We start from the raw sequence: 72,089 nt of genomic DNA on the forward strand, positions 1-72,089 counted from the left end.
TCCAATGCACCTTAAGGAGCGTCAAATACTCCAGAAGGGGCGCAATGGTTGGAAGACATTGTCGGGATTACATTGATGCACAACAATGGGCAGAAGCCGGTCAAGCTCGGCAAGATCTACCACTCGGACGGGTAGCTCACGTCGAAATAGTTCCAACCCAGTTTCTCTAAGTCGAAGGAGAGACCTCCATGAGACCGCCTTGATCAAGATCTATGCTTTAAGATCAATGAATGTTGCAATAGGGTAGAAAATCGAGATAGATCTCCTAGAAGGGCTAGACCAATGTCTTCGACTACCGGAGAAGGACTACGGTGGTTATCAGGTGTTGGGATTTCACACATGATCTTCAAGTTGTACGTTGGTCGGATAGATTCTAGCTCGACTCATTGGAGAAGTACGATGGAAGCTCTAATCCATTAGAATTCCTCCAGATTTATACGACTCTCATACAAGTGACCGGAGGAGATAAGAAGGTTATGGCCAATTACTTCCCTACAACACTTGAAGGGTCTATCCTTTCATGGTTGACCAATTTGCCTGCAGAATTCAACTACTCATTTGAATATTTGTGTCACTTTTTCTTGGCCAACTTCCAGGGGACCTATGAGCGTCCCAGGAAGGAAGACGACCTGCATCGCCTTCGTTAGGAGAACAATGAGACTCTATAGCAATTCATCAAGAGGTTCAGTAGTATCAGGAGTACAATTTCCGAAATCGCTGACTCTTTGGTAATTCGAGCTTTTTGACAAGGAGTACGGAACATGAGGCTAACTGAAGATATGGCCATGCATTCACCTCAAAGTGTCAAGGAGCTATTCGAGATGGCCATCTTCTGTGCTGCAGCGGCAGAAGCAGTCGAGTGGAGCTATTCCCTCGATAAGTTGAAAAGATGCGTCAGCCTGGCTTGGAGGGCAAGACCTCTAAATCGGCTGACAAGCGTAAGCTTAAGAAGAAAGCCGATAAGTCTAAGAAGAAGAAGGTTGAGGTGCCAAACGTTATAGTCGTGACTCACGACAAAGGCTTCAAGTCCCATCGTTTTCTTGACAAGGGTAAGAAACCGTCATCGGAGAAGGGCACAAATAGAAGGTGGTGTCTTATTCATATACCAGATATGCATGACTTGGCTACTTGTCGTGTCGTGCTTAAATAGGGGAAAAGAACTTGGAAACGAAGTCCTCGAGTAGGCTTTTCGACTCTAAACCTTGACAATGCGAGGAAAATGATGAGGACAATGATATGCCGTTCCAAAGCAGTGAGCATACCATCAGCCATATATTTTGGAGATCTACCACCTATGAGTCAAAGCGATACTACAAGTGTATTAAACGGGAGATCTGTGCTACAATCCCTTCGGTGCCAAAGATCCTCAAGTGATCAAACGTCCTGATCACGTTCAATAAGAATGACTATTTGATCGTGGTTGAACCCACCATCAACAATTGCAAGGCAAACCGAGTTCTTATTGATGTTGGAAGTTCTTTGAATATCTTGTTTCTTACTTTGGATGCTATACAGGTACCTACAACAAGAATTGAGCCTATGAAGCATGCCTTCGATAGCATAATCCCAGGCTCTTTGGCCACACCTATTGGCCAAGTGTCGCACCTAGTTACTTTAGGGATGCTCGAGAATTTGCAAATAGAGAGAATTTTGTTTGTCATGGCGGAATTTGAGACGGCATACAATGCTATTCTCGGTCGGTCAACTTTGGTCAAGTTCATAGTTGGTGCCCACTACGTGTACCAGGGCGTGAAGTTGTCATGCCAAAATGAGTCATTATAGTGCGTGGAGACAAGTGTATGGCTCTGAAGTGCAACAAAAAAAAAGTCTTGAGTTGGTCAAGAAGTTGACATTGTATGATGTTAATTCCGTACAGAAGCAATCCAAGCACTCCATGCCTAAGCTAACTCTTAAGCCTAGTGATGATTTCAAGATCATTCCATTGGACCCGACAGATCCATTCAAGTGTGTTCGAATAGGCTCTGTGCTGGATCCTAAATAGGAATTCGGGTTCATCACCTTTCTCCAGGCAAGCGTAGATATGCTCACATGGTAGCCATATGATATTCTTGGAATCCTCGGAAAGGTGATCAAGCACATGCTAGCTATTCGATCTAGATCAAAACTTGTTCAGTAGAAACTCCGTCGTTTCGCTAGCACTTATTGAGAAGTAATTTAAAAAGAGACAAGCAAGCTCTTGAAGGCAGACTTTATATGAGAAGTCGTTTACCCTGAGTGGTTGGCCAATCCTATGATGGTGAAGAAGACCAACGGCAAGTAGAGGGTATGCATGGAGCGTGGACTTCCACTACATGAAAAACGGACAAAAAAGACACAATTTAGTGACGGGTCATTACCCTACCCATTACTTATGCCGCCTCTGGTCGAGACCGGGTATATACCCGTCAAGTGATGGGTAATGAATAAAACCGTCACCTATAACCTGGTCATAAGTGACGAGTCTTCCCGCATCAGTCATAAGTGACGGGTCATGGTACAACCCGTCACTTATGACTTGGCATAGGTGACGGGTCTCCCTAGGCCAATAATAAGTGACGGGTCATAATATGACCCGTCACTTATGAGGAGTAATAAGTGATGGGTAATATTATCACCCGTCACTTATTACTTAGATCTGTTATAAAGCTGGTCAGCCACTGTGCGGGCCGAACAGTAGTCAACAGTACCACGCACGTAGTTCTGGCGATTTTCTCCGATTCCACTAGAGACTCTCTAATATTTTGTTAATTTGAAGTTTGAATTGGTGCTAGGTCTTTGAAGGTTTGTATCTCCCACTTTCCTTCTCCTCTAATCCCTATTTGGTAGATTTGTTGTGCTTTGAGTTGTAATCGGCCATTTTGCATCTTTATCCAAAATCCTAGTACAAGTGAGTTGTATTTATGTTAGATTTGGTACTAGGTTTGTCTGATCTACCGCGAGATGCTACAAATTTAGTGTATTTGTTGGGAATTTTTAATCGCGTGCTTAACCACAAAATTAAGGTCATTATTAATGAAGAATGAATGTTTTTACATTAATTATAGATGATGGACAGAAGTTGGATGTACCTTGAGATCTGGACTTGTAAGGAGTACTTGAGCGGGGTGAAGCATTTCATGAGTGCTGCCTTGGTGGATATGAAAGATCGTGGTATAACGGCAATGTATTGTCCATGTCACGACTGCAGGAATGAAAAGAAGTTCTCGAAACCAGACAATATCCATACACACTTGGTCATGCGTGGATTTAAAGAGAATTATACATGTTGAAACAAACATGGCGAAGAAGGCCTTAACGAGGGAGAGATGGATCGGGCCCTCCATACCGACAGTGTGGATCAAGGACTTTACCTTGCACGCCATGTTGTTCGTCACCATCAATGATCTACCAGCACTTCGTAACTTGTCAGATCAGAGTAAAAGAAAAGGTGAAGCATGCCCCCATTGCTTAGATGACACATGCAGTTTGAGGTTGAACAACTCAAAGAAAACAGTATACATATGGTATCGACGTTTCCTTCCTAGGAAACACCCGTACCGAAATATGGACAAGCAGTTCGATGGCACAAGGGAGAAAGTGTTACCTCCGAGGCATTTCAACAGGGAAGATGTTCACAATCAGGTTAAGAATATCAATGTTGTCCTTAGCAAGCGAAATCAATCCTCTAAGGATGATGAATAGTTAGGAATGTGGAACAAGAAATTAATACTATTCGACCTAGAGTATTGAGAAAAATTAGATGTTCATCACTCTATCGATAACATGCATGTAAAGAAGAATATCTGCAAGAGTTTGATCAGTACATTGCTCCAAATGAAGGGAAAAGGAAAGGATCATGAGAATGCACGAGCTGACCTTGAAGAAATGGGCTTAAGGCCGGAGCTCCATGCACAAGTATGGACAAAGGAAAACACCTACCCCCAGCAGCTATCACTCTCTCCAGGAAGGAGAAAAAAAATTATGTGAGTTCTTGCACAGTGTGAAAGTTCTCTCCGGTTACTCGTCCAACATCGCAAGACTTGTCTCGGTGAAAGAGCTAAAAATAAATTTCGCCATGATGAAGTCCCATGATTGCCATGTGATGATGATGTCACCGCTTGCGGTAGCAATTAGGAACATCCTCCCAATAAAGGTTCGCGAGGCTATCATGAGCCTGTGCTTTTTCTTCAATGCAATTGAACAAAAGGTGCTCGATCCAGACTCGCTGGAGGAGCTAGAAAGAAGACACTTTGAGACTATGTATTCTTGAGGTGTATTTTCCACCATCATTTTTTGATACCATGGTACATCTCACTGCTCACCTCGTGAAGGAGATACACTACCTTGGCCCCGTGTTCCTGCATCACATGTTTCCATATGAGAGATATATGGGCATTCTCAAGTCGTACATAAGGAATCAAACCTTTCCTGAGGGATGCATCGTGCAGGGTTACGCGACAGAGGAGGCATTGGAGTGGTTTGTTAATTACATTGACCCAAATAACCTAATTGGCGTGCCTAAGTCTCACCATGAGGGGAGGCTCGCAGGTGTGGGAGTTCTGGTGAATAAGGCAATAACTCCTGATCCGAAGGCTTACGACCAAGCTCATTTCCTCATGCTGCAACAAATGAGCAAGTGTGCCGATATGTCAATGAGCACAAGCAGATGCTGCTTGAAGAGAATCCAGGGCAGACTGAAGCTTGGGTTGCAAGGCAACATATGCGAAGGTTTACGACTTGGTTCCGAGATCGAATCAAACAATCGAGTACTCCTACAAGTGCTCTGATAAAAAAAACTGGCATTAGGCCCTATATACGCAATTATGACATATCAAGGGTACGATATAAACGGATACACATTTTACACGGTTGCCCAAGATGAGAAGAGCTTATACCATAACAGTGGTGTCTGTATAGAAGCTTATGACAACGACATGCAGAGGGGCACATACTACGGTCAAATAGAGGAGATCTGGGAGCTGAACTACTTGGGATTCAAGGTAGCCCTGTTTAGGTGTCGTTGGGTACTTGGGGCAAAGGGCGTCACTAATGACAAGTATGGGTTCACTAGCGTTGATCTCAAACATATCGGATATAAGTCTGAACCCTACGTACTCGCTAAAGATGTTCGCCAAGTCTTTTATGTGATTGACACAACAAAGAAGAAACGCCATGTGGTTCTCGCTGGGAAAAGACAAATCATCGGAGTTGTAAAAGTTGTTGATGAGGAGGAGTTCAATCAATTCGATGAAATTCCCCCTTTTGCTACTGCAGTCGTGCCACGCCTTTCGCCGATCGAGGAAACTCCATACATCCGCCCCGACCATAACGAAGGGATCCATGTCAAGAAAGCACGAAAACGACAAATTTGAATTTCAGTGTGAAATTTGTAATATTAATTTCAATTTTGTAATATTAATGGCAAATTTGACTTTTAAGTTATTTGAATTGTTAATGTTAATGTCAAATTTGAATTTTAAGTTTTAAGTTATTTGAATTTGTAATATTAATGTTAAATTTAAATTTTTAATATTAATGTCAAATTTGAATTTTTACTTACAATAGGTGACGGGTGATATTAATAACCCGTCACCTTTTACTTACAATAAGTGACAGGTGACATTTATAACTCGTCACCTATCACCTATATGTACAGGCCGAGTCGAAGTAAAAGGTGACGGGTGATATTAATAACCCGTCACCTTTTACTTACAATAAGTGACGGTGATATTTATAACCTGTCACCTATCACTTATATGTATAGGCCGAGTCGAAGTAAAAGGTGACGGGTGATATTAATAGCCCGTCACCTTTTACTTACATAAGTATCACCCGTCACTTATCGTAAGTAAAAGGTGACGGGTTATTAATATCACCCGTCACCTATGACTTGTTTGTATATAACCCTAACTAGTCCCTGCGCGCGCAGTCTCATTTTGCCTAAGTCTTTTTGCCTGCATAAGTTAGGGTTCGCCGTCGCCGTCCACCTGTCTCCCCGTCACTGCCGTTGCCCCGTCGCCCGTCACCGTGTCTCCTGTCGCCCCGTCGCCTGTCGCCCTGTCGCCAGTCACCCCGTTGCCCGTCGCTCCATGTACTTCTCTCTCCTTCCCTCTTTCTTTGGACTTTTTGAATTGTAGGATGGGTCAAACATTAGAAGAATCCCAAAGCATGTTCCCCCACAACTATCACCTGGCATTTGTACTTAACTAATATCTTGCATTTTTCTCTTTGGAGATTACGTAAATTTCTTAATTTCTTCAGAACTCAAATATCGACTACATAAGAAGTGTATTTCGGTATGTTATGTACATATACGATATTACGGAGACAAGGGCACAAATATTCGGAGGGAGGACCATCGAATATCCAAAACTGACTTACCAGATATACATGGTGAAACTTTATGGCACCTGGTCGATCCTTTGGCTGGCAACCATTAGTTAAGCTTGAATTGACCTAGTAATTTTTTTAGACAAAGCCGGCAGATCTTTATTCATTACTTACATTCATGTTTACAAAGCAAGGGGATTAAGAAACCAAACATGGCGACCACTTTCTAGGGGACATGCATACTTTGCTAAATTGTGAGCATCAATGTTTGTCTCCCCCAGTCTTTCATGGAGTATCTCCAGTTTCTCGAACTGACGCCGTCGGGCCTCAATGTATGTTCGCATCCTTAGCCCACCTCCCAAACACCCTTCGTTCTACCCTCGCAAACCTAGAAGTTTTTTAACATATGTGCATATGATCTAGTGTTAATGTTAACAATAGCCATATGATACTACTTTGTGGAGTCAAGAGAGGAAAATAATGATCTAATTATTTTAAAAAGAGAGAGAGAGAAAAATGACTTAAAATACTTTATTAATTAATCTCAGAAGGAACCCCCCCCCCCCCCAACCCCCATTTTTTGCCTCAAAATTAAGAAGAAAACAACAGGAGTGTCAAACATTAGAAATTATTAAGTAAAGTAGGCTTTGATTCACAACATGCCTCATGGTTGGGTTCGACCTTGCTCACCTTGGATGCTTTTATTTTTCTTTCATTTTAGGCACGAGTACTAATTTCTTAAATACATGGAAACTTTTATTCAACGGGTTAAGGATGTGCGGTTGACTTCACACGTATCTATATTCTATAGTTTTGCTAAGTACTATTTTGTGCACTACCATCGGGATAGTTCAACTAGTAGATTTAAGAAAATCGTTAACCTTGATTTATTTTCTTTCCTCTAAGAAACCATAGGGAAGAAGAGGACTGTCACCCCTAAGAAACCAAAAGCACAGAGGATGCTAGCACTAGAGGTCACCCCAGCATAAGATGGGGTGGATAGGAACCCAAGCCCGCACCTGACATCCTCCTCCGGCAGCAGTGAAAACCAGTATCACAGCCCGATCCCTGACCTGTCACCGAATCAGGGGAGCCGACATCGAGCAAGTGACGAAGAATACAACCCCGCCAATGAGGTATTGATACGAGCGAGCCAATACATTTTATACTGGTTGAATGGAGGAATATTCTTTGTTTATATCAACTCCCCTTTTTTCTCTCTAGATGGCGGTAGCGTATTCTCCAAGCCAGACAGCTAGTAGTGTTGCACACGCCCGAAGCCAAGGACACAAACACAGTGGTCGACGGACAAGGTTACCGTCACAGGAATCGATGCTGATGAGCTGCCTACGGATGAAAAGGCCCTAAAAAGATTCCGAAGGGTCGCAGGGCTTATTGCTCGGGAGAGGGTGCCAATAACAACTAAGTTCAATGACCTCAGTGACGAAGCGAAGATGGACTTGTTCAATAATGTCATCATAGAGTATCTGGAGTACCCTGAAAACATGAGCGAGTGTCAAAAGAAAGCTGTGGTCAATGTAGCAATGAAAGCGATCACAAAACTTCAACGAAGCTTTAAGAGCAAGCTTATGAATTGGTACTTAGCAAAAGGGATGGCACCCTACGAGAGCTACAAACACTTGAAACTGCAAGATTGTGATGCTTTTGTGCAGATGAAGAACTCAGAGCAGTTCAAGAAGGAGAGTGAGAAGAAGAAGCAGCTTCGGGCTAAGAACAAGCATGACCACAGGACCGGCGCAGCCGGTTACGCTGAGAAAAGGATGAAATGGCAGGCAGAGGACGAGAAATTAGCCAGAGAAGGTCGCGAGAATCCTTGGAATCAATTCCCGGGACGATCGTGGTCTTATTTGCATACAAGGGGTGAGCTGTCTGATGGCGGGAAAATCACATTCAGAAACAGCGAAACCCAGGTCAAAGAAAAGGCAGTCGAAGCCAGCCAATGTTCTTTCACAGGGGTCAAGGAAAGTGATGTTCTCACAGCGGCGCGAGGTGTATCAAGTTTTCAGGGCTGGAAATACGGCTCTCCCGAAGATATCGGGATGTACAAAAAGAGGAAGAGGTCGGATGCAGTGGATGTGGATGCATTGACACGGGACATCACCCAGAAAGTTTACTCAAGCATCATGGGGCAGCTTGCAACAAAGGGAATAGAGATTTCTATGCCACAGGATTTTAGCCCTGGAGCTGCAGGGAAGAGTAGCTGTGCCTCCAGGGAGGTCGAGTAACAAGTAGTTGCTATCGAGACTGAGCCGGATACAATCGACCTGCTAGAAGGGTCCACGTCTTGCAGCCTTGTAATCAGGCCTAGCGGATATCACATCGAGGTTGCAAGGGGTCAGGTGCTTCCAGGCGTTCGTATCTTACATACGGTCCCAATACGTGCAGGCTATGCCGTTGTTACGGTGGATATGGTACATAGCAATGCCACTAATCACGTATTGGAAGTCCCCCCCAATGAGGAAGTCATAACTCTCAGTGAAGCTCTTCATCAAAGGATCCAGTGGAAGAGAGGCGACATCGTGGTCTCCAGTGCATCCTAGTCTGGACGAGCTCCAAGTGCACAACCGTCGCGCTGGTCACCTCATGAGAAGGTAGCTTCCTCCTCCAGAGAAGCTGGCTTCACCGCATTCTCCTTCGCATCCGACAACCTCGCTTCCAGACCCAATACCGTCTCCCCCAGAGAGCCCAAAAAAGAAGAAGGAAAAGGAGGTCGAGAAGAAAGACTCTAAGAAGCCCTTGTCGGAGATGTCGAATGCCATTTTACCAACGAAGTCGAAGTCCATTGTACCGATGAAGAAGTCCACGGACATTGCACCAGTGTGGACTCAGGCCAACACGAAATTCAAATATAAGAAGCCCTTGATGATGGTAGATGAGCTAGCAAGGGCAAGAAAAGCATGTATCGACCTGCATAATTACTACGTACAGGCTTGTAGAGACAGCAATGATCAATCCATAATCGTACAATACAAACGACGACACTTCTTAAGTGATCAAGACGGCTACTTCATTGTGGGTTTCAATGACTTATACGACCTCTGGAATCTTGATGGCCCGGACGTATCGTTATTACGGATCTTCACATTGTAAGTCCATTGATACTGGATATTTATTAATTAATACCATTAAGACTTGAATCTAACTGTGTCCTTATCTGTAGACACTTGATGAAAGAAACAAGGAAGAACAAGGATCCTGTCGTATTTCTTGACCATGAGGCCATTACAATATCGGTCGTCCAACTTCACCCCGACTACGCTGCGAATCATGTGGCCAGGGCAATGCAACAATACTCAAAAGTGAAGTACCTGATGGGCGCCCATAACACCGGTGGTCATTGGATCTTACTTAACATTTGCCTCGAGTGAGACTTGGTGTTCTACGTCGACTCGTCAAGACCAACATCTGTAAAAGGCAAACTTAGATCGCGTGATTACAACGTTGTAAAACAACTCCTTGACACGTAAGTTCTGCCTGTCTTAGTTCACATATTAAACTTTTCTAACATTCAAAAGCTCCATAATCGATCCCTCTTCATACAGGGCTTTCAACAAGTACCTTCGAGCTCAACCTGACTACGATGTGAAAGCCGGTCGTAGGCTGACACACAAGACCGGTTACGCGGTAAGTGCTACCAAACAAATTACCAAATATTCTCTGTTGCTATTTTTTTCTCTTTTCATCTAACAGTAAAGTTTCTTTTCAGCAGTGCCACCAACAACCACCGGGCAACACCTGTGAATTCTATATTGCGTGGAACATGCTCCTCACGCTCCGAGCAAAGAATATCAAATCCCCCGATATAAGTTCAATACAAGATTATTCATAATTAATTTCGGTAATTAGTTTAATTCCACGATAACATGACATTGGTTACGCGTTAAATTATGCAGCAATACAAGTGTATGTTTCTCGATGCTGGTGCACTCCCGAATATTCGATGATGAATCGCTGAGTTCATAGTGTCTGACGTTATCAGGCCACAGGGCGAGTTCCACTATAGAAGCCTTAAGTTGTGAAGTCTTAAGTAATTATGAGTTGATCGGAACTTTGTAACATTTGTGATTCTATAATGACTACCGAGCAAGAGAAACATAAGTGACGGATAAAATGTCTACCTTTCACTTATGTTCTTTATAATTGATGGGTAACTAGATTACTCGTCACTTATGTTATTCTCCCAGTACATAGGTGAAAGCTATAAGTGACGGGTAACATAGCTACCCGTCACTTATAAAGAACATAAGTGACGGGTATAGAAGTCACCCGTCACCTATAAAGAATCTATAGGTGACAGGTAACCTAGTTACCCGTCACTTATTATACATATAAGTGACGGGTGAAGAGCTCACCCGTCACCTAAAAATTTCTCCCCAGCACATGGGAGTCACCTATAAATTTCTCCCCAGGACATGGGAGACGATCATAGGTGACAGGTAACAATTATTACACGTCACCTTTGTTTATCATTGGTGACGGGTACGGACCCGTCACTAATGACTAGTCAGCAGTGACGCGTTCGAGGTGACGCATGAATGTTATCACCCGTCACCCATATCCCTTTTTCACGTAGTGTTCACTGACTTTAACAAGGCATGCCCAAAGGATCATTTTTCACTCTCGAGGATCGTAAACGTGTCATTTATCCAATACAATAGGTTTTATAACCGTGATGAGGTAAATAAGTCATGTGACGATATTTTAGGTTGTTCATCGTTTAGAACATGAAAATCATCCCTGAATTAGGAAATAGTCATCTAGATATTCAGCAGTAATACAATTTATAAAGGTTACACTCAGAGACTCTGAGTACGATATGTCTTTCTGACCCGACTATATAAGGGAGAGAGAGGATATGTCCAGGAGGGAGGATCAGGACAAGCTAGAAGCTGGACAAGTAATACGAAACAAGCATAGTCGGATAAGAGTAGAAACAACCGATTGAAATCCACAATAGATTCGAGCTATGATTAGATTCATTCGATAAGAGCTTCAATATTTAGAATACGAGAGAACTTGCCAAGATCATTAGGATTAGATCCAGACACATCACATTGTAATTGTTTTTTCCTGAGATTAGTCAAAGCAAAACTGAATTTAGGGCTATTATCATAAGTGAGGCTTGGACCTGTATAAAATACCGTGTTCTAGCTTCTCTTCGATACACACAGTTATTGACTAAATATCTCTACTTTAAATAAGTATTTGCATAATCAAATTTCCCCATTGTCTTTGTTTCGGAGAAGATGAATTTGGAATGAGGTTTCTACCGCTTCTTCCTCGGTACTGTATGTCTGGGTTCACCTCAATGCTCGACACTTTGTGCTGTTGCTTTCTGCAAGTACTTGGCTGTATGCCTGTTTGGTGGTAACACCAGGAAAGATTCTTCTGGGGGGCGTGAGTAGGCTGCCCAGACAAGAACCATTGGGAAAAAGTTGCGACACATTCATCATAGGGGGGCACATTGCTTGAAATGGCTCTGGTTATTGCATGTTTCCAAAAGCACAGATCAATGTGATAGGGGCTTCCAAGTTCTCTTTTTCCGGTGTTAAATTACATCCATCCGAGTCAGCCTGTCCAAGCTTGTTCCCAGTTCTTCAGTGCATATAGTTCTAAAGTTCCAGAAAATCACGTGGTAAGATATTGTGAGTGTTCGTCTGATTACACAGGAACCTATAGCTAGCTACAAATCTAGATTGGCTAAAATGAAGCTGTTACAATTTTGGCTGGCCCTACAAATCTACAATCAATATTGTACCGCTGCTTTCCCCTAAAAAATTATTGTACCGCTGCTAACCAAGGTGAAATAAAGTTAGGTACATATTGGTACGGCGACATTTGTGACGATTCCTCAAACAGGTATTTGTCATGTTGTGCCCAAGTCACCAAGTATAGCACGCCTCGACAAACATGAAGTTGAAAAAAAAAAAGTTAGGCCTTTGGGCACAAACCCTCATCGATCTATTGGCAACAATGCCCCAGTAATAATCCACACAACTGAAATATAATACCCCACGGCCAATTATTTGTAAACCACTACCTCATATATATAACGTCCATTATTGGATGTTTTTCCCTATTCTTTAATCATTTTTCCACCATCAATGATAAGGGGTGATTCCTTGATGTGACAACAATTTGAAATCTACTCAGCAATCCTAAAAGGTGAGCCTCTTAAATAGTGATGTCACAATATGCCATGCATGCTTTCATGTGACTACAGTGTATCGTATGGTTTATATATATTATTATCAGGGGACATCCCCTCTGTCATTGTTGTATCACATATATGCTCTTTCGTGACAACAATGCACAGCGTCGTGTAAACACAATTTTAAAACCACAAGAACGTATATAGACGATATACTTGTGTCGTAGCTATAAACCAAGCATTCTACTCCATCTACATGCGAAGCATGGAGTCCATGATCAGGTGTTTGTGCTCGTGTGCATCCAGCAATATCCACTTTTAATGGAGCGGGACTACTGTCGCTGCCATGCGGGCCCAAGCTATGCCTGTCTCACAGTTGGGCCTACATGGCAGCGATCTGTTTGTTTCGCACTGGTTACGCGAGTGAGACCAGCATTTTTGGGGTGGGCGAGTGCCGAGTGACAGGAGAGTACTCCACCCTGATATCCGGGGGGGCTTTTGGGCACAGCTTTTAGGTACCGCGTGGAAGGGAGGCCGCGCCACTCGGCGAACGGACGCTGATGAGTGATCGCCACAGCCAAAAACTGCCCGCCTCAAAAGCTGAGCTCTCGTGTCTCTTCCCCCCCGTTGGCTCTCCCTCGCTTCTTCGCCAAACTTTGCCGGCTCCGCTAGCTAGCTGCGCCGCCGCAGCGTCTCCCTGATGCTGCTGCTCTTCGATCCGTCGCCTGCAAGCGCATACCGCACCCACGTGCGCGGGCGCGCGAGCTGGGTAGTGCAAGCGCGCGGTCGTGAGGTGGAGAGTCATTTACGTTAGCGGGCGCGAGGATGCCGGCCGCGGAGAGGCAGTCGCCGTGGGCGTCGGGTGAGAGGCGGCCGCACTTCTTCAAGGTGCTCATGGGCGACTTCAAGAAGCGCCTGGTGAGTGACTGAGACACTGGCTGTTAGTGGTAGTGCCTTGCATGTGCTCGAACCTATACAAGTAGCCACGCTAGAGTTGGTTAATGATTGGCATCATCTCCGAAATTGGCCGCGAATGTGATACCACTTTACGGAAAGTGTACATCTTGCCACTTTGGTTATGAATAAGGCCACTGAAAATGTCACTCATGAAACGTGCATGTATTGACACATGCATGCATTCGTATTGAGAAATGAAGTTTGCATGGTCTCCATGTTTCGCATGTCACGAACACTATTGTTGCTACACAAATGCACAGTTATATATTCAATGTTGATATAGCGCGACATCTCTATAGAACAGATTTCATGGATGCTGAATTTACATTGATTCTTCCATGTAAACAATGCATGCATGCAGAAGATCCCGCCAAACTTCTGCAAGCACATCCCCTGGGAGGCGTCGAGGAAGGCCAAGACCCTGAAGGAGGCGTCCATGGCGGCCACCCTGGAGGGCCCCAGCGGCCGGACGTGGCTGGTGGTCATCCGCCGGTCCGCCGAGGGCACCTTCTTCGCCTCAGGCTGGCCCAAGTTCGTGCAGGACCAGGAGCTGCGGGAGCTCGAGTTCCTCGTGTTCCGGTACGACGGCAACACGCACTTCACGGCCATGGTGTTCGACACGACGGCCTGCGAGCGGGAGGACCTGATCGGCGGCGAGCCGCCCTCGCGGGGCAAGAAACGTCGCCGACAGACGACGACGGCCTCGAGTGAAGCGAAGCGGGTTAGCAAGGATTCGGTTGGGAAGGAGCTGGTGCCGTACCGCGCGCCAGGTGACAAGGAGCTGCAGGTTGCATGCTCCGAATGGACGCCGGAATCGGGTAAGCTACGTAGTAGTAGCCCGATACAAAATTTAAAACGGGGTTTATTAAATTAAAACATCAAAAAAATAAATTAATATATAAATTATAAAGATAATATTTATTGTATTAAAAAATTTGTTTCCGACAAACACTTAAAATATATAAAAAATAACGCTTCCCTCAAACGCTTTCTAAATACCATCATAAACCATTTCTTCTAATATTTCTATATGTTAAGTTATTGATGATGATATTAACATCCATCTAAATTTTTTTCTTAACGTATAAAGTTGTCAAACTGTTTAATCTTTCATGAGATATTGTGGACCCTAAATAGTTCTTCAATAATTTTAACTTTGAAAAGTTTTTTTCAACTGATGCTATAGTTATATGCACAGTAAATAAGATTCGATAAGCAATATAAATATTAAGATAACAATCTGCTTCCCTGACATACTAAAAAATCTCCACATAAGACATTGACCTATCTAGCAAAGTTAATTGCTTAAGCCTTAACTCAGACATTAGATCATTTACTTAACATCATATGAACCATCTAGAGAGAAAGTATTTACAAATTTAGTGCAACAATCTTTCAGTCCAATATAATCTAATGACTTTAAGGTTATCGAGCTCAGTAAAAACCCAAATATACTTTTAAATATTTGTAGTTCTTCAAATATATTTTTCAATAAAGTATTTGTCATATCAACCATAAAAAAAATGATTAACTTTAAAAGCCTTCTCAACTTGTAGAATTTCTTCATTGTGAGCACAACGCTTTACTGAAAATGATGGCTCTACACCTATTTCAGAGGCAATATCTTTGGCAATGATCACACTAGAAGCAAACCCTTCATTTCTATACTTGTTAAAGTAGTTCATTATACCTTATATTTGATGCAAGGTAGAGTCAATGCGCATGGATGATGATTGCAACTTCTTGCTTACAATATTTATATTAGCGGTTAAAAACTAGTGCAAAGCTATAAAGCATTGAATCAACTTAAAGAAATCTTACCGATTATCACGTAGAACTCGCAAGAGTTTGTATCCCTAACCCGTCAATTGATGGCTTACTACAAATCTACAATTAGTGGGCAATCTTAAAGCTTGGGTTGGGAACAACTGAAGGAAAATGATCATGCGTCAGATCAGCATTAGGTATACCGGTTGGGAACAACTGAAGGAAAATGATCATGCGTCAGATCAGCATTAGGTATACCTTCGTTTTAAGAGGAAAGGAGGGGATGGAAACAGATGAATTGGTTCCTGTAAATGGCGAACGCTGACCATCAAGTCGTCGAGTCACCAATTAGGGTAGGACTGTACGAGAGTGAGCAATGTCATCGACTTCTTTGCGCATAAAACGATTGCTAATTTGGGCTACTATTGACTTGCTGTGAAGGAACCAAAACAACAAACCTGCTTCTTTTGGGCTAGCCAAAGGCCAAAGCCCATACATGATTATGTAATTGTGGTCGTCAATCAATTAGAATTTAGACTGTTGTGTTTTGTTAGATCATAAATAGTAGACATCTATATATATATAGGAGAGTCCTTAGGGTTTTGGGGCCTAGGATGGCCGGTCCTACCGATCATGTTTAGGTCTTTTTTTTTTCTCTAACATGGGCCCAGCCCAACCTTTCCCGTTCAAGCCCAGCGCAGAACGCCATTCCTATAATGCCGTCCATTTCTGCCTAGGCTACTAGGCCAGCCCGACTCCCTGACCCACTACCAGTCCCAGGGCTTAGCTAATTGGTACTCTATTACCAGAGCAAATTTACCGGCTGCTCTCGTGCATATCATGTCAGTGTGTCACGCAGATGTGTCTGCAAATTGACAGTTGACACGACCACGCACCAACAATCAATCGCTCAAGCTGCCAAAAACACTGCTGTGTTGCATGCTTGCATCATCTATCTTTGTTGCCAATTCTTACATCCACCATGTTGCAGCCGCTGGAGCAGTCAAGACCGAAATACAGGACGCCGACGAGCTAGCGTTGTGCGTGATGATCCCCGCAGCGCCGACGCGCAGCTCCCCGGGGACCGAAGACGGCGCGGAGAAGAGACGCGCGGTGAAGCTCAAAACGCGGAGCATCCACGACGACCTGCAGGCGCTCGCGGACATCCCGGCGTCCGTCCGGCGCTACAAGGGGTACGTGTCCCGGCGGCGCCCCGTGACGGGCGCCGAGCGGCAGCGCGCGATGGAGCTCGCGTACGCGTTCCGGTCGTCGCTGCCGTACTGCGTCATCCGCATGAGCACCATGCACGTCTACTACTCCTTTATGATGGTGAGCAGAGCACCTTTTCATTAGTGTGCGGATGATCGACCGGGTGATCGAGTTGATCGTGTGGTGGTGGTTGTTCATGCCAAATGTGATACGTGTGGGCGCAGAGGTTCCCGACGGGGTTCTCGCGGCAGCACCTGCCGCGGGAGCGGACGGACGTGGTGCTCCGGGACCCGGGCGGCAAGGCGTGGGTGGTGCTCTACATCCCCAACACGAGGGACCGGCTGTCGCGCGGGTGGTGCGCGTTCGCGCGCGGCAACTGCCTCGAGGAAGGGGACTACTGCGTGTTCGAGCTTGTCGGCGCGGCCGAGTTCCGCGTCCACATCTTCCGGGTCGTCGAGCCGGCCGTGCCGGCTGTCAGGCTCCGAAGCGCTTGAGCCGAGCTGCACCTGTTGCAACTTGCACGTGACGTGCGCATTGGATATCGCCATCAGAGGCTGAGCAACGGAAGGTTGCATGCAACTGAAACTGCGCGTCAAGGAGCAATTCGATCAAGAGGACGGACACTTTCTACGCAAGTCAGTAATACATCGGCATCCAGCATCAAAATTCAGAATAAGCAACTTGCTGGGTTTTGCCTGCACAACTGTTCTACTCATTTTTTTTACAACAGCCTCTTTTACTGGGATCTTCATGGGAGACGTTAACAGGGGAGTGCGAAACGAGGGCTGGAGTCCCTGCTACAAGTACGCCTGCAGTTCTACTCATCTTTCTGTTGGCGGTTTCATGGTGAATCGTGTTGTTAACATACAGATATCAACCCCTTCTGCATAGTTTTTTTGCGTGGACAACGCTAGGGTTGAAAACGGTTGCAAAAGGTTAAAACTGTTTTCAATTTCACATTTTTTTGGAAGCGATATCAAAAACGATAAGTCGAAAACGAATACGGCATCGGTATTATAGAAATATTGGAAACGATGATGACAGACGGAAAATATGACAGTATTAATCGGAAATCGATAATTCATAACCGATATACCAATCTGTAGCTCACAAACCATAATATCTCATATGACAAGATCGATAAAATTACACATGACTTCATGACATAATGACAATACGAGTTAAAACACATCTCATATAAATATATGATAAAGGATAAGACACATTTAATATGATAAACATAAATCCATGATACATACGAATACACGAGGACAAGTTCTAATGTTAAACATAAGTTTATAGTTCACATCTCACAACTCACAAGTGACAAGTTACATACGTCATACGGACATACCTATAGACATAGACACAGAATGAAGTCTGAACCAAAGTGACATGGTTTGATGATCACACATGAAGTTTAAACAACTGAACCAAAAGGACACATAAACATAGATATAGTTTCACAGAATGATAGTTGACATAGCAGCGGCGACGTTGGGCTTGGGACTCAGGAATCAGGAGCCATAAGAGATCGAGAGGCTGGTGGCGACGTTGGGCTTGGGCTTGGGCCGATCCGATCGGGAGATAGGTTGGACCGATGGGGTGACATCACTTAGGCCCTGGGAGGTTGGAATTAGTTATGGGTATTTGGTAATTATCAACGGAAATTACCGGCTATAAACGGAAATATTCGGAAACGGTCAGAAGGAGGCAAAATCGTTTCTGTTTTTGTTTCCGACTCAAATTACCGATATCGTTTCCGATTCCTCGGGATACCAATACTGCAAGAAACGGTCGAAAGTTCGCGAAAACGGCGTCCGATAAAACAGGAATTTTCGCTACCGTTTTCAGCCCTAGACAACACTGATAGGTGCTGGCAGGCACGTGGAAGTCGACGCCGCGCGCGGGCGTAGCAGAAGTCAATCGTGTAAATTGACCGCGCGTGGGCTAACTTTGGATGCTGCTCTGTCACCATGCTCGCAAGATGATGTGGACGGCTCAGCGTAGATTTAAAAAAATTATAGATATCTAAAACTTACGTATTATTAGCTTTGTCGTGAGATAGACTTCATTAATATTATATAATTTTAAATATTTTTTAAAACATAAATTTAAAATTACTATAATAAAAAATTAATAATAAGTAAACAAAATAAAGATAGTCGCACGCCCACCGGCCACCCCTACCAACCCCAAAACGCCGTGAGGCAACCGCACGTGAAGTTTACTGCTGCACATCAGAGTTCGACACATGTAAAGTTGGACACAAGACACGAGCTGTGCTGCAAATTAAAGAGACCTGGCAAAACAGGAACTCGACAAAATTGATCAGGAGGACTACTCAAACATCTCTGGTGGCCCCATCAACCAATGCGTTTTAAATGAGGCTTTAGGTCGTGTACAATGGCTTTCAGGCCGTACGATCTTTGATAGGTTGATTGGATCAATCCAAAAGTTCGAGAACGGGCTCGCAAACAGCTATTCTGTCCCGTCATAAATACTTTTCTTTTAAACTAAATTCTAATTAAACTGTCAAAACTTTAATAGTTAAATAGTTTCTAAAATATTTAATTTAAAAATATAAAAATCATATATGTAAATTTATCTTTAAAATAGTTTCATAGTATTATATTTTATTAGATATTATAACTATGCTATAATATAAAGTATGCAAAATTTGCTATATAACACAACTAAAGTGTAGCTTTTGCTACCGGACATAATTTTTTTAATGTATACTGTCGAATATTATTAAAATATAGTTATTTGCCGTAACACACTCTAGCTATTAAAATATTATATCATATAATTTGGGTGTGAGATTTTTTTATAAATAACGCTGGATACCCCTGGCTCACAGTGTGCCCCCTCTCGTCTTGTTCTCCTTTGCCACCTCTCCACTTCCACCCTACTCGAGAGCCACCGTTGCCCCCTGCCTGAGAGCCATTGTCGCCCTGAGCGGGAGCCACCATTGCCCTTCGCAAGATGTGCTACTACCGCCCTAGAGACTACAGCTCGACTGGCCTCCTGCCGCCCTGTGATCACGTTCCATCGCCTGGTAGCCAAGCTCTGTTGTGCGTGTTCCTGCGGCTGCTGCCAAGCGCATCCATCTGAAGGCCCGCGTCACATCGTTCCTGACACCGCCTTATGCCGCATTGCTGTCTGGCCAGGCCATGTTCCAGCTGACGCCGAAACCAACTCCCTCTGTGCGCTCAAGGTGCTCACGCACGTCCTCTCCATTGACCGAGCTCGCCATCGCATTCCAAGGCTCTTAAGCCATCGACCTACTGCATAGGAGATCGTCAGGAGCCCCTAAAGCCTTAGCCGTCATCCATTTTCCCTCTCCTCACTAGAAGCTGCCGCGTCGCTGCCTTTCTTCTCCATCTCCGGCCAAAAGACCACATGCGCCATCGCCAATTCATCCTCCACGGTGAGCTATCATCCAATCCCTCTCTTCCACATCCTCCTCACCCTTTGGCGTATCCCCTTGACCCCGCATCGTCCTGGATCTGTAGCCCACCGAGTCGCACTGGCCATTTCTCCGTCCGCCAACCTCCATGACCGCTGTGAACCACGTCACCGTCGATCGCCCGCTCTGAGCCATCCCCGATCGAGCCGAGGCCACGAAGAGCCTCCTCACGCTCCATGGATGCCAATGACCGCGGTCGTTTGGCTCGAACTCGATGACGGTTGGCCCTCCGCCATGCGACCTCGCTCCGCCATGCCGCCTCACCATCGTCGATCATGCTATGGTGAGGTCTGTCGGTCAAATTCCCACTGGCTAAGTTCGCCTTCATGTGCTCGACACGCTACTACCCTCCTTTGGCCGAGCTATGGCTTAGCTCCCTATCAATCCATGGTCGTTATGAGCTTTGCCGTCGACCGGTCGCTCTGAGCCATCCCCGGCCGAGCCGAGGCCGCAAAGAGCCTTCGCACGCTCCATGGATGCTAATGCCCGCGACTGTTTGGTTCGAGCTCGACGATGGCTAGCCCTCCGCCATGTGAGAAGAACATTTGGGAGGGGGTGAGGAAAGGAGAAGAGAAAAGGGAGTATGAGGTAGAAGATAAATCTGACATGTAGGCCAAGGGCAAAAATGACATTTAATCCTATTTTAGAGCAGATATTAATAATTTAATGTCCGTGATGTCTTCTGGCAAATATCCATATTTCTAGAGTGTCCATCAGCATATATAAAAAATCATGTCTTACAGCAAAAACAACACTTTAGTTGTGTCCTATAGCAAACTTTGCCTACAAAGTAATGGTCAAAGTTGCACATCGAAAACCATAAAAAATAAAAAACAACAAGTATTTATGACTGTCGGAGGATTAACTCCTGTCGCAGGGATCCCGAGAGACCCCTTTTTAGAGATTCGGCCGGGGGGATGATCCTGAATAAGTTCATCGGAGAAATGAATGAGAGTAAATGCAACAGCCTGTGGTGGGGGATGATGACCTAGTGCGAAAAGAAGTAAATGCACCGGAGTTTAGACAGGTTCGGGCCGCACGGGGGCGTAATACCCTACTCCTGTATGGATGCAATAACTGTCCTGAGGAAGTTCCTCAAGGATGTTGCTGGTTACAAGAAATATGATCTAACTAAGAGCTTGGGGCTCCCTCTTCTTTTGCTGGAACTACGCTTTGGTCTTGTGCTTTGTGTTCGTCTATGGTTCGGCTCTTGATGCTTGGATGCTTGTGGCTCTTGTTCGGGTTCTTCGTCCTTTCTACTGATTCAGCCTGCTCTCTTTTTCGGTTGGGTCTTGTTCGGTTTCTGGTTCCATCTTCGCCTCTCCTGTTCCTCTGTGCCACCGGCTCTTTTAAGCACTCGCCAGCTGCGACATGCCCCGAACGGGAAGGAGGGGGGCACAAGTCCCAAGACGCCATCACTGGGAAAGACGTCATCATTTCTTCTGGGTGAAGTGACCGGAGGGTGGAAAAATGCCGCACGCCCGGTCACTTATCACTATGAACGCCCTGGCAACGGGCGCCATGGAGAGGGCCCACCGGGCAGCCGCAGAGCAACCCGGCGTGCCCGCCCTGTCTTGTTCCTCTGCCACAGCAGGGCGGCAGACGGAACACGATCCTTACGATGATACGGATGATACGGGACGGGACCCGTACAATTAATAGCCCCACGCCCCTCTGCCAAAGCATGGCAGGAACTGACGCTGCGGCGGGAGCAGTTGGATGTGTCAGGCCACGCACGCTCATTAAATGCGGCCTCGGACCTCTGACTGGTGGACACCTCATCGGTGGGCCCCTCGGGGGCCTTTCTGGGTCGTCGGAGAACCGAGTGCTCAGGGGTACTGTTCACCTCCCCGAGCACTCTCTCCCGAGAATGCCTGTCTTTGTCTTTACGGTGCCGGGTGCTCGGGGGTACTGTTCACCTCCCTGAGCACTCTCTCCCGAGCACTCTTATACGATCCTTCGGGGAATCGAATGCTCGGGGGCCGCCACGTGCAGCCTCGAGCACTCTCTCCCAAGCACTCTTTGCGTGGAACCTCGGGGAATCGAGTGCTCGGGGGCTATTGCTCGCAGCTCCGAGCACTCTTTCCCGGAACTTTAGCTCTTCTGGTCATCGGGGGACTAGGGTGCTCGGGGGTGACCAGGCACCGGCCCAAGCACTTTTCTTCCCGGTACTTAGACTCCGCGGATCATCGGGGAACTGGGGTGCTCGGGGACCAATGACTGTGGCCCCGAGCACATTCTCCCGGGACTTGAACTTTCCTCACCCCGCGGGAGGAACCTCGCGGGATAGCGCCATGTGGCGGACGGCTGGCCTGGCCTCGGGACTCAGGGACCCCCCGGTTCCTGATACACCGACAATGACCGTAGGGAGTAACATGTGACGTGAGCTTGCTACCTCCCAACAAAAGCACACGATTTGGATCCTCATAGGCTGCAGGATGCAAATGCATTTCACGGGGTGCAAACGAGTTACTGACTGACCAAAAAGGGTTTGAATAGTATTTTGGGCATGAAAAATGGATATTTAAAAAAATGATATTGGACTCATATAGTTGTATGGGTATAGGTATCCATCGGATATATCCGAAAGACTATTTAACGACTATGCGAGTCTATTTTCTAGAGCCTATAACATTTTTATATAGAGTTGGATGGAGACAAATTTTATATGAAAATTATACCTCTTGAAGTGATTTATAACTTTGAATTTGAGAATTTTTTCATGTGAAGTAGTTAATGTGTCTAAAAAATTAAAAGAAGCTTCACCCAACATATTGGGTTATTGTAGCTTCTTCAGCTTCGCTCCAATATAACTCATTTTATGGGAGTATATTGCTAATTTACATATTGAACTGCTAATGTAGTTGAGTTTTGAACTCATAAAATGGTCGAACAATCGTAACATATATATATATATATGTTTTTTTTATTTTCAATATTTGAAGAAGTATTCGTAATCGACATTGTCTGCATCCAAATCATCGTATATTCTATTTGTATTTATGACATTGACTCCCAGAATTGTAACTCTGAGAATCGCATGCCTAGCGTCGCATGTTGTGTCCCGCCGGTGTTCTTATGCTGCTTCATCATCCAACCGATATAAAATTGTTGTGAAATAACTACCTCTAGTGAAGAAACACCCTTTATGTGTTTAACCATGTGATCAATTTATCAACCACCAAGAGTTATGTCTATTGGGAAGGGATGTATTCTCAATAGACATGTCATTTTTTATCATATCCATTCAATACGTAAACACTATGAATCAATAACAAGAGTTTTTATTTCCTTTACTTCTTTGTCTCTTTACAATTACTTGTAATACATTATCAGACACGTTAGTTTTCTCCACTAGATAGAAACAACATCAATCAGAGGCACGAAGGCCTCTACACTGAAGGTAAGCACCCATGGTTTCCCTATCGATCCATCATGCACTGACCTCTCTAATGGCACTTGGGGACGATGTTCTTGGCCTTCTTTCTCACACTCGACGTGCATCGCGATGCTATCACCAAATACATCATCCTCCTCGATCTGTTGGTCATCATCATCTTCATGGTCTTCTCCATGGTCGGCGTATAAGCGCTCATGACGGGACCTATCTGCACCCACAACACTGTGCCATCAGCATGGTGAACACGACGACAAAAATAGACACGCATGGTGGTGCAACCCCTTCGGTTGCGGCTCGTCCTCATGACAGCGACGGATCCAACGAGCCCGAGGGGACCCTGATGATCGGCGTCCATGCCGGTCCCCGCCCTATAGCTTGCGCCTCCACATTGGCTTCCTTCACCGCGACTGGAGTCGGGTCTAGCTGAAAGTGCATCTAGCCTCTATGTGTGGTTTTGGTAATTAATAACAATATCTATGGACTAACAATGGTGTTGAGTTTGTTAGTAGGTTGTTTCATAGGTGATGCATGGATGAGAGATATGCAAGAGCTCTAGGTGAATGGGGAGAATGAAAATGCATGAAGATGAATGAGCTCTAGGTGACGCTCGGGAAAATGTTAACAATGCCTATGGACTAACAATTATATTGAGAATTGCTATTAGGTTATTCCATAGGAGATGCATAAATTATAAAGCATGGATTCTTTAAGAAATGCCACGAGTCCAAAGAATTGCATCAAAAGTCATTGAGATTTTAGTGATGCTCATAAGAAGAAGAAGTTCAATAAGATTAGCAATAAGTTTGAAGGCTAAGTTACTTGTGGAGATCAAGTAACTAAAGGTATGACTTGTTAATAGGGTTTTATGGACTAACCCATGTGCTTTGTGCTTGAGAGTGAGTTAGGGTTAGGATCCATAAGAAGGCATAAGTTGAATTAAAATCATATATATGCCAAGAGTGAAGAACAAGAGTGGACTCCATATTTGATAAAATGAATTCCTTGAAGATGTTGAATACAAAGTGGTTTTCTATGGCAAGACGGTGAAGGGCAAGCGAGACTCGACTGCGATGGACCATCCGTGGTGAAGGGCAAGCAAATGACTTGACGCCGAAGGACCAAGGCGATGGTGAAGAGCGAGTGAAGGCTTTGCGCCGATGGACCGTGCGAGGCCATGGGAAGCTATGGATGATTCACATCAATCATATGAAGAATCAAGTGAAGAATATATGGAAGTTGGCAACCTTCAAAGTTTGAAAGAAAGAAGCGGTACTTGAAAGTTTTCAAATGCTCAAAGTGGTTCAAACGAGTTTTATCTTTGAATTTGAGTATAGGTATGCCACACTATTAAGAGGGATGCAACATGAGCTAATTATCGCGTCTCAGTGCTCAAGAGTTCCCAACCAAACCCAAAGTGAGTGTTTCTTGTTAAGAGTCCGGAGCGGAAAGTGTGGAAGTGTCTAAAATAGGTTTTGAAGTATTATTAGTTTGATCCTATGAGTTTTAGGTCATGAATTCAGTTGGGATGTGTATACCTCTGAATAAGCTTTTCATAAAGTCCAAAATCATCGAAATCGGACTCCGGGATCAAAAGTTATCGCCGTTTTTCGGAGGTCAACTGTGCTGTTCTCGGAGACTCCGGTGAAGTCCGGATACTCCGGTACCTGGAGTGGCTGGAGACTCCCGTGAAGTCCGGATACTCCGGTACCTGGAGTGGTCGGAGACTCCGGGAAGCCTCCGGGACTGTTTTCTGTGTTAAGTGCCGACCGGAGACTCCGGTGTAGGCCGGATACTCCGGTAAAGTCCAGAAAAGAGCCTAACTGCTAGTTTTGACACAATTCTTTGACCGTTCTGACGCCATTTTGGATTTTAGGCCGGAGACTCCGGTGTTCACCAGATACTCTGGGGTAGGTATATCAGAACAGTAACGACTAGTTTTTTGAAGTGGACTATTTATACCCCACTCACCCCATCCTTTGGGGCTGCTGCAAAGGCACGAAAAGAACATCCTCTAGAGCCAAAAGAACGCCTTCCCACTCTAATCTAGTGTGTGATTTGAGAAGAAAAGAGAGTTGGGTTGTGTGATTGGAAGATTGAGTGCATGTGAGCTAAAATCCAATCTTGAGCACTTGAGTTCTCGACAAGAAGTTTTCGAAGCGTTTGTTACTCTTGGAGACGAAGCCTCCTAGCCGGCTAGGTGTCGCCGGTGAGCTCCCATGCTTGTGGTGAGCCACGGAAAAGTTTGTGAAGGTCGATGTCGGAGAGTGAACTCCTGTCGCAGGGATCCCGAGAGACCCCTTTTTAGAGATTCTGCCGGGGGGATGATCCTGGAAAAGCTTGTGTGGGAAATAATCGGGAACGGAAATAAATGCGATGGCTGGTGGGAGACGATCACCCTAATGCAAGGAAAAGTGGGTACGCCGGGTTTTAGACAGGTTCGGGCCGCACGGAGGCGTAACACCCTACTCCTGTATGAGCGCTATATTTATCCTTGAAGGGGATTCTTCAAGGAGATATCTGGTTCTAAGGGGAGAACTGTTTACAAAGAGCTTGAGGCTCTTCCGTTCTAGCTTAACTTGAGCTGGTTCGAGTGTCTGTTGATCTATCTTTGGCCTGGTTCGCCGGAGATTGTTGGTTGTCTGGTCTCTTGGTCGTCTTGTGGTCGGGGGCTCTTCCTCTCTTCTCCCCCCTTTAGTGTTCTCCATCCTTTTCTTTTATAGGCGCGCCGACCTCAACATATCCTGAATGGCAAAGAGGGGACGTGAATGCCAAGGTGCCACGGAGAAAGGCGTAATCATTTCATCTTGGCGAAGTGACAGGGGCGGTGGAGAGATGCGGCGCGCATTCGACCACCAGCCGCTGCGGGAGCCTCGGGGCGCCATGAAAGGGGCCCACCGGGCAGCCTCAGAGGTGCCCGGTGCGCCCACCCTGTCTTGTTCTTCTGCCAGGGCAGGGTGGCAGGCCGAGCGCTTCGATTTTGGCAACGTTATCCCGAGGCACCTGGATAAAACGGAACGGGACCCGTGCATTTAATGGACCCACGCCCCCCTGCCAGTGTATGGCAGGGTCTGACACTGGGGCGTGGGCAGTTGAGAATATCAGGATGTCAGGATGTGAGACCGCGCGTGCCTATTAAATGCGGCATTGGGCTTTTGACTGGATGACACCCTGACGACGGGACCCTTCGGGTCGTTGAATGATCTTGCGCGAACCTTCGGGGAACCGAGTCCTCGGGGGCTGCCACGTGCAGCCCCGAGCACTCTCTCCCGAGCACTTCGGTGGGACCTTCGGGGCACCGAGTCCTCGGGGGCTGCCACGTGCAGCCCCGAGCACTCTCTCCCGAGCACTTCGGTGGGACCTTCGGGGCACCGAGTCCTCGGGGGCTGCCACGTGCAGCCCCGAGCACTCTCTCCCGAGCACTTTGATGGGACCTTCGGGGCACCGAGTCCTCGGGAGCTGCCACGTGCAGCCCCGAGCACTCTCTCCCGAGCACTTTGATGGGACCTTCGGGGCACCGAGTCCTCGGGAGCGGCCACGTGCAGCCCCGAGCACTCTCTCCCGAGCACTTTGATGGGACCTTCGGGGCACTGAGTCCTCGGGAGCTGCCACGTGCAGCCCCGAGCACTCTCTCCCGAGCACTTCCTTCTTGGTATTTGGGCTCTGCGGATCATCGGGGAACTAGGGTGCTCGGGAACCAGAAGCGGCGGCCCCGAACACCTTCTCCCGGGACTTAGCTTCTACCTACCTTGCAAGGTGGTGATATGTGGTGGATGGCCGGCCTGGCCTCGGGACTTAGGGACCCCTGGTTCTAAATACACCGACAGTCGATCTCGCATCCGAAAGGGAAGAGATCAAGTTAGTGGAAGCCAAGCTCAAGTGTGACCGAGCTTGGAGAGGAAAGTAGTTGAAAGAGACCCGGCTCGTTGGAGCTTCCTCAACAGAGACATAGGATTCACGGTGGTGAATCTGAACTTCGGGAAACAAATCTTTGTGTCTCCTCTCTTGTTTCCTTACTTTTAAGTTCTTGCTCAAATCTTTGTGCATATTGCTCGATCTACTTGTTTGTGTGTATTTGAGTGTAGGTTCTCCGTAGATCTATTTAGAATCATCTCCAGGAACACACGACATCACTTGGTTTGAGTTAGAACTCTCTACCCATCCTTTATATTCAGTTTCGGCCTCAGTTCTGTCAGAACCCGGAGAATCCGGACTTTACCGGAGATTCCGGACCAGAACAAACTGGAGTATCCGGACTACACCGGATACTTCGAATACTCCAAATGAACATAGTTTTCAGGCGTCTGAACAGTGTTTTCTGCCTTTTTCAATTTATATTTTATTGCATATCCCTTGCTATAATTGAATAATTTTAGTCACCTTAGGATTGTAATTTTCACACTTATTTAGGGTGATTGTGCACTAGTTGAGCCTAGCATATTTAGGTTTTTCACTTGTGAAAAATCCGTTAATTTAGATTCCGCTGCAAGTTTAGGCCAACGGTAAAAGGGGACGAATTTTTGTAAAAATGCCTATTCACCCCCCCTCTAGGTGACATCATTGTCCTTTCACTAGTCGGGTTAGATCCACCGCAATGATGGGATCCTCTTTCATGCCAGTGGTCTCCACCTCCTAGGCCTCCTCTGAGACCGTGCCACCAACTTCGGCGCATCGACCACGTCGCATGGCTGATGCAGCGACCAACTGGCGCATGGGCCTTGCGCGCAGGTCATGGAGCCCAGCGTCGCTGGGTTTCCTCTCCGTAGAGCAGGTGATGAAAGGGGTGAGGTGCCCACCATGACAGCGGACTCAGCTGCACGACACGATGGCTCCAAGTCGGCTTCACAGTGATCCACGACGATTACTCCATCTTTGGCCAACAGCGCCTAACTGCAACGACGATGACCCTAAGCGGCAGGTGGTGGTGCTCATGGAGCACGACCACAAGCCCGTATCTGTGCCGCCCTTCGCACATCGTGGCACGACCCTCCATCCTGGTGGCTCTTTGGCAGTCTATGGCTGGCGGCCCTTCGGCAAGCGATGGCGGCATAGTGGGGGCGGTTAGGGTTGCAAACCCTAGCCACCGATTGCCAACCTTTTATACGACGTGGGGAGGGGGCGCACCTGACCGAGCCTTGGGCCAAAAGGCTGCTTGGACTGTGGCCTAGGTTTGCTCGGCCCTTGCACACAAAGAAAAAAAGAATCCCCTCTCCGGTTGGTTTGGGCTGAAAAAATGAAAGGGAATTGGCCCAACATTTGTTTCAGGTCCGAAAGAGAAAAAATCCCATGCCTGGCTATTTCCATTTAGGCCCCATGGGTCCAAAAAATAGCCTATATAAATAGTATTGTGTGTATATTTCTGTTATAGCCTATGTAATTATTTATAATTATACCAGTTTATGTACTTTTATGAATAAGCATTTCTAGACCCAATAAGTGTTAGATTTGCAACATGTTCCATGTGTTTGCATCACGGTATTCACAAAAAATATTTCTTTACCTTTTAATACTTTTAAATTCTTGCAATTTACTTTATATTGCAATTTAATACTTTCTACACTATTTTTTATTTAAGCTCAAATTGCTTCATAAAAGCACAAAACACTTAATTAAAAGCGGAATTTAATGCAAAATATTAAGTGACCACCTCAACTAATATCAGCATAACACAAGTTAGTGAGAATATGGCATCTACTGCAATATTTGCATAGTATACTTATAACAGCGGATTACTCGCCCACTACTGTACAGTTTACACCACTTTTGGTGACTACTGTCAGCGTGTTAATTCACTAAATTAGAGGTCTACACCATTTTGGTTATCACCTTATATGTGATTACCTGATATTCTAAATGAGTATAACAAAAGGTAATAGGAATATATGCATCTACTGATAAATGTCAGATTATGTCTCCTACTACTGCGAGATCTACACCATTTTTTGTGATTATCTTCAACGTGTTAGCTATAAAATCTAAGGTCTATACTATGTAATTCAAGTCTCAATTTGACTCTACATAATTTTGCATTATTTACGATATTACCATGATTCTTCAATTTACCCGAAGTGTAAATTCTTTCAATCATCAGTCATTTTTGTAGGACAAAATGTCCAATGTCGAGTTCGACAGACTCAAGTTAGATGGCCGAAACTATCTAATTTTGAAATGGCCATGAAGATAAGTCTATCTTCCCGCGGCTAATAACGGCGATTAATCCTCCTCAACAAGAAGATCTGCTACTTCTAGATCAAATTAAGTATTGAGCTTTATACTTTATATTGCAACATCTTCATCCAGATTTAAAATATAAAGACTTGATGGATGAGGATCTATATGATCTATGGAACTTGCTCAAAGAGCGTTATGAATAGCAAAAGGCAGTCATACTACCTGAAACTCAACGCGAGTGGTTCAACATTAGCCTATAGGATTTTAAGTCTATTGGAGAATACAACCATGATGTTCGTAAGATTTGCTCTAAGTTGCTATTTTGTGACAAAGCTCCCACAAATACGGAGAAAATTAGAAAACTTTGTCTACAATGCTTCCTGCCCATATGGCATTACAACAACAATACCGTGTTAAGAATTACCAACACTATTATAAACTAATTCATGCTTTACTTCAGGTGAAAAGCATGATGAACTCCTGTTAAAAAATCATCACCAGCACCCTATAGGAACTGCTCCTTTACCTGAAGTTAATTATAATATTCAGAATACTACAAATTTCAACAGCAACGAACGCCTGCCCAAAGAACTTCAAAGGCAATAAGAAGCACAACAAAAAGCAGAAATTCTATGAACCTAACAAGGAGAAGGACATTTCCAATAACAACAAAGATAAATCTAAAATTTATCGTAAATGTGGTTGTTACATCCACACAACTAAGAAATGCCACACATCTAGACACTTAATTGATCTCTATCTTAAGTCCGTTGGACGAAGCCATCCAGCTCAAGGTAAAAGATATGAAGCGCATTTCAATCTTCAACCTGATATCAACAAGAAGGCCAGTTGTTCCCAAATCGTTTCTCTAGAACCGGACAACGGCATCCCTCTACAGTAGCAAGAGGGCTTTGAGAGCAACGACAACATGATCATGGAATTTGCTTCTAACGACTTATTTGGAGACCTCAATTAGTCTCCTAATTAATTAGATATTATCATATCTATGTTATACACAATGTTGTAATATAATATGTTATCATCACGTATATCACAGTAATGTATAAGCATATTTGATATGCAATAAAGTTTGTGTGTATTTTATATATCTGATAAAGAATTTTATATTAAATTCTTCATTTTTATATATAGATTTCTACAAAAGTCAATCGGATGGAGGAGGAAATGTGCCTTGTGGACAATTGTACCACAAATTCTATACTTGGTGAAACAAAATATTTTCAAACTCTTACTAACAGATAAGAAAATATTTTGATAATCGCTAGACACGATGTAGTGATTATTGGCTCCGTTCATGCCATAATTATTCTTCCTATTGGTACTCAAGTTATAATCGATAATGCTCTAGTGTATCAAGATTCAACCCGTATCTTACTAAGTTATAGAGATACCATTAGAATGGTTTTTATATTGAAATCTATGATGACAGCGAAAGAGAAAATTCCCCTCTTAATCAAAACAACGGATATGACAAGCTTTCCTATATACCATCTAGATTGGACTATACATATATTAAACGCGTACCACATATTGCGTACAAAATAATTTTTTATCTTGATCAAATCAATACTTGTCATGATTGCTTTAATCATTCTACCTTAGAGATGATTAGAAAAATTATTAACAATTCTATTGGTCACAATATCAATTCCTAAAATCTTCATATTTAAGTGTACCACATGTGTCACAGGGAATTCAATTTTAAGGCATTCTTACCTTAAATTTCATAATGCGCCATCAAATTTAATGAATGCATTCAAGAATATATATGTGACTCTATTCGGCAATTTTATTGACTATCTAGTTACTCTACAATGCTAATAGATGCATCTATAAAATAGTCTCATATGTGTTTCTTATACATAAGGTACATACTTATGCCAAACTCATTGCTCAAATAATTAAAATTAGAGCAAATTATCCTGGTCGCAGATCAAATCCATTCACATGGATAATGTTGTTCCTTAACGTGCGTTCAATTATTGTTTGGCTTTGGGCACTACTGCATTAAGTAACATATATGTATATTCATAATTGTCTAGCTGAATATCTCATCAAGAGAATCAAATCATTTGCATAACTAACCATATAATTGTAATTTGCTAATATCTTGTTAGTGACATGCGACTTTACACACCACGTCATTAAACTAAATTCATCCAACTGCAATTATACGGCTTTCTCCGTTAGAATTAGTACATGAAAATTTGGTCTTAGCTAAGTATTTTATATCTACGAATCGATTATGTTCTGCATGTACCGATATCACCACTTTACAACATATATTAAAGGGTATTTAGGATCCATATGAGGTATAATTATCCGTCAATCATATAATACCTCGAGTCACTCACAAGAGATTTATTCATTGCTCGTATACTCATAATATTTTGAGGATGATTCTTAGTATTATGGGGAGATTAATACCATAAAGAATACAAAGAATCAGAAGAGAATGCCACACACATTGACATTTAGTCCTTATATCTACGTACCATAGATATGAACTCTTATTTAGAATATCTTGTATTTGTAACATATTATAAATAATCTGCCAAATATATTTACTAACAACAAAGGTGTCACTAAATCCTACATTCCTACTAAGAATGTGCCGAAAAGAGTGAATGTACCAAACAAAACCACTTAACTTCCAAATCAAAATAAAATTTCTTGCAAGCTACCAAGGAAACACAGAAATCCCTCCTCTAAGACAGTAAATGCAAATCAATATCAAACTGATAGACACCTTATGGATATTTACTGTCCAAACGCATATGGATGTTCAACATCCAAATACCAAACACAAATATATACACAAATTTAGGCGCTGGGTAATGGGAATCAAGATATATTCATACATTGGGTTGACAACAAAAGATATTGAATATAAAATTTTATATCTTAGTACCATTAAAACGCTCATTTATCTTGCAAACCGCAACAGGTCTGATATTGCATTTGCATATAACTTGCTACATAAAAAGTGCAGCTCTAACAACATCACTAGACATGAGTCAAAAAGGATATCCATAGATATCTTTATGGTACCAAATATCTAGATTTATTCTATAAAAAAATCAACATATAACCATAGTGGGGTATTCAAACACTGGCTATATAACTGATTCTCATAACGCCAGATAACATACTGATTTTATGGTGATATAGCCTTTTCATAGGAGTCATCAAAACATATTCCATTTGCTACTTTCAGCTATTATTCTGAAATATCACATATATGTGTACGACTTCACAGAATAATCAACCACATAAAAAATCATGTGATATTAGTTTCATTGAATCACCCACCATTATCTACGAAGATAATGCTACTTGTGTTGCTTAGATACAAATGTGTTACATAAAAGGTAATATCACTAAGTATATTGCTCATAAATTATTTTATCTTGATGAATTACAACCATATAGGAAGATAAACATCTTGAAAATTAAATCTTGTGATAACATCATAGATTTATTCATAAAGTTTTTACCAACTTCGACATTCTAAAAATATGTTCATGGTATTAGTATGCGACGACATTGGATTTGCAAAGATCAGATGTCTCCTTGTGAATTTTAACTTGCTCATACATCATATTATACTCTTTCTCATGAAATTTCTCATTAAAGGTTTAATGAGGTAATATCTACACAATAATATATATCATATTTCCTATTTTCCCTATTAATATTTTTAAAGAAGATACTAAAGACATATTGATCCACATATTATACTTATTGTTCTCTAAACTCGCTTATGAGTTTTTTCTTTTAAGTTTCTCTCATATGAGTTTACAATGAGTCAATAAAGAATATATACCATATCATTTTCTCTTTTTTTCGCTAGGTTTTTAATGAGTTTTAATGATATATCACCGTATTATATTTCTTCTCATGTTTTTCTCATAGAGTTTTTAGAAGTTTTTACGTGATGTATACAGATAACCAAGGTGGAGTGTTGCAAAATAACTAACTCCAGTGAAGTGACACCATTTAGTTGTTTAACATGTGGTCAATTTATCAACTGCCAAAAATTATGTCTATTAAGAAATGATGTCTTCTCAAGAGATATGCTTTTTTTCATCATATTCATTCAACATATTAAATATATAAATATCCCATAAATTAATAACCAGACTTTTTATTTTCTCTATTTTTTGTCTGCCTACAATTACTAGTAATAAAAATCATGCGATTTCGCACGCTAAGCACATCGCCCCGTCACGGCGCGTGCGACACACCACGTCTGTAAGCCAAGCACGCACCAACACCGCGACACGCCGACTCACCTCACCGCACCACCTCGACGCCGCGCCTCGGCTATCGACCTGCCACCAGTGCCACATCCCAACAACCTCCCCCTGCCGCGCGGTGCCGCGTGCGAGCAGATGGCAACTGCCGCTTCCGCCTCCCCCGCCGCGCGGTGCGCAAAAGCCCCGACCCGAGCCCGAGCCCCACATTCCCGAGGCCTACCCCACCGCGCCAGCCTCCACCTCGGCAGCGCGAGCGCCACCAGCACCACCGCCAACGGCAGCAGCCTCCACGTGCCCCCCCCCCCCCGCCCCCCACGATCGCACCGCTCGCCCTGCCCAAGGTGGCCGGCGCTGGGGGCGCCCACAAGAGCGTCCTGCTTTTCTACTGCGAGGAGATGAGGGAGCTCGCCCAGCAGGTGGTCTCCAGGAACGACGACATCGAGCTGCGCTCCGTCTGCTGGAGGTGCGGTCCCAGGCTTCCCGTTCCTTCTCTTCCAGCATCGCGTTGATTTTCAGATGCTAGTTTTTGGACTGTGCTCTCGGAATTGGGACTCGCCGGGTTTACAATTGGAGCCCGAATCTTGTATTATATGTCCAAGTGCCTTGACTCCAGACCGCTCCATTGTCTCGGGAAGTTAGTGAAGTCCTGAATTCTGGAACAAAACATACCACAAGATTGCATCTTGTCCTCGAAGCCTTTGACGGTACGTTTAAGGGGAAAAATAAATGCACGTAGCGGGTGGAAAATTAGTTAAAGATGTCCCCAAATGCTGGAGCCTTGCTGACCGAAGCCTGCCCGGTTTCACAGTTAGTTCATCAGCATTTTCTTGAAAGGTAGTTTATAAGTATTGAAAGCCAAGCTATATGCAGTTACAGGACGCTTGTTGTTTTCGATTGGGACAGATCGAGCTCGCTACAACACACTGATATGTATCCTTCACATTGAAACTTAGGGTGCGTTTGGTAGGGATCCAGATTCTTCCTAGAAACGTTTCGGTTTCAGATTTTTTCTGAAAACGTTTCTCTGGTGAATCAGAATCATCTTTGAAAACCGTTTAGCTAGCTGTCTGGATTCAGTTTCTTGAAAGAGATGATGGTGGTGCAATTGACCATTTTGCCCTTCGCTAATATGCTATTTTTTGTTTTTTTAATAACAACAATAACACAAATAATGTTTATTTAACTTTTCTTTTAACATTATCTTTCTTTTCTTGATGGGCTTCCTATTTGAGTCCACCAAGCCTAGCCCACCCACACATGTCATGTGCCCGAGGTCGTCTTCTTCCTCAGGACCAAAACAGAAAGGAAGAGAAAGAGGTTCGACTGGTGGTGCTCTAGCAGCAAATCGGAAGCAGAGAGGTGGGAAAACGGTCCACGGGATGAGAGCAACCCATTTTTAAGATCGGGAGAGTTGGAGGAGGAGAGTAGTGGTGGATGCCAATCGAACCCCATGGGCTACGACGCTTCTGTCTACCGGATTGGGGAGGAAGAGGAATGGCATAAGTGGGTAAATAGATTAGAAATCAATGGAGAGGTCCAAAGGAGAGGGGTGGAGAAACGGGAGAAACTGGGTTTTGGCTGATTCGCTGGCACAGGCAAAAATCTTGGAACTGATTTTGCCATTTCTTGCTCGGAACGATCCCAGGCGGATGCGTTTGGCAGGGATTCCAGCGTTTCTCGTTAGAAACGGAATCGTTCCGAGCTACCAAACGGGGCCTTAATTTCTTTCACAACATATACATTGTAGAAAACTGCCATAGAGACCAATTTACGACAAATGATGTATCATTCCAATTTTCCAATGTTCTGAGTGATTTTATTTATAGGTAGGAATCAGATTTGTTCTTTTGGAATCTTTCGTACATACAACAGCAACATTTCATTTTAGCAAAAATTGACAAAAGCTTGTCTCATACGAGTTTTTTGTTCGATTTTTCAGGACATTTGCTGATGGGTTCCCAAATTTATTCATCTCGAATGCTCAAAGCATTTGCAGGCAACATGTTGCTCTTTTAGCATCATTTAGCTTGCCCAGTGTCATATTTGAGCAACTATCAATCATATATGTTCTTCCAAAATTGTTTATTTCTTCATTTACTCTTATACTCCCATTTTCCCCAACTGGGACTTCCGAGCGTATGGAAGATGAAGGAGATGTTGCCACTGCCTTCACACTTGCTAGAATTTTGTCAAATATACAAATATCACAAGGTGGACCTTCAAGTTTAGTGATTTTTTACATCCACGCTTTGCAGGTAAGTAAAATTATTACATATCATCCAATGAACTTCTTGTGCTGTTTTTTTCTCGAATACGCAGGATAGCTGCGCATCTTTGTATTAAGAAGAATAGAGACGAGTTTACACGACACCTATTGAGGCAAGTAGCATACATAGATAGAAGAACCTGAGCTAAAAGATTACATGAGTAGTATCAAGTATCAATAGGTACAACAATAGCAGCTGCAAACTAGATGATAGAGTTGTATGTCCGCTGCTGCACCATGACGATGGATAGTTTTTTGGCTCCTGCCTCACACCAAGTAGCGATGTCTCCGTCGATGAGGGCCATCAGGGAGTCTGAAGAGACATGATGGTTGTTGAAAACGATGTCATTATGCGATTGCCAAATCCTATAGCAGATTAAGAGGACTAGTGAATCCAGGTCCTTGCGAAGCTGCTCGGCGGTGCGCCGTCGAAGGTCAAGCCACCAAGTGAGGAGCCTAGGGTCGGTCGTAGGAGTATGAATCCCTAGAGACCGCCACCATGTCTCCCGCACCAGGGTGCAGTGAAGTAACAAGTGGTCTGCGGTAATTGAGAGCAGTGCGTGCAAGAGTTTTTGCATGGACAACAAGTGGTCTACGGTTTCCGGTCTATTTTGCTATTAGCCTAACCCACCAAGGACACCGACCTCTCCATCAGCACTCGGCCTAATCCGCCAGAGCCTAATCTCTCTCTCTCTCTTGCTCTGGTGTTGCTGCAGCCCGCCTCAGCCTTTTGGCCCACCTTCGCCCTTCCCATCATGATCCATCCAACATGATTGGCCTGGCCCAACACTAACCTAAGAGCCCAACACCATCGTCCTCGCTTCGTTTAGCTTCGATTCGGCCCAAGGCCCATCTCACACGTGTGATTGTGCTAATGTGAACGTGCCTCACGTCAGCCTGCTTTCTTTTCCCATCTCGCTGATGCACGGGACTCGCTTCCTTGTTCATCACCTCCTACTTTCGGACGTGCCCTAGCCAAACTCCTCATTGAAGTCACACCCTGCGTCAACTCCTCGACGCTCATGCCATGTTCGCTCATGACCGCATCGAGTTCCCCCTCTTCACATCGTGTTGCGCCCTTGCATGTTGCAACTCTGCCGCCCTGTCGCCTTGGGGCTATGGTGTTGAACCGAGGCTTGCCCTTAAGGCTGCCGCCGCCGTGTGCCCAAACCCGAGTGCCCCAAACCCTAGCCCTATCTCGTCTCTCCAACATTCCAACCCCTTTGTCTGTCACATCCTCGCTGAGATCTCCTTTTCCTCCTCCCTTCTTTCCTGACAAGCGTTGCCGCTCGCAACCCTAGTCTCGGTGAGCTTCTATACCTCCCTCTCTACTTGGTCGAGTATGCTACCGCGCCCTGGTGCTAACCGTGCCATCCTTGTTTGGTAGGGAGCAGAGGGAACCTAGCTCGAAGGGATCCCTGGCCCAGCTCATACATGTCGTCTCTTCTCATGCTAGTGAGCGCTCCTTGGCCGATGCTGTCTTTTTGTTGCTTCACTATGTCCCTCCCTCACATGACGTCCACTTTGTATAGCTCAGAGCTAACTGCAGCCTTTCAGAGTCAGAGCTTGGGAAGGAACCACCACCGCCGCTGCCACACGCCTTTTTTCCGTCTCTGACGCCTCTTTTCCCTCGTCCTAGCCATGGTATAGTCCATCGTCCCCGCCCATCTTCTCCGAGCATGCGAGCCCTCCCTTCCTCTCTACTCCCCACCGCACACCACGAGCACACACACTCTCCCACATACACAGCAACCGCTTCCGATCGCAACTGGCGTTGCTCCGACAGACCGTCGGTGAAATGGACTCCACCTTTGAGTCCACGAACCCCAGTAGAGCCCCATCGTGTGACCGTAGCGAAGTTTCTGTGCCATATGCTCCATTCCGGAGAAAGTCCGGCGAGCGCGCCGTCGAGAGAGCGAAGCGAGTGTTTTGCCTTTTTCTCCTCTAATGCACTGATGTGTGCGCCATGTGGCTGCCACATCATGGTCGTTGACGGGGTGGGGCATAGACTGACTCGGCCAACAGGCCCAGTCAATTAGTATGTTATGATGGTTACTTCTCTTTTCGGAGATGATTACACTTGATCTATCTATTATCTTTCATGAAACTGCAAACGCGTGGAATAAAGTGTGGTGTTTGTTGGTGTGTTTGGGAAAGGGGGAATGATGTGGTGAAAATAATGAAAACATGTTTTGACAGGGGTGAGTAAAGTAGTCCTCGGGGGAGGGGGCCTTTGGGAGCAAGTCTGTCTTTGTGGTATTCGTTGCAATTGAATATGTTTGCCCCGGCCACATAAAGACTGAATCATTGTGCCATCATGCTAAGCTAGCCTAGTGCAATTACATGTCCCTGATTATGGTAAAGAGCTTGAATCATACCTTTCCGACCTAATTAGATAATCACCTGGAGGGCTGAGAGCAACAAAAGACCAGGAGAAAACTCAAGTGACCTATGTGGTGCTTGAGGTCCGGCTAGAAACTACAATGAGATGAAATGAAAGTCATGAGCCCATGGGGCGTTCCACAAGCGAGAATCTGGTAAAGAATGCTAGGTGTTGAGACTGGTTATGTCCATGTCCACTTCACCACTCGCGATAGTTGGAGGCTGATCATATTGTATGGGTAAAGTTGTACGCATCTGCAGAGTGTCAATTTATTCAAATAGCCATGTCTATGATCATAGACATGCGAAGCTTGGTCACACCTTGTGGGGAACCGTCCAAATAATATTCTAATTAATCACTAGGAGGATTATTATTCATAATCATAACCTTGATGATTAACCAGAATATCATCCCGGTAGTTTCGGCACGTATTTTGTGCCCAAGAATCAGAACACATGCTTTCCAACATGTACATCACAACATAGCTTAATAAAAAGCGAGTAATAAACATTTATATTATAAGTATTAAGCATGCAACCGATTTCAAAAGCGAGCTAGGAGGAGATAAAACCCCTCAACTTCTAACCACAAAAGAACTACGCAGCGGAAAGATAAACTTATGAACAACAAAAGAGGACGGCGCCACATGCCCTTAGACACCGTCTCAAAACGCCACCTTCAGAGTAGGATACACTACTCTTGCCTGCCACCCTGATCGCTAGGCATGAAGTAACCAAAAACAGCTTCTTCTCCAGCAACAGGAGTACCTGAAAGCGCAGGTATAAGTACGAAGGTATTCGCAAAACTTAAACCATATAGAGAATATATACATAGCTCGACTCTAAGGATTATGCATTGATCATTAGCAAAGATGAGCCATAGGTTAGGTAAAATATATGCACTAAGCATCCTAGACATATGTGTGAGCGACTGAAACTTAACCAAAACATATGAAAACTACCCTGCAACTAACAACTGAACAAGTATAACTGTAAACAACATGTATATCAATAAGTAACAAGAACCAACATCACCATCTTCCACATACTGAACCACAAACCATACTCGGAACTCTACGACCGATGCAGATGGACAGAAGCATGCTCATGACCGAGAGCGCAGCAGTTCGAACTGTTTATACACCCTACAGGGGGATACTCCTAGACCCACACAACACGAGGACCATTCGGCTTGTGCCATCAGCCAAAGTGCACACAAGGGGTACTCGTGACAACCTTTCCCAACCATCCCCAACCGTTTGGATCATGCATCGCTCGACGTGGCGGTACTAGAACTACTCCCGGAGCAAACTAATACCGCTACAACCCCATCCGCTCACACCGTCGATGTCTAAGCCTCAAAAGCCACTGTTGCGAAAGTATTCGGCTCACCTTACCATTAGATCGGCATGTGGTGAGTAAGGTAAGTGCTAAAGCCAACAACACCGACGATCGGTGCTTAACCGGTTTTCCTCTACCGACCTACCCAGGGGAACTCCACATCCGGGCAGGACAAAACACCATCCTAGCATCGCACACACCTTGTTTTATACTCACCACTCATACAACTATCTCAACCTCAACAAGTGTATGTAATCATAAGAAGGTCCTATGCTCGCGAACAACGGGATGCGCCGTCGTTCGACTTCTACCGAATGACCTAAGCATGGCTAAGCATATAAGTCGAACTCATATCTAGACATTGACAACATCTCAAGGCTATAAGGAATGTAAATACACAAGTATTCAAGGTAGAAGAATGCAATCGGCATAGGTTCTACCCATTGTTACCCGACACTGGCTCACTAAACATGCATACATACATAAGTATATTTCATCAATTTTAAACTTATCCAATTACAGAAGAGGAATCAATATGCTTAGTTGCTTGTCTGGATGCACTGGCTCAAACAGGTGGGGTGCCTTGGGATCGCCCTCGGCCTCCGGGATCGACGGATCGGCGATCTCTAAAAAGGATCAACGTGTGCAATACAAATGAGTATGAATGAAGTGCAAAAAGGTATGCCACAAAACTTAACACATGCTAGAAGTATAGGATATGCGAATCAACGCAATACTAAACGATCTAAACGAAATCCGGAAATTAACAGCCATCCGGAGTATCTGGAATGGTTCGGAGTATCCGGGCTCGGACCCTCCGGAAGAGATGCTCGGTTACTGCTTTTTATTTGACTGGCCCGGAGTATTCGGGTGAATCCGGAATGTCTGAGTTCTGGAGTATCCGGGCCATCCTCCGGTGAAGACTCTCGGTTAGCATTATTCTAACTTGACTCAGAACCTCCGGGTTGATCTGGACTATCCGGGATGTACCGGACACTCCGAGTGAGGTTCCGAACGAAGCTCTCGGCTACACGATCACATAACTACCCGGAGTCTCCGGGTTTGTCCGGATAATCTGAGTGATACAGACTTGGGTTCTTCACGATTTTTTCCTCGGGTGATTTGACTCATTTTACAAATTTGTGCTACATAAACGTGCATATGCCTTATCCAAAAGGTTCTAAACCAATCTCGCACCCTAAACCCTAACCAATTTTGAACACAATTCAACGGACAAATTCTGCTGAACCCGGAGTATCCGGGTGAGTCCGGAGGATTCGAGCCAGCCCAGAAAAGTTGTTCTCGAGTGGATTTTTGGTTGATTCGAGTTGTGATCTTTTTCAAGCCTAAAGGGGGCATGTTAGGGATAGTCTAAAGGTACTAGAACTTGCTCATCAACTACCAACACGACTCTAGAACTCAGATTCAACCAAAACTCCATTTTTGCTCCAAAAAGCTCAAGAACGCCAATAACTTCAAGAACTACTCGATTCTTCCACGAAAACGAAAATGGATTGGATAGATGAGTAGCTCATGAGCTAGAGAATGCAATGGTACCACATGCATACTTTGAATCCTCCACTTAAACTCGGATTTTGGAAGAAAAGAGAGAGTGCTTGAGTGGGAGAGGGAGAGAGGGAGGAGAGCTGCAGCAGCAGCTTGGGTGGGCGTGTGGAGTGAGGGGAGGAGAGAGAGAGGGCAGGTGGGGTGTTGCCCACTTGAGAGAGGGAGTGGGTGAGGTGTGGGGCCACATGTGGGGTCCACATGTTAGAGAAAATGGGTATTTTCAATGCAACTTTAATTATTTTCTCTCCCTATTTTCTTTCTCTTATCCAAATGATTTTTAATAAAGTGCATTAACGCTCCGGATTACCATTACGCAAAAGTTAAGCATAATGCTTAATAAGCATGATTTTGCTTAAATGCGTAATTAAGAATTTGGGACGTGACACACCTTGGTTAGACTTGGAGTGTGAGTAATCCTTGATTTGTGAGTGTGTGGGCCGTGAGCATGTGTTTTGGTGATTGGAGGCTGTGAGCCGTAGATCGGTTGGTACTGTGTGTCCATCGGTCTTAAAGATGGGAACTACGGAGAATGAAATGGCTTCTCTCAGGGCCAAAACCCTTAATTATGACTTGAAAGCTTGGGTTGAGAGTTACATGTTTTAACTAGATATTACACTTAATCAATTGCATCAAAACCTGCTTTATGCTCAAAGCTAAGCCTTATAGCCTTAATCCTTGTAAACCCATTAAGCACCTATTAAACTTTTGAGTAGTATTATGGCTTGTTGAGTACCTTGCATACTCACTCTTACTTGTTGATCAGATGAGGAACCAGAGTATGACTCCTATGAATTAAGACCTTTGTATTGGTAGGCCTTTATGTTGTAATCTTAATCGAAGTATGACTGTGATGTTATTCGGTTGTAATCTATGTGTATCAACTACTGATCCAGGAACTGATACACAAAGAATAGGGGAACCCAAGATTGGGGTCCGACAATTTTGGTATATAGTTTGTCTAGTCTATAATTTGCATCGAGTCATCTTTCTGTAATATTGGTTTTAGATAAGTTTGATTTGCAAGAATGGTAGTGTTTTTTTTTAGGGGAATACAATAGGCTCTTTGGTAATTAATTAAGGGGAAAAAAAGAGATACAAAGTTGTGCAGGAAAAGAAAAAAAGAGTTTAAGACTGCACAAAAGGATGCTAACTAGGAAAGCTATAAGAGAGCAAAGAACACTAAATGAAAGAACTAAGCCATGAGGAAACATTGAGGTTGATGTTAGAGCTCATTCTATGTAGGCGCAAGTTTACAATATCTGTAAAATTTGCTTTCCACTGTTGAAAACTTGGTCTTGTTTTCCGAAATATGAGAGCATTTCTTTGCTTCCAAATCTCCTAGGTGGAGAATGTGAAGATTTCCATGAAGAACTGATTTTGGAAGTCATCTTTTGCCTTCTGTAACATTGGGAAGAAGCTAATAGAGTGATCCCACACTATACCAACTGAATCCCAACATCTGACACTGAATGGGCATTCGAAGAATAGGTGATAGGTGGTTTCTTTGATATTGTGGTTGCACATAACACCGTTGTAATTGTCTCCCTCTATATTGTAGTTCTTCCTTTTGAGTAGGTTTTTAGTGTTGAGTCTATCCATGAAGAGGAGTCACATGTGAACCTTGAGCTTCTCGCAACACTTAGATTTCCATAATTTGCTTGAAGAATACGTAGTTCCCCAACAATACTGCCATGTGTCTGTCTATCTATTGGCTTGTTGAATTTCTTGAAGTTTGTTTTGCAAAATGCGCAGTTCTGTGTGAGCCTAGTGAGTTAGAGGTATGTGAAAATGCGTTTATGGAGAATTATCATAAATGAATTGTTCCAATGATACATTTTCATTTTTTGCAAAGGAGAATAGTCTAGGAAGTTCATCCTTGAGATAACTTTCATTCCAAACATCATTCCATAGCAAAATAGTGGAACCATCCCCTGGAATGGGTGAAGCAACACCTCTAAAATGATCACAAAAGCTCGTGATATCCTTCCATCAGAAGGATCCCCTATCTTGTGTTGCATGGGGGATTTGGCCATTTGCATAGTGAGTATTCCAGATTAGGTTTACCCGTGGTATGTCCATCTTGCTGTAGAACTTGTGAAGATGCTTTAGAAGGAGCGCTTCATTTTGTATGCGCAGATTAATCACCCCGAGCCCACCCTTATGCTTTAGAAGGAACTTGTGAGGAATGGTAGTGTTCAAGGAATGTAGATTTTAAATTTTGATTAGTACCATTAGGTTCAAGGAGTACATTTTGAAATTTCGATTAGTAACCTTAATAATAATGTTGTCTACTTCTTGTACATTCCTTTGTTTTCCCCTTTCCTTATATATTTTACCATAGTGGGTGCCTCTCCTACTGTTTCCCCTTTCAAAAAAATAAAAATAATGTTGTCTGCTTAACAGATAGTTTCCTATCTAACTTTAAGATAGTTTCTTTGCAAAGATGCATGTTGTATGATTTGCATGATTTTAGAACAAATAGGCCTTATAGAATGAAACAGAGGGAGTATCATTTAGGTTCAATAAGGTGTGTAAATTTTAAATTTTTTATCTGTACCATTTAGGTTCAAGGAGTAGAAACTTTAAAATTTTGATTAGTCCCTTAGTATTAATGTTGTTTCCTTAGCTGATTGTTTTGTATCTTACTTTTAGACAGTTACCTTGCAAAGTACTCAAGGGGATGCACAAATTTCATCCCAAGATGAGCTGGAGACATACCTGTCAGTGACGCGGCCAATGGAGGATGATAAGGCTAAAGCAATAGCCAGAGTAATGAGAACGTTGAATGTGGACAAATTGACAGTTGAATTATTCTGCGCTACACTCACTTTGTGTGAATGGAATGTTAACGCAGCTGCAGAGGATTTTGATATTTGCAGGGGCAATCCACAAATTCCGGAACTGTCTCTAAAGCAGAAACTTGTTTCGCAGTGTAAGTTTTCTAACCTCCTGTTCTTTTGTTTGTGCATTGCTAAGACGATTGAAATTGTATCCTTTGGTTGTTCAGTTAACTTTGTAAAGGAACAACTACGACACTTCTTCCTTCCAGATGTCAATTCTTCTGCGCCAATACATGCAAGAAGGAAGAACGATCTTAAGGGGCCTAATTTGTCTAATCAACCACTACATTGTAACTCGACACCAGTGAAGCACAAGCTAGTTGACGAACATGAATCATGTGATTTGTCACATCAACAGAAGAGGAGACTAGGGAAGTTGCAGCGAGGCTCACTACAGACTCAAACACCAAGAAGGTCACCTAGATTGGCACACCTGAAGAATACTTGCAACAGCACAAATAACATACCGAAAGAAAGATCTGACGCTCCAGAACCATCACCAGCTCTGGCAAATCAGGTGAAGGATAGAGCAGACAAATCATGTTTACTTCATGAGAAACAAGATAATGTCTTGAAAGGAGTTCGTGGGGGAAATAATAGGTAATTCTTCAGCTTCTCCTAGTTAGAACTCCCTTTTAATGTCTCAAACTTCAGCTAAAATCATTTTTTTTATACCTTTTTCAGGTTCCTTATCTCAGGACTCCAGGAAACTTGAACCAACATGCAGTGAGGTGGGCTTAAGTGAAGAGCATGGATGTAATCAGGGAGAAATCGGAAAAAAATTGGATCAAAACAATGCTGGAGAAAACAGTTGAGATCAAACGGAAAGAAATGCTTTGGATACTTCTGAGTCATTCATGAGTACAGGTTGCATAGATACAGAGTCATTGCTAACCTACTCTGAATTGACATCATATTCAAGAATAACTGAGTTATCTTTTACATGGAAGCCCTCACAACATGACAACTCCCTTGAGAAAATTTTACTTGACATTGACAGGGACAACTTTATAAACACCATCACACGTGTACAAAAAATTATCCTTGATGATATTTCAGATGTACAGACTGCAGATGTAATTGAAGCCATTGTGCGGATAGGGATTCGTAGATGGGGTTCATGCCTTCAGGATAGCAGTGCCCAAAGGATAGTGGATGCATTGCTGGAGCATGCTAAAAATGTCAAGGAGCAACAAAATTTTAATATTGAGGTTAGGAAGGAAGGATTTTCTGCAAAGCTACAGGATCACTCAAAGTGGCAGCTTAAAGAACTGGAAACTGAATACACTCCCTTGGAGTTAGATTACAAGAAAGCAACTGCTGATGCTTGCATTTGCTTCTCAACATTGGAAGAACACAAGAAAAAGATGGATGCCATTCAGAATGATATCAAGGACTTGCAGGAAGCATTGATGATGGAGGATGAACTGCAAAACTGAGGCATCAACTCTTGGAGCACGAGATTCTGTATCAAAAGTCTATAATGGAAAAGGTAAGGGTAAATATGGCTCTGAAGAGCTATCAACAGACTCTTGATGAAGTAAAAAGACGGCTAGCCTCAACTGAACCTGGATCAATTGATGTTGAGGCATTGGTCAAGGTAGAGATGGATAACATGAGTAAGGAGTTTGAGCTCTCCAAGGGAAGTCTCCTAAATATCAACTTCAAGAAAGAGTAAAGAAGGTGTTGCGGCTGCTGGCAGATATTTATTTTCTGGCTATGTCCTAGTTCATGGTAAATCCTTTCATGGCAAGTTCTTTTGTATTCTCTTAATGGCCATAATATGTTATCAGGAAAGAGATAACTGTGACTATTCATGCACCATAATGCTTGTTTTTTCATGATAAACTTTCTTCATAATTTCTCTTAAAGCTTGGTTATATTTATTAATTGTGATAGGGCTATATACTTGCCTACATTTTGCATATCGTAAACCACCTGAAAAACTTTGAAGTACAACGGTCCGGTCAGGTACATTTACTGGATATTGAAGGAGTTGCTTGAAAACTAGTTAAGAAGTGCTGATTATGTGCTATAGTAAGCTACCATTCATGTCACTCACTGCGGGAGTTTCACTAGATGCGGTAGTTTACGTTATATAGTCAGTTTATTTCTGAAGAGTTGCGAGGTTGTAGAATGCGCCCTTCTTGTTCATGAGCTGTGGGTAAGTGCCACGCTCCACCACCTTACCCTCTCCCAGGAAAGCAATTGAGTCTACATTCTTGATTGTGTTTAGTCGATGTGCCACCACGATTGTGGTCCTCCCTGACATTATTCGATCAAGAGCTTCCTGCACCACTTGCTCTGACTGTGCATCAAGAGCACTTGTTGCTTCATCAAGTAGTAGTATTGCTGGATTCCGGATTATTGCTCTTGCAATTGCAATTCTTTGTTTTTGTCCTCCTGAGAGTTGTGTACCATGCTCTCCACAATCAGTATCATATCCATCCTTCAAAGATCTGAAAAACAATAGGCTTTGAGTTCCTTATGTTGGATAATGCTAGTTCAGACGAAGGCATGTTTGCAACATATATATTTTGGAATAGGACAAATTATAAGACTTACGAGATGAACTCATGTGCATTTGCCGCTTTAGCAGCTTCCACGATCTCATCTTCATCAGCTTCTGGCTTGCCGAAAGCAATGTTGTCCCTGACACTGCCTGAAAACATTGCAGGCTCCTGACTAACAAGAGCTGTAAATCCTCGAAACCAAAGAATATCCATCTCCCGCACATCCATACCATCAATCCTTACAGCCCCTCTATCAACATCATAGAACCTCTGGATCAAGCCTATGATAGTAGATTTACCACAACCACTTCTCCCAACCAGGCCGACACTCGTTCCTGCTTTCACGTCCAAGCTAAAATCCTGTAGGATAAGGCATTCTGGTCTTGTTGGATATGCAAAATCTACCTTTTTGAACTCTATTCTTCCTTGTATTTTCTTCTTCTGGTCGCCCTTTTCCACCTGCAAAGTAGCTCTACATTATTTTTTGATTCATAGCAATGAGTATTGTAAAATCATATTATGTTTTCATGACTGCTGATCTATATTCTATACGATGTTTAGAGGCTAGTGATGAGCGTGTTACCTTTGAATTTTGTGGAGTGATAGATTTCCTATCTAGCACCTCAAACACTGAAGCAACTGCATTTGCTCCCTTTGCCACGTCTGATGTCATGCTACCAGCATCAGCAATCAGCTTTCCTGTGCTCACCAGGACGAAAAAGGTTTTGAAGACATCACCCGCCGAGATCTCCCCAGACTGTGCCAGCTTCCCACCATACCAGAAGTCCAGTGCCCATGATAAGAATGAGAGGCAAGGCGACAATCCTGTGGTGAGCCCTGCTACCCACGACTTCTTCCTTGCTTTCTTCAATGGTTCCTCTTGTGCTTGCTCGAAGAGCTGAAGAACCTTGGGTGAGCATCCAAAGGAGGTTACCATCCTGTGGTTGTAAACAGCTTCTATGGCAATCTGAGTACTTTGATGCTGAGCCTTTGCCAAGTCCCTTGACACATTCGAGAGAACCATCTTTTTGGCATAGTAGCATATCATTGTAGATGGCTGTACAGCTATCATGACAAGAGCAAGTTTCCAAGCTACCATCAGGCCCATTGTCACTGCAATTATAATTCCAGATGCCGTTTGAAGCAGTAAGGAGATTCTGTCCGCAACAAGGGTTTTGACAAGAGAAGCCTCATTGCTTAGCCGAGAGCACAATGAACCGCTTGAATTAGTTTCTTCATCAAACCATGCCGCCTCAAAGGTTAAGATCTTTTCGAGTACTTGGACTCGGATGCGCCTAACAAGATGCTCCCCCATGTACGCAAAATTGTAGTGTTGCAATAGATTAATAACAATGGATACCATGGACAATGAGCAGAAGATCAAGGCATAGCGTCTGATAATTGCGTTCATCTCATTGTGGTCCTGAACAAAGAATGCAGCAATCATGCCTCCGATGGTTATTGCATAGATAGGCTGCAAGGAACCATATACCAATGCAGACAGACTGCCTACGACTGCATGCCTCCACTCTGGTGCGTTCATTGCAAGAAGCCTGGAGAAAGATGGTGCAGGTGGAAGAACAGCAGAATTATTTTCCTTTGAGATAGCTGGTGTAAGTGGCGTTGGACTTGCTCTAGACACACTGAGACGGCTGGTACTGGTCCTGGCTACTGAGGAAGCTCGAAATTGTTCACTTTCTTGATCGATGTAGCTCACCATCTTCTGCAATTTCACAAGTCTCGAGTATGGGCCACCCTTGTTGATCAGTTCATCATGTGTACCAATTTCGGCTATTGTACCCCCATCAACTACTGCAATCTGATCGGCATTCTTCACGGTTGAGAGCTTATGAGCTACTACCTGATTAGTGTTAACGGATTATCAGCGCTACAGTTACATATAATTCTAGAAGTTTTGATCGTAGTATCATAAATTAGGAAGAGTGGAGTCGATGACAATTTACCAGTGTCGTTCGTCCCATAGATGCTTGATCAAGTGCATGCTGCACCAACTTCTCCGATTCCGAATCAAGTGCACTTGTGGCTTCGTCAAGTAAAAGTATAGCAGGGTTCTTAATAATTGCCCTTGCAATGGCAATACGCTGCTTTTGTCCACCTGATAACAGTGCTCCACGCTCGCCAATCTGCAAGAATAGTGAAAAAACAACCACCATAAAATATGAGAGGCAGAGCTTAAGGTGGCTGAATATTTATCTTCTGTTGATGCACATACCTTAGTCTCATATTCATCGGGAAGCCCCCTTATGAAGTTGTGAGCATTTGCTGTCATGGCTGCTGCATATACTTCATCCATGGTTGCATCTGGTTTGCCAAACAAGATGTTCTCTTTTATTGAAGTACCAAACAATGCATGATCTTGGCTGACGAGTCCCATTTTACTTCTGATCCACTTTAGTTGGAGTTCCTTAATGTCGAAACCGTCAATCTTGACAGTTCCTTCACTGGCATCATAAAACCGCTGTACTAATGCTATCGCGGTCGACTTGCCGCTGCCACTGGACCCAACCAGAGCAATAGTCTGCCCAGCAGGAATCTGGAGGTTAAACTGTTTGAGGACTGGCACATTTGGCCTTGATGGGTACACAAAACGGACAGATTCAAACTCAAGCTCTCCCCGAATTTGGTCCAAGATAAGGCCCTTCGGGTCGTCAGCATTAATCTGTGGCACACGGTTTGTCCTTTCGAGAATTCTTGTAGCAGCAACAGACGCCTCAATGAAATGTTTCAGCTCTGGGAGTGCCATTCCAAGGGATCTGCAATATTCAATAAGTTTGTTATAGTTAAGCTTCTATCTATTATATTATTATTTAAAAAAAAGAGTCACCACATTCGCTTTTAAAGTCACAAAGTTCCCACGTTAACTATAAAAAGAAAGAGATCTAGATCACTCATTGTTACCAACATCTAACAGTCTACATTAAACCAAATAGCCCATATCAAATACGATTAATAAATAACTAAATTCAAAAATCAAAGAGTCCATATCAAATACGATAAATAAATACCTAAATTCGGAATTAAGTTTTTGGAAAATTAGCAGTTCAATTTCCATACAGTTTGAGAAATAAAATATCTAAATAAAGAGTTCAAATAAAATAAAATAAATAACAATTAAAATTAGGGTTATAATAGAAAAATAAGGATCCATATCAAATATAGTCTTATAAAAATACAAATTCTTATAAAAATCAAATACCTAAATGAAGAGTCCATGTAAAAAAAATTAATCAATAGCTAAAATTCATAATAAATAATTTTTTTTTCCAATTCTTTAACTAATATAATAGATTAAGAAGCACCATATAGATCAAGATCATCACATCACGCAGCCAGTAGGCAAGACACAATACGAAGTCAAGACAAAACTATTCTAATTTTAGTTGGACTATCTGCACCGACGGACGATTTTGACAATTGTCAAAATGTATACAAATTTAACTAAAATATGTATATGATTCGGGTACAAGTTTGGAGCATAAATAATTTTCTTTTCCACTAATATATTTTTTATTTTTATTTTATGTATTTTGTAACTAAATGACACTAACCTCATAAAAAACCCGAAAAAGACAAATTTTAATTAAAGATTATTATAATAAAATATTATAGTAAAACTAGTCACGCTATTAACGTGTATCACCTCCTAAGTACATATATCCAAGACGAAGAGCTAAACTAATTTTAATTAAATGGAGTCATGAAGTCAGCACGGCACAAAGAGTAGAAGAAACGTACAGGCCACCCAAGACGAAGGAAATTCCTGCAGCATATATCCTTCCTCCACTTTCATGATGGTACATCACCAATCTGCCGCCATACCATGCGAGGAAGGCCCAAATGGCGAACGAAAGGCCGGTGAATCCAACAGCAAGACCTTTCGCAATCCCTTGCTTGATCCCCAGTTTGATCGTCTTGTCAAGGATCGCTGTGTATCTCTGAATGATCCTTTTCTCGGCTGTGAACGAGTAAACGGTCTTGATCGAGCCCAGTGCTTGCTCGACCAGGGAATTCGCTTTGGCATACTCATGGCGCGACTGGCGGGAAAGGTAGAGAAGATACTTGCCGTAGATGAGCCCCGGAATTATCAGAAGCAGGACTAGAGGAAAGGAAACCAGAGCCAGCCTCCAGGAGAAATAAGTGGCAAACGCCAGTCCGGAGAGGAAGACTGTAGAGTGCATCAGAAATAGAGGGACCTGTTCCAGATTAAAAAAAAAGATCAATCAGTTACGCTGTTATTTCTCCTTGAATGATGAACCAATGTGAGATTCTAGTATCTTGAGTTTAGCCCCTTTTTTTGTCTGAATTTTTATTTTCTGTAAGCTGCCTAAATTATTTCAACGTCTTCAATTTTTTTTCAAGCTATTTTACTGTGCAAGTGTTTTGGCAGCCACCATGCCCAGAAGTACAGAGCAGTTAATGCAAACACCAGTAGTCTTCAGCTTGCTGATACATCCAGCTCACACCAGAAATAAGATGGATTATTATTCATATTTTATTCTTCGTATCTTATTCTGCAAACATTTGTTTTGCATATCTAATGCATTCTTTTGTACTTTATGGAGTATGAGAGCATCTCTACACAGTTCCATTCTGTGCTTTATAACCATATGTAAGCAGCACCTCATGTGCTCACATCACATATCCTCTCTCGCCCACCTTCAAGGTCTATGACGACATCAAATGAATATGATTCTCGCATTTTCATCGTTTATCACAATGTCTCATGACGGTGCTCGACAGATAAAATACGAGGGATAAATGCAAAAATCCCCCCAAAAGTCACTTGGATTTTGACTTTCCTCCCCAAAAATTGTTTTGTTGCAAAAAACCCCCCCAAAGGTTTGATTTTGTTGCAAAAACACCCCCAAAAATTAAAAAAATCACAAAAAATTCTAAAAAAAACTAGAGACAATTAGAAGACCTTTTGTGATTTTTTTTTTCAAAAATAATATACTTTGCATCATATTTCATGGAGAGTAAGTTTGAAAAAAAAGAAAAATGTGCAACTCATTTATTAATTCAAGTTAAATGCATAGTTAATTATTTACTAATCCAAAAATCATGAAACAAAATTTTTTAGTCTTCTTACATGATCCTCTATCTTGTAAAAATACATGAAATCTTGAAATAGTTATTGTAACGTGCAAGATTGAGTAAATGTGTTGCAGATAGATTAATTCATAACTAATCCATAACACCCCCAAAATTAGTGAAATCACTTTTATTAGTTTACTTAAACAATTATTTGTGTAGGAAAAATAATAGTAGACATGACAAAGTTAAAATAACATGAGTTAATAAATGAGCTGCACATTTTTCTTTTTTTTCCAAACTTCCTCTCCATGAAATATGATGCAAAGGATTTTATTTTTGAAAACAAATTTCACAGAAAGTCTTAGAATTGTCTCTAGTTGTTTTAAGAATTTTTTAATGATTTTTTTTATTTTTTTGAATTTTTAGGAGGTTTTTTGCAACAAAGTCAAATTTTTGGGGGGTTTTTTTGCAACAAAATAACTTTTGGAGGAAGTCAAAATCCAAGTGACTTTTGGAGGGTTTATGCAGTTTTCCCAAAATACGACGTCGATCTCGACTTCTGGAGTCTGATTCCAAAGCAGATGACGTCACCATTGGCAGAGAGCCAGATGGCATTTCTGATTATATAGGCGGCTACCGTTGGTCAAACTATATGATTCTCGACTGATTCAGTGACGGTCTGGAAGAAGCAAGCAGGCAGGCTCCCACCGTCACAAAGGTACCTCTCACGTGCCCTCATCTTAAAAGAAAGCTAAGCTTGCATCAATCAAGGAATAAACTTCCATGGTATGTCTGGACGTCGTTATAAAACGAGACTACGGCGACCTAGCTAGGGTCATTGACAAATAAAAATGCGTGGTTTGGTTAGTCTGTTGACTGAATTGTGACAGGGAATATGCAGCGTGTTCTATGTGGTGTTTCTGACGACTGGAGTGAAGGAAAGGCAGGCAGGGGGTTTGTGCGTCTACAGTGTTACTTGACCCTTAGATTCGGATATCTAATTTGGTAAAAAATAATAGACACGTGAATGTTATGGCGCATGAGCTACCGACGGATCAGAAAAGCTCCAGTACAGACGTCCGACAATAGGAGGTCAGCCCTGCACCATGCTTCATCTCTAGCCATATTTTCTTCATTCCGTTCCTTTACTCGTTTTCATTCCCTTTATTTTGTCCCATATCTAACAGTTTTCTTTCGAATAGTTTTGTAAAGAGAAAGGAGAGAAAATCCCGTCTTGAAGGGAATAACTTTAAGAATTTTTTCGTGACGGGAACCGTAAAAGAAACAAAAATCCTTTCGTAAAAAAATTTTAGTCCCTGACAGAAATCGGTTGGGAATGGTATGATGAGTGAGTGAGTGGGTGAGTTGTTGAGCTTGGCTGTATAAAGAGAAGCGTGGCTGGAGGAGAGAGTAAGAAACCAGACAACTCTGAACAGAACTCCGAATGTAAGATTCCTCCGTTCTTTCTCCTCTCTGAATTCTTTCTCTCTGCTCTTCCTCGATCCTCTTTCCAATTCTTCTCCCAGCTCCACCCTAACAACGTACCAGATTCCCCCGATGATGCGTGCGTCGGAGCCCCATGAGCACTACACTCGCTTCTAGAAGAAGATCGGCGCATAGACTCGCAGACAAGATCGGTGAAATATAATTCAAAATCTGACTTGAATTCGGGATGTCTGATTCTATAAAAGTTAACACTGGCGCTTACCTTCTCGCTGAGGACCTCTTGGATGAGGGACGCGTCCTTGGAGATGCTGTTGATGATCTCCGAGGTGGTGGCCTCCTGCGAGTCGAAGAACCCCACCTCCTGTCGCAGGACCGCCTGCAGGTACAGGTACCGGATCCGCAGCACCTGCCGCTCGCTCGTCCTGCTCCAGCAATACCCTTCTGCATTCACAAGCAAAAATTTGACAGGGAACAATTTGATCCCGGTAAGATTTCGAGAGAAAAATAACCATGTTCCAATCCGGACATCAGTTCTTCTAAACATACATAGACGAAAAACATGTCTTTTAATTTTTGTTCGCGATACACGTGCCACAGAGAAGGAAACATAGATTAAAACATAGTAGAGAGGAAACCAACGAGATGTAAGCTAGGCTTGTTTTGAATGCAAAAATTTCATAGGAATTTTTTAATGCATATGAGATCCTACCACTCTTTTTTTTAATCATAGGATCTATATGGGAATCCAAAAACACAATTCAATTCCGGAGAGAATAGTGAAGAATAATTTCTTCGTTCGAAACACATCTTTCTTCGTTCGAAACACATCTTTAAGTAATAATATGTGTACAGCGAAGGCATGTACAATCAGAGGGGTAATCTGAAGAAGTTACCCATGAACGCCACCGCCAAGACCGCGAACGCCAAGTAGACAAAATTCATGCACGACTGCATCAAGGAGAATGTTACAGCAAATGTACACAGATGATGATGAGCTCGAAGAACACGGAATGAACACCTGTCGCTAGTACGTGTACAGCGACCAGGCGCGTGAAATAATGCACGGCACGAACCTTCTCAACCTCGTGCATGAACTGCACGCTCGTGGCGCCACTGCCCACCTTGGCGCGCCCGTACCCGAGCGCGTTCATCACGTCGCTCGCGAAGATGAGGAGCAGGTTGGTGGAGCACCCGTCGCCGATGGCACCGAGCGTGCCCAGGGCCATGAGCAGGACGTCCACCCGGTCCGCGAACCTGAACATGCCGCGGATGCTCATCGGCCGCTCGCCGCCGGTGCCCGACGGGACACTCATCTTCTTCTTCTCCTCTCTATTGCAAGCTCAGCGTCAGCAGGAGATGGCCGGAGCAATGCTTGTGGGCTGGCTACTAGCTAGCACAGCTCGCTTTGTTGTGCTTCAGAATGGCTTTGGCACTAGCCACTAGGGCTTTATATAGCTGAGCTGAGTACATCAACACATGCGTGTATTTTAGTAATTATCATCCCTTTATTATTTGGGCTCCCACGATGAGGATGCTGTCAAAGTCGATTATGCGAATATTTGAATAAAGTAAGAATATATGCTGATCTTAATGTGCGTGTCGAAGATAGAGACACGAGTTTGTATATGCGCTTACGCCACGCCTTTTTTCTTTTGCACAGCGCATGGCAAAAGAAGACTAAAAAAATTGGATTCACCAATTTAGGATATCTCAATATTTATTTATGAATTTATCAATATTTAACACATTCACTTAATTATAGGGAAAACAGTAGTACTTCATGCATGCACATAATTTCAACACGTAGATAACAGTAATACAAAACTAACAAAATTTGTTTCATATTTTTTGAGTTTTATATATTTTTCTTTGCATTTTAGATTATTTTAGTCGATTTATCAATATAACTAATATTCCTTTCGATATTTTTTGGAATTTTCCAAAAATAAAATTATATTATATGTGTAAATATACATGTATATGTATATATATATATATATATGTATCAGTATATCTATACATACACATATGTGGGGCCCACTGCAACAAATAGCTACAGTACCCAGACCCTGAGATGTCTCGAAATCTTGGCTGGATAATATATGTTATAGATAACTTTACATCCTATTTTACCTTATTTAATCTTAGAAAAAGACAAATACAATTAGGGTTTTTCTTGATCTAATCCTAAGGCTTTAACAAGTTATCTCATATTCTAGTTCCTGATGAAGAGCTTGCTAGATGAACTTGTGTAGTATAACTCTATCATCAGTAGCGGACGCGACCTCCAAACGCAGGCGGCTTTCTTCCTCCTCCTACTCCCCCATCTCCCCTCCCTCCTCCTCCTCCTCCTCCTCTTCTCCTCCACCCCTACTTTTCAATGGAGGTGCACCCCTCGTGTTGTGGATCCGTCGCTGTTTGTCGTGGGTCTCAATGGGTGTTCTCTGCTCCTACCAAACTAGGCTTGTTCTGGATTGTTTATCCCACTCTTTGTTGGGAATTCGATCTGGATCAAGATCTCTGGCTTTGGCTCTTCGCTCTCCAATAGGGTATGTCTCAACTTCTCGTCAGATCCCCTTGACGTACCTCATCCCCCTCCTTATATAGTCAGTGTAGAGAAGTCGTATCATACTTGAAAACTTTGAACGTAGCCTTCCCAAATTGTATTTCTTCCGAGTATCTGGAAAGTTCCTTCCTAATCTAGGGAAGATTTCCGTATCAAATACGATGAACTTCCAAGAATATTGGCCCATGCTTTGTTTATCGTATGGCGGTTGTAAAACCTAGCATATCGGATTAAAAATATGTATGTGGATACCCGTTACAAGGATATATCACATTTATAGTAAATATATAATTATTAATTACGCATAGATGCATACATCACATTGCAACAGAATCATGAGTTGGAATTCAGCATGTGTGGAGAAAGTTGGCTGCAATTTACATGTCATTGGGTCTTCCCATTTTTTCTAAAAAAATAATATAATGCAGATGCTATTGGCTCTTGGATAATAATTTGGTTGTTGTTGTGTTAATTTAATATTACAAGTGTTTTCCTTTCTTTTTGATTTACTGTGGTAGCTACGAGTTTATATATGCACCATCTTTAATTATGCCATTAGCCTTTTTCATGCCAATTGGACCTATATGAAGTGTATGGTTTGGTCTCTGATAAATAAATCAAAGAAGCAAAACCAGGGTTGCTTCTTTTCTGTATCTTAGTCTCAAGTGAAAATGCCTTTTCGGTTGGTAAAGTTAACAAGACAAAGGGAGGGGTCCTTTCAATCCTACCTACATTTGTTGGCGCTACGTATAATTACCGTGCAAAACTCAAATTACCAGTAAATTAGGAGGTTGTCCATCACCGATTCATCTGTCATGTAGCATATTTAGGAAAGACATGCATATACGTATTAGCATACAAGGTACATATGACTAGTGGTGATCTAGAACAAAAATGACTAAATATCTTAGACTAACTTGTTAGAAGTATGATGTCTCACTTGTTAAGTTAGAAGATGTTATATAAACTACTATATATGATAAGTATTAAAAAATAAAATTTAACCGGTGTTATATGCACCCTATAAACACAAGATGGGTCCAGCCCTGCACATGACAGCTTGCTTTCAACACAAAAGGCGTACAATGAAAGTTGTTGCATATATAGATATAGTAACAGGATGATCGAGCTTGTCATTTGCAAATTGCATTGCAATGATGCTGCCGATCGAGTAGGCTAATAACAAAAAGGGTGGCACGTAAAAGCTGGCGCAGAATCCTAATGGAAGCGCTTTGCGTTTAGCATATATATGCTTCTTTAACCAACCCACTGATCAATTATCTGATAGCAGCTCATAGCTCCAAGTTTCAACACATGATGCACGTCAAAAAGCAACTGTTAGCTTCTTTTGCCTTCTGCTAGGGGATCAGCTAGATCTTTTTAAGGCCTAAAAAAGCTAGATTTTTTTTAACAATTTTTGGACGGAGCTAGAGTATTATTTGATGGAAAGACGTTAGCTATAGATGAAGTGGTAGACGAGTCAGTGATATTAAAATTGATCCACCAGAAGCTTCTTTCCAACCGTTTTACACGCGCCGCGCCCTAATGTTTGAATATATACATATGTATATATATACATATACACACATATATATATACTGAAGTATATGTACTATAGGCAGTCAACCTGAGTACTAGGTTATTGTTATTGCGTCACGTTGACGCGCCGGAAAATACGCATGCCACCTAGTTACTTTCAGAATCTTAGTGAGGACGTTTAACTCGCACGGCAGATTTTTGGCTGTGATTAAATTAGTTTAGTTCTCCATCACTTCACGAGTTATGTATTAAATGTTACCGTTAAAAAATGTAAGACATATTTTGTTTCGATGAAAAAGTTATAAAAATAAACTTTCATTGGCAATTTATGTTATAATATATTGCTAATTACTATAAAATCAATATCATATTAAAATACTTTAAAATACAAATCTATTAAAACAAACTTTGTATATTAAGATCATGTTTTTTATGCTAATTATGGATTCTAGCCCAAAAATAAAATAAATGGTCACAATATAAAAGCTAATTCTCACAATCCATAAGTCAAATTATACTATAAAATCTCACAATCCACAATCTGTTGATGAAGGTTTATCTAATCCCTAAGTGTGATTTTTATAGTTGGTGACAATACCTATGTACTAACAATCGTGTTGAGACTTATTAGTAGGTTATTCCATAAGCGATATATGGAGGATTGAGTAATGCCATATAATTAAGAGAAATGCATCAAGATAAATAAGTTTTAAGTGGTGCAAATACCTATATACTAACAATTATATTGAGAATTATTATTAGGTTGTTTTATAGGAGATACATAAGTGATAAATCATGGATTCATTGAGTAATGTCATGAGATCAAAGAGATGCATTGAAGTCATTAAGCTTTAGGTGATGCTCATGAGATGAAGGAAAAAAGGCTCAAATAAAATTGATGATATGCGTGAATGCTAAGTCACTTATGAAAATCAAATGACTAAAGGTCTGAGACTTCCGATTGAGCTTTTATGAACTAACCAAATTACCATGTGCTTGACTGAGTGGGTGTCAATGTAAAGAATAGGGAGGTCCTCTAGTATGTGGACCCACACTAGCAAAGGCAGCAGTAGATATTTATCAAAAGCTGACTTTGGCACGCACATCTTGCAGGGCTTGCACGACTAGTCCCTTGATCAAGGAAGGAAACCCCATGACCAGCCATTGTTGGTCGTGGGGCAAGTACTCACCTAACCAGTATAATCTCATTTAATGCTACCCACTTAAGTGTTTTCCTTCCCCGGGTACCTTCTTTCGGCAAGCAAAGTCGTGGCTAGCACAGTAGTGCAGTGGCCCGTCTTGTAGCAATTAATGCTATGGGACGACCCTGCAGGTGGGGACGACAGTCTCACAAGTGGGCGTGATGACGTGCGGTTGATGGGACAGGACGTGCAAATGGACATACAGACTAAGCATGCTCACTCTCCGTAATGATTGCCTCATAGTAGGGTTTTTGGTAGGAATAAGACTGCTATAGTTCTAACATATATTGTTTGTATACACATCTTTCCTCCTACTATATAAAGGAGGAAGGAACAGGCTTGTAAATGACGGAACTCTTTTATGTATCCAGTTGATCCCTATTATAAGAAAATACATAGGGCGTAGGGCTGCTATCTCACGGGAGACCTGAACCTGAATAACCCCTTGTGTTCTTGAGTTCATCAAACACACAAACAATCGTAGGAAACGTTGATCATGCTCCCATTGACCGATATACCCCGGACACATTGTCAGGGATCAACCCTCAATAGTTGGTGCACCAGGTAAGGGGCGCGTTTTGGTAAGTGTCGATAACCTAATTAGGCTACCCATTTCCGGATTCATGACGACTGCTAAGTTCCATTCTGAGGACCCTGGACGCCACGTGGTGTTCATCATGGGATATGACACAGATGAGCCTGGTGTGCTCCAACCTTATGATACCGACCACATGGTCCACCACATTTTCGCAGATGCTACAATGTATTACTTGAATAGGGAATACAAGTCGGTGGTCCACGTGGTGTGGGCAACCGCATCGGTCCCAAGCCCTCGTCTGAAGTGTTCGGAGGTACCCTTCACCTTCAGCTAGGCGGACCACCCTGCGTAAGTCAAGCTCCCTGGTCGCTACCCTATTGTTGTCGAATCAACGGTACAGAACATCCGACTGGGCCACGTATTGGTCGATGGAGGGAGCTCCATCAACCTCCTCTTCATCAACATGCTAGACACCTTTTAGATTCTGAGGAGTACGTTGAGGTTGTCTCCTCCTTTCTTCGGAATTACCCCTGGCTACTCGGCTAAACCATTAGGGCAAATCGAGCTGCCCGTCACCTTTGGCTCTCCGAATAACTTCAGAACTGAAAGGGTCCTATTCGATGTGGTGAACTTCGGGACCGCTTATAATACGATCCTAGGGTGACCCACGATGGCCCAGTTCATAGTTGTTGCCTACTATGCATACCAAGTAATAAAGATTCCTAGTCCGACGAGGGCCATCACTGTATTTGGCAACACAAAGACAGCCTTGCACTGCGACAAGATGAGCCTCGACATGGTCGAGCTGACTCCCGAGTCATAGCCTGAGGATGACGGGCCTAGTGGACGCCTGATGAAAATCCATATCATCACCAGCTCAGACGATCGGCTCAAGGAAATTTGCCTAAATGATGCCAATCCATCAAGTACAGTCCAAATAGGGGCCGACCTGGACCCCAAATAGGAACCCACGCTTATCACTTTTCTCTAGGCGAATGCGGATGTCTTTTCATAGAGTCCGTCTGATATGCCTGGAGTCTCTAGGGACGTGATCGAGCACAAGTTGTCTATGTGAATGGACGCACGACCAGTAAAGCAAAAGGTGCATCGATTCTCTGCCAACCAAAAGGAAGCACTTCAAGATGAGGTCGGCATGCTCATGAAAGCAAGCTTCATCCACGAGGTACAATATCGGGAATGGTTGGCTAACCCAGTCATAGTACAAAAACATAACAGTAAGTGGAGAATGTGTGTCGACTTCACCAACCACAATAAGGAATGCCCGAAGGATCTCTTCCCTCTGCCCTGAATCGACCAGCTTGTTGACTCAATAGATAGCAGCGATCTGTTAAGCTTCTTAGATGCCCGCCCAGGGTACCATCAGATTAGCATGTGTAGGATAGATAAGGAGAAGACTGCTTTTGTAACATCCTTTGGGGTCTTTTGTTATGTAAAAATGCCTTTTGGTCTAAAAAATGCCAGTGACACTTACCAACATTGCATTCAGCTCATTCTCTAACCATAGCTCAGTAGAAATGTTGAGGCATATGTTGATGATATAGTCATGAAAAGTAGAACCAAGGACGACCTGGTCAGGGACCTCCAAGAAACGTTCGACAACCTTCGGAAGTTCCACATAAAATTAAATCCAGAGAAGTGCACGTTTGGAGTCCCATCAGGGAAGTTGCTCCGGTTTCTCATATCCGGTCAAGGAATAGAGGCAAAGCATGATAATATTAGAGCCATTGACCAGATGAATCCCCAACCAGGTTAAAGGAAGTCCAGAAGCTAACAAGATGTGTGGCGGCTTTGAGCAAGTTCATCTCGAGGCTGGGAGAAAGGAGGCTGTTGCTCTTCAAGCTCTTGAAGAAAAGTGACCACTTCTCGTGGACGATAGAAGCAGAGACGGCTTTCTAGGAACTCAAAAGGTACCTCTCTTCCCCTCTTGTACTGACCGCTCCTCGACTAGATGAGGAGCTCTTGCTCTATGTTGTAGCTACTCCACAGGTCGCAAGCGCAGTCTTGGTCGTTGAACGAGAAGGATTTAGTGACCAGTATACTACGTCAGGGATGTCCTACACAATGTGAAAGCTCGATACCCATAGGCTCAGAAGCTGCTATGCACCATATTGATGGCCTCTCACAAGCTCATACACTACTTCCAGACCACAAAATCAAGGTAATCTCCTCGCTTCCTATTAGAGAAATACTCAACAATAGGGATGCAGCAGGAAGAACTGCAAAGTGGGTAGTAGAGCCTGTGGAGTTCAATATTCAAATCGTTCCCCAAACGGCTATCAAGTCCCAGATGCTAGCTGATTTTGTGGCTGAGTGGTCATCCTTTGAGCCCGAACAGGAACAACGACTAGAGACAAACAAGCACTAGACCATGCACTTCGATGGATAGTTCACATTGAAAGGAGTTAGGGCTGGAGTGGTCTTGACCTCACCAACCGATGACATCCTTAGGTACATAGTTCAATTATATTTTGCGGCCACTAACAATATTGAAGAATATGAGGGCTTCTTGTCCGGAATGCGAGCAGCCTCCACACTTAGGATGAAACGTCTATTAGCGATATATGACTCGGTACTGGTCGTAAACCAAGTGCAAAAGGAATTTCAGTACTCTGAGTCGAGAATGGCGGCATACCTCGCGAAAGTGAGAATACTAGAGCGGCACTTTATCAGTTTCGAGGTCAGGCATGTCCCTCGCAAGGATAACTTCTTAGCTGATGAGCTGACCTATCTAACTTCTTCTCGTAAAACTGTCCCGGTCGGAGTCTTTGAAGAAAGATTCACACAACCATCCACCGCTACCCCACAGGTCGCGTGTGATGGGGATGCTCCGCTTGAAAATGGAGCACTAGAGGCAACACCTTTGGAGGCAATGTCTCATTCAGTGTCGTCGACCTTGGGTGGAAGTTATGTGGTTGCCCTGTTTGATTCGGGTATGACCTGAATGGATCAGATCTTGGACTACCTTCAGAATTGAGCAGTCCTTGAAGATGATACGTCAGCAGAAAGGGTCACGTGACAAACCCGTAGATACTCCTTTGTAGAGAGACGCCTTTATCGCCGAGTGAGCAACAACTTTTTACTGAAATGCATCACTTAGGAAGTGGGGAGCACAATTCTCTCTGGTATCCATGGAGGTAAATGTGGCAACCATATGCCACATTCAAAGATTAACTCACCCAAATTGAAAATCAATTTAAACTCGGTATTCCACTCGAAACAGATTGTACACGCTCTAGTAAAAATGATGTAGAGAAATATTCATTGGTCCAATTGCCCTCAAATTTGGACAGTAGAAACTAGATTCAAATACGAAACTATTTCAAAAGAATCGAGTCAATCGGATATGTGGATCAAGAATGATGCCTAGTCAAAGCAAACTATATCAACCTGAATCGAGTAGATAAAAACCTAGTCGAGTTGACAAAAAAGCTACTCAAGATCAAACCAATGCCACTCAAAATTTTCTCATATCAAACACTAGATATTCTAGCGATGTTTTGGATGGATTAAACCAAGATTATACTTGATAAAAACACAAAATTAATGAAAAACCAAAACTAAGCACGCAGAATATAGAACAGAGAGAAAATTTTGAATCAGCAACTCATCAACTTACAAAAGTTGATTTTCATTTCATATATGAGTTTATAAGATGCCTCTCCTAATCATCCAAGAAGGATTTTGATGAAATCCCAAAACATTCATTTCTAGGGTTTCTCTTTCTCTCTGTTGTTTTGTCTACCCAAGACAACATACCTCTTTATTTATTGGATAGCCACATGGACAAATATGACCGAGTCAAACTGCAACTCCAAGTCATATTCAACCTGATCTCTATCCTCCTCTAATCACAAGAGGACCAACAACTTCCGCTAATTTAGCTAATTAGCCAACAATTCTCACGTAATCTTGTCTCAAGTGCAGCCACCACATGATTCCTTCGTGCCTGCTCCGACTCGAACACAAATTAGTCTTCACATCCTCTCATGATCGGATCACCTCCTGCGTCCATCATGAAACCTTGTCTCCATATGCATTGTTCTCTCAACTCGAACGTCCCGCATGACATCCTCGATCACCACGACCTCAGTTCCTCCTGAACCTAGTCGCTGAACCAAGTTCGTTGACCCGTCATCGACATTGTTCGCCTTTGAGCAACACTTGCACATCAATCAAACAAATACGAGCACAACTACTTCCTGACCTGACTCGAGATCAGTTCATACAACACTACTTACACGAGTATATTGTATCATCTCTACACTATCTTAGCAACTCATGAACATTATCCTAATATCGTTATGCTAAATCACTTTGCTCTGCCAATTTCATCATGCTCATGTGAACATGGGCAACCTCTTAATAGACACAATTTGATTTTAAAATCAAATCCAAAGTGAAATCAAAATTTAAAAAAAAATCTCCCTTTGAGACAAAAAAACTATCCCCCTTTAAGAGAAACCACAACAAAATGCTCCCATTTGGCAATGATTACATCAAAAATTCAAAAGAGAGAATCAAATCTCTTTGTTGTTTCTATGATAATGAGCATCATAGATCAGCTACATATATAACAGATACTTGACCAAGCCACACTACCAAGAATATCTACACCAATCCGTTTACACATGTAAAAATATAGTGTGAGCACAACTTATCAAGTATAATTGATGATTTATTTGCAAGGCATGGTCTTGCAATCTCAACTACTCAAATCCTCAATTTATATGCTATCAAAAATATGGATACCAAAAGTATGTCATTGTTTTGATTAAAATCACATATAACAAGATATTAATTGTACTGTCAAGAACGTATCATATTCTTTTGCAAGGAATTATATGCACCATCAGTCTTTGTCACACATGGTTTTAACGGATAAAACTAAGTGTGGCTTATGTGTGCCCAAAAAATTTAACACACATAAGGACATCATAGGTGAAGCAACAAAAGCAATACTTTAACTTACAACCGTTTAACTCTAACACAAATACTGCACCTAAATAACTCAAATAACCAAACTATAGCAACTAAATAACAACAGCGGAATGAAAGCATCAACGGCCATAGCAACTCCATAGGCACCGATTGGGGAACACGCTCCTAGAACACCATATCGTCATCTTGAAAGTGTTGAAAGTCCTCCACTGAACAACATATAAATTGCAGGAGATAGCAAGGGTGAGTACATGGAGTACTCATCAAGTGTGAGAAAAATAATGATTTGTAGGCTTACAGCAAGAATAGGCTGACATATGGTATATTTGCATAAATGTGAGTAAAGAAAACAGTAATGCAATTAAAAAGTATTAAACAGTTATTAAGTGATTATACCCGTATGACCCAAACCATTATTATCCGAGAATAATCACCTTGCAAACTATAGCCAGCTAACATCACCAAAACCATACCCATAACCAACTAATTATGTGAGGATCAAGTCTCCCATAACCGTGTGCACGACTGTTATAATAGTTTTACACTTTGTAGAGGTTGTCTAATTTTTAGCCATGAGTCGTGATATCCTTGTTGTTATGTTTGCAAGACACTTAACACATGCCAGTGGTGTGGTGCTTGGAGAATCACTACGAAGCATTGTCCATCAATTAGGTTCTGGTACTCCAACTAATGCCAGCCATGCGTCTAATCGATATTCTAAGCCTTACCCATATCGGCCTCGTGTTTTGTACGATATTTCTTGGGTTGTCCCTCTATGAACTGGTCCATAATCAGGTTACACATATTTCATGTGTTCATACTTGGGCAAAGACTATCCAACTGGGTAATAACCATCAAATATTAAAGGACATCCAAAACCTATACAAATGTTAACAGACATCCAGAACCATAGCAAATGTTAAGGACATCCAGAACCTATCATTATGCTTGAAACGTATCCACAAGTACCAACATTATCAAAGTCATCTCTTTGCCCAAGTCCTAAGTTTCACGTTGCTATGTCATGTTTATCACCATAGTTGCATATGTCCATTAATCAATTATATGACACTTCCCAGCATGGCTAAGCAATTCTACCCAAAAAACTCATACTAACTACCACTTAGGCTTCAAGGATTACAAAGGAAGAACTAGGTAAACCCTTACATAGGTGACTACCAATCAAGTTGAGATACATTACATGCAGTTTTGTAAATAAAAACATTTAAAAACATAGGTTCAGAATGATCAAGAATACTTGCCTTCTCCTTGTTGCTGTTCAGTGTACTCTAGCTCCTGATCTGATGTCCCTCAGATTGATCCGGGGTGTTGACGTCTAATCGCACGATTATCGATAAAGCACACAAACATAAAACACTAAGAACAGAGCACAAAACAAAAGGACAACAAGACAAAACTTATCTAGAAAAATAGAGCTCAAAGAAACAAATATAACGGCGTAAGAATAGCTTAAAACAGAGCTACAGTGAAAAAGTTATGATGGTTTTACTAAACGAGGGCTTTTTCTGTAAAATTACACGAATTCCAGAGTTTAACGAATTATTTTTATTACTGAAATCCTTGAATTATTGCATCGACAGAGGGTTTATTGTGCAATAAAGATTAAAGATTATTTTAAAAGAAAACAAATTAATAATTCATGGATTGATCTGGGCCATTGGATCTAGATCCAACAGTCTCAGCTCATGGACCGAGTGCATAGGCGAGTAGACAGGAGAGAGGTGGACTCGACTCATGGGGCTCACCGTGGACTAGAGGGCGGCAGCAGCTTGGACACGGCGACAGGCGGTCGGACTCTCACCGGAATTGGGATCCAATGGGTGTGGGGCTTCAGCAAGTGGCGGAATAGGGGCACGAGGACTCGAGCAACACAACTACGGTGTCGGCGGGGGCGGCGGAGCACTAGAGAAACTTGTCCCTGGGTGACAACGACTTTGGGTGGCGGAGCTTTGGAGAGAGGGCACTACGGCTTCGGGAACTAGTCGGGAAATTGGGGAAAAGTTGCATGGTGCTTTAGGGAGGGCATAGGGGTGCGCATATATAGGCAGGGAGGCTTGGGTAGGCCAGGACAAGTTCGATTACGGTTCGGCAGCAGTGGGCACAATCCGAGCTCGATTTTCCTTGTTTAAACGCGATACTCTTAAGGATAAGATAGAGGGGATCACGAGATGAGATTCTAGAAGATTTTTCCCTTCGATTTGAGTGCGAATCCAAGAGGGATTTGATGGCTGGCGCGGCTCGGGTGAAGTCAAAATCTGACTGGTGGTAGGAGATGAGCCTGACATGTGGGGTCGGCATGTCAGTGGCTCGATGAAGGTGGGTTGGGCGTGGGTGTCTTTAGTGGAGAGAAATGTTGGGCGTGCGGGGCGTGGGCTACAGCTCGGTCGGCTGGGCTGAGCCGCGCGCTTGGGCCAGCTGGGCTAAGAAGGAGGGAGGCAGCGGTGGCAGGCCGGCTTAGGCTAAGGCCGAAGGAGAGAAGTGCGGGCCGGGCTAGGGAAGAAAAAGAGAGGGAGAAAGGGTTGGGCTTGGGTTAGGGGTTTTCTTTATTTTCTATTCCCAATTCTACTCCTATTTCTAACTTTTATTCTATTTCTAAAGCAACATTAAAACAAACAAAACTAAACAAAAACACTACATGACTATCTCCAGCATGAATGCATTCAAACAAAATGTAACCTAAGTCAAATCTAGATTTGGTTTTTAGAGGATAGGTTTTATCCTATTCTATTTGTTTAAACCCTAGTTAATTCTAGAAAAAGTTTAAGAAATTGAGAATTAAAAATCAGGGTGTTATAGTCTTATTCCAACCATTCCAAGCCTATGTTAAAAATACAACCAAAAGCTTAAGACAATGGTTACGGTCATACACAACTTCTTTCAAGTTTATATTAAAGTGCAATGACAAATAGTCTCATAAAAGAAGAAGTGTGATAATACATATTTCCTTGATCTTTTACCTATCAATAATTGTTCATCACTTTTTTATTTCTTTAGGTCTTTCACATATAGTATTTTTATCAATGATCAAAGCAATCAAGAGGGTTTAACCATAACATGATTTAATTCAAGCTGTCACTCAATTTAGAAAGTCATGTAAAAAACTACATCCTACATATATAAATATGAAGGTGTAAAAACTCCCATATAGCATAAGCAATAGCTTTAAAAGTCACATATGTATTAGATATGATGCTGATCATATTTCTTTTTTTATTTTTAAACTCCGACAAGCTCCAAGATATAAGAACTCTCACTCAAAATAATCTCATAAGATGAATAACATCAAGTTCTCCTTGAAGAAAAACAAAACGAGAAGAATCCAAAGATTTTGTGAAAATGTCTGTCAATTAGTGTTCAATATCTACACAGAGAAATTCAATGTTCCCTTTTTAATATTGTCTCCAAGAAAATAAAATCTGATGTCAATGTGTTTAGTCTGAGAATATTGCACACAATTTTTAGCAATACTTATAGCACTAGTGTTATCACAGAAAAGTGGAACACTCTCTAAATTAACGCTATAATTTTTAAGTGTAGCAACTATCCAAAGAGTTTGTGAACAATAACTAGCAGTAGCTACATATTCAGATTCAGCAATAGATTGTTCAACGGATGACTATTTTCTAAATGACCGTGCAACAAGAGAATTACCCAAGAAATGATATGTACTAGATGTAATTTTTCTATCAATTCTACAACCTCTAAAATCAGCATCAGAAAAGCTCATAAGCTAATAGATGAAGAAGCAGAAAGTCAAACACTAAAATCTTGAGTGCTATGAAGATACTGAGAATCTGTTTGACAGCTTATCAATGTGAAGCACGTGGGAAGCTTGAAATAGTATACGCAAACATTCTTGAAGCGGTGAGATAAAAAAGTGATCCAATCATACTTCTATACTCTTTTTGATCAACTGGCTCACCATCTTCATCAGGATCAAGTGTCATTGTCGCTCCAATGGGTGTCATGATCATGTCATAACATGTCTCGTGTATACTTATTTTGATGAATAAAAGTACCTTCTTTGGTTTGTTTGACTTAAAGACCCAAAAAGTGTGTTAGTTCACCCATCATATTCATCTCAAATTCCCTTATCATCGTTTTTGAAAACTGGGATACCAAAGCATAAGAAGAACAATCAAAGATAATATCATCTACATAAATCTAAAAAAAATAGTTGATCATTACCATGCTTGAGCACAAACAACATCTTGTCCACTATTCCCATTACAATATATTTTTCAAGCAAAAAAGTTTTTAACCTATCATACCATGCTATAGGAGCTTGTTTTAAACCATACAAAGGTTTATATAGCTTGTATACATGATATGGATTTTCAAAACTAGATGGTTGCTTAACATAAATCTCTTCATTAACATAGCCATTTAGAAAAGTGCTTTTGGCATCCATTCGATATAATCTAAAGCCTTTAGATGTAGCAAAAGCTAAAAGAATTCTAATAGCTTCTACTCCTCAAAATCTAACCATTCTACCTGTGTAAAACCCTGAGTTACAAGTCTAGCTTTATTTCTAACAACAACACCATCTTTACTTTGTTTATTTTTGAAAACCCATCTATTACAGATAAGGGTATGACCCGGAGGTAGATTTCAGACTTTGTTGCGTTAAAAATTTTCAAGTTCCTCATACATGGTATTAATCCAAGATTCGTTAGTTAATGCATGTGAAACATCTTTAGGTTCAAAAGAAGCAACAAAATCTAAATGAGCATGAGAATTAGTATCAATAAATCTGGATCGTGTGACTCGTTCATGCAAATCTCCGACCATCTGATCCGGTGGATGATTCCGATGAATGTGCAAAGGAGCATTGGCTCCAGAAGCAATCTCTAAGAGTGTTTCTTAATTTTCTTGTTATGTTTCTCTAAGAGTGTATCAAGACAAATAACAATATTAGATAAATCATCATAAGTAAGTAATACCTTGTTACCGTCGCTGTCAAGTTCATCCTCGGTTGAGTTTTCTTTGTTGCTTGCCATGAGACACAACATAGTTAAATCACGCAATGTCTTGCTCTTGGATGTTGTGTCATCCTCGTTGCTCTTTGAATCAACGTCACTCAAGGTTGACTTGTTCAAGTGCTGAAAGAACTCGATGCACAACCTTGCGGTTGAGAAAACTCTTTTTCTTTTTGTCATTGAAAGGGCGCTTCATTTTCTCCTTCTCATCCTTTGATGTTTTATCTGCAAGTTTAGAACAATTGGAATGAATATGGTTGAAATCACCACATTCATAGCATATGTGAGGACATCTACTTTCTCTCTTTCTCATACGCACAATCTGCAATACTTTAGAGAAACAAGTAGAGAGTAGTACACAATCTGCAATTGATTTATTAGCATTCTTTCTAGCAAAGACATCTAGCTTATGATGTTTTCAATTTAGAATAAAGAACATTTAAGTGTACTCATGACAGTAGATTCTCCAATACATGTCATCTTCATCTCCCATACCAACATGTCTAAAGCTCCTAGCAGTTATCATACATTTTTAGCATCAGTATATGCAACATTAACAACATGCAGATTGCTAAGAATCTTATTAAAGTGAGCAAAGAAATCATCAAGAGACTCACCGAGTTTTATCTCAAATTTCATGTATTTTTTCTTATATAAATCTTGACGTACCTCTTTAATAGTAGATGAACCTTTATGGTAATCATAGAGTGATTTCCATACCTCATACGCTGATTTGAGATGTATCACTCGGTCGAAGTCATTCCTTCCTAAGCATTAGATGAACAAGTTCCTTGTCTTGCTATTTGCCTCGACAGCTGACACGTACTATGTCATCACTTCATTATTTTTTGGAACCACATATGGCTTGTAGAACTTTTTCCAAATTGCAAAGCCGTGTGCTTGGATGTAGGCCTCAATCTTCGTCTTCCAGAACTGAAAATCAACTCTATTAAAAATATAATATTTTGTGGAACACCTATCTGAAGCCATGTTTCTAATTATCAATTAAGATTAATTAGAAAGGATTAAGGCTATGATACCAATTATAGCATCGAATATATGCAAAATACCCAATTAGAATTGGGTGAATCGTTGCGAAAACCAAATTCAAAGATTAACTCACCCAAATTAAAAATCGATTTAAATTCGGCATTCCACTTGAAACAGATTATACATGCTCTAGTAAAAACAATGTACAGAAAGATCCATTAGTCCGATGGCCCTCAAATTTGAACAGCAGAAACTAGTAAAAACTATTCCAAAAGAATCGAGTCAATCGGATATGTGGATTAAGAATAATGCCTAGTCGAAGCAGACTATATCAACCTGAATCGAGTAGATCAAAACCTAGTCGAGTTGAAAAAAAACTATTCGAGATCAAACCAAAGTCACTCAAATTTTTCTCAAATCAAATACTAGATATTCTAGCAAGGTTTTGGATGGATTAAACCAAGATTAAACTTGATAAAAACATGAAATTAATCAAAAACCAAAACCAAAGATGCAGAATATAGAACAGAGAGAAAATTCTGAATTAGCAACTCATCAACTTTCAAAAGTTGATTTTTATTGTATAGATGAGTTTACAAGATGCATCTCCAAAGCATCCAACAAGGAGTTTGATAAAATCCCAAAACAACCCTCTCTAGGGTTTCTCTATCTTTCTCTCTGCTGCGTTGTCTACCCAATACAACATATCTCTCTATTTATTAGATAGCCACACACACAAATATAACCATACAACTCCAAGTAATATTCAACTTGGTCTCTATCCCCCTCTAATCACAAGAGGACAAACAACTTCTGATAATTAAGCTAATTAGCCAATAACTCTCACATAATCATGCATGCAACATCACCCATGCATACATGCATGTACGAAACTAACTCAGAGTCCATCTCTGACACTAACTCTTGGCTCAAGTCTAGCCACCACATGACTCCCTTGTGCCTGCTCCGACTCGAACACGAATTAGTCTTCATGTCCTCTCACGATCAGATCACCTCCTATGCCCATTGCGAAACCTTGTCTCCATATGTATTGTTCTCTCAGCTCAAACATCCCGTATGACATCCTCGATTACCACGACCTCAGTTCCTCTCAAACCTAATCGTTGAACCTCAGTTTCTCCCTGAACCTAAGTTCGTCGATCCGTCATCGACCACGTTTACCTTCGAGCAACATATGCACATGAATCAAATGAGTACGAGCACAAATCCTTCCCGACTTGACTCAAGATCAGTTTACACAACACTACTCACATGAGTATATTGCATCATCTCTACGCTATCTTAGCAACTCATGAACATTATCATAATGTCATATCTGCCAATTCATCATTCAACCAATTTTTCATCACATGATCGCACAGCCAGTGAGGAGAAAAAAGTTCACCGATGAACAGTGCCCAAGTCTAAGAACAGAGAGCAGAGAGAGAGGAAAGATCTGAGAGAAGGAGAGAGAAAGAGTTGAATGACAAATTCAAATGAATGTATTCAAATTTGAACTAGATTTATAATAATTCAAATTGGATTTGAATTGAGTTGGGATAATTCAAACTGAATTTGTGGATTTGAAATATGAGACTTGAACTTCAACCAAGATTTGAAACAAAGTGAATTGAATTTACGAATTGATTATGCTGGAATGAATTGGATTAAAACTCGAATGAATCAAATTTGCATTCGAATATGAAACTCTATGAGGATTTGAATGAGTCTGGAATTAAGAGATTTGGGATTTGATTCCAAGATAAGGGAAGTCAGTCTAGGATAATTCAATTTAAAATTGAATTATTAACTAGAGTTGGATTTGGGTTTAAAAAAAGATCTAGCGATTCAACTAGAATCAATTTTTAGGATTTGAATTCAACTAGAGTTGGATTTAGACGATGATTCGGATGGTTGAAATTCTAAGACTTGAATTAGACGTGGATTGGAAGATCGATTTTACGGATTGATCTGGATTAGGAAACACCCAAAAAGAACAAAAATGGATTCGAACTTGAGAAACAATCAAATTCGAATCACCGCACAAAGAAACAAGGATGCCAAGAAAGCAAAAATGCAATTGCTCAATTTAATGTAGAGTTTAAATTTAGAAATTGACTCTAGTGAATTTTGGAATTCATAGTACAATAAT

At 42.3% G+C, this 72,089-nt stretch overlaps 3 protein-coding genes across 3 annotated transcripts; 2 read left to right on the forward strand and 1 right to left on the reverse strand.

Annotated features, from left to right (window-relative positions):
• The first annotated feature begins 12,670 nt into the window (after positions 1-12,670).
• On the forward strand, positions 12,671-17,257 carry LOC133919627 (B3 domain-containing protein Os01g0723500-like). The gene is made up of 4 exons (XM_062364080.1): positions 12,671-13,399; positions 13,800-14,265; positions 16,206-16,534; positions 16,639-17,257. The coding sequence occupies exons 1-4, from the start codon at positions 13,307-13,309 to the stop codon at positions 16,906-16,908; spliced, it is 1,158 nt and encodes a 385-aa protein (XP_062220064.1). The 5' UTR covers positions 12,671-13,306; the 3' UTR covers positions 16,909-17,257.
• A 16,608-nt stretch (positions 17,258-33,865) lies between these two features.
• On the forward strand, positions 33,866-46,013 carry LOC133919620 (B3 domain-containing protein Os03g0120900-like). The gene is made up of 5 exons (XM_062364067.1): positions 33,866-34,197; positions 35,674-35,989; positions 43,942-44,221; positions 44,297-44,729; positions 44,814-46,013. Exons 1-5 carry the CDS (start codon positions 34,130-34,132, stop codon positions 44,842-44,844), a joined length of 1,128 nt encoding a protein of 375 aa, XP_062220051.1. The 5' UTR covers positions 33,866-34,129; the 3' UTR covers positions 44,845-46,013.
• On the reverse strand, positions 45,986-54,551 carry LOC133919611 (putative ABC transporter B family member 8). The gene is made up of 9 exons (XM_062364055.1): positions 54,217-54,551; positions 54,037-54,091; positions 53,406-53,584; positions 50,399-50,856; positions 48,876-49,416; positions 48,607-48,786; positions 47,226-48,503; positions 46,695-47,101; positions 45,986-46,588 (listed from the first exon to the last, which is right to left on the reverse strand). Exons 1-9 carry the CDS (start codon positions 54,454-54,456, stop codon positions 46,237-46,239), a joined length of 3,690 nt encoding a protein of 1,229 aa, XP_062220039.1. The 5' UTR covers positions 54,457-54,551; the 3' UTR covers positions 45,986-46,236.
• Positions 54,552-72,089: the final 17,538 nt, after the last annotated feature.

Source organism: Phragmites australis, chromosome 1 (assembly GCF_958298935.1).
Source record: "Phragmites australis chromosome 1, lpPhrAust1.1, whole genome shotgun sequence".
In the NCBI taxonomy this organism is placed as follows: Eukaryota; Viridiplantae; Streptophyta; class Magnoliopsida; order Poales; family Poaceae; genus Phragmites; species Phragmites australis.

Bases quoted from the DNA above. Each gene is read 5' to 3' on its own strand.
- LOC133919611 (XM_062364055.1), bottom strand. From the start codon at position 54,456: ATGAGTGTCCCGTCGGGCACCGGCGGCGAGCGGCCGATGAGCATCCGC. The intron at 49,417-50,398 runs GTACGTTTCTTC...TGAATATTGCAG, and splicing joins TCCTTCGTCTTGGGTGGCCT to ATCCCTTGGAATGGCACTCC. The intron at 46,589-46,694 runs GTAAGTCTTATA...ATTGTTTTTCAG, and splicing joins AATGCACATGAGTTCATCTC to ATCTTTGAAGGATGGATATG.
- LOC133919627 (XM_062364080.1), top strand. From the start codon at position 13,307: ATGCCGGCCGCGGAGAGGCAGTCGCCGTGGGCGTCGGGTGAGAGGCGG. The intron at 13,400-13,799 runs GTGAGTGACTGA...GCATGCATGCAG, and splicing joins GCGACTTCAAGAAGCGCCTG to AAGATCCCGCCAAACTTCTG. The intron at 14,266-16,205 runs GTAGTAGTAGCC...CAGCCGCTGGAG, and splicing joins GCCGGAATCGGGTAAGCTAC to CAGTCAAGACCGAAATACAG.
- LOC133919620 (XM_062364067.1), top strand. From the start codon at position 34,130: ATGAGGGAGCTCGCCCAGCAGGTGGTCTCCAGGAACGACGACATCGAG. The intron at 35,990-43,941 runs GTAAGTAAAATT...TCTTACTTTTAG, and splicing joins TTTACATCCACGCTTTGCAG to ACAGTTACCTTGCAAAGTAC. The intron at 44,730-44,813 runs GTAATTCTTCAG...TACCTTTTTCAG, and splicing joins GTTCGTGGGGGAAATAATAG to GTTCCTTATCTCAGGACTCC.